Genomic DNA, 60948 nt, shown 5'->3' with positions numbered 1-60948 from the left:
GCTGGACCCGGCAGTGGGCACCCCAGGGGCAGACCCAGAGTGTGCTTGAGTCTTTTTCTTGGGACAGCAATTCCAAGTTGCATGTCGGCTGTGATCAAGAAGCGGTGTTGCAGCGTGGGGATGGTGGGTTTCAGCCTCAGACAGCACTTGCTGCCTGCCGCTGTGACTCAGTTTCCCGCAGGGAAGGTCCGTGGCTGGGATGTCAGGCTGCTCTCCCACCCCTGGGTAGCACCGTTCAGTGTGTAGCAATCTCCCAGCCCACTTGCTTTGCACGCAGCTGCCCAGGGTCGCGGGGGCAATGTGGAAAGCTGTAGGAGTTGGTTGGTGGCCTGCTCAGACCTTCCTCCAGCATCACAGACGCTGCAGCATGGGAACCGACTGGAAACCCAGGTTCATGGTGTAGTGAGGCTGTTGGGAGAGTAACCCTGGGCTTCAGGCGGCGCCGCGCTGACCTCGGTCCCCGAGCAGCGGGGAGGCTGGAGGAGCAGGGCTGCGCTGGCCCGAACAGGAGCCCGGGGCTGCGCCCCCCGGCCGGGCCCGCCCTCCGCGGGGGTGGTGCCGCCGGCCGGAGCCGAGGATGCTGCTGCCGCTGCCGCCGCTGCTGTTGCTGCTGCCGCTGCTGCTGGCGCTGGCGGAGGGGCGGCGGGCGGCAGAGCTGCGGCTTGGGCTGTGGGGCAGCCCCCGGGGGAAGGTGAGCCCGGCCTTCCTCTCCCTCACCCTAGATGCCAGCCTCGCCCGGGACCCGCGCTACGTCGCCTTGCTCAGGTGAGCCGCACACCACCACCACCCCCCCCCCCGGTCTTGCCCAAAGGAAAAAAAAAAGGGTCCTGGAGGTGGGCGGCAGGAGGGGTCCCCTGGAGCCGGGGGTGGGGGGTCCCGGCAGGCCGTGAGAGGTCCGCAGCCGTGGGGGAGGTGGAGCCCGGGCATCCCGGCGGGGAGCCGGCGAAGGCGCCGCTTCCCGGGGCGCTCCGGAGACGCAGGGCAGGAGGCGAGCTGGGGGGGACGGGGGGGATCTCCCCCCGGGGGCTTCTGCCTCCCCCCGGGGGCTTCTGCCTCCCCCCGGCCCGGGTCCCGGGCTGCGGGAGCTGCCGCGGGCGCTCGGGGAGCGGGCCACCGGGCGGGAGGCACAGCTCAGCTGGTCCGGGCTAGAAGCAGCGCGGGGATAAACTTGGGAGAGGAGCTGCTTTGCAAGCAGGGAGAAAAAAAAATAAGGGGGGGGGGGGGGGGTACAAGAAGCTGCTGAGCGGGAAGATTACGTGTGGTAAGGCTGAGGGCTGGGGCTGTTATCCCTGCTGCTTCGCGAAACAAAAATTATCTGAGCCCCCAGGCAGCTTTGCGGAGGTTTGCCGGGGCACTGTCCGCGTTAAGAGAAATACATGCTGAGGAAGGCCTGTCGCCATCGAAGCTGATCGAGAGATCTTAAAAATGAAGCCTTTTTGTTTCCCCCTTGAGTAACGCTCAACAGCACTGGACTGCCAAGTGATGGTGTACCCTGCCTGTTCTTTTGGGTCTGACCTCACTCTTGCCTTTTCTTCCCTGATTTTCCTCTTCTTTTTTTTTTTCTTTCTTGTGATTCTACCTTTTTTTTTTTTTTTTTTTTTTGGAAGCTGTCTTAATTCTTTCCTTTTATCTTTCTGATGCCATACTTCATCTCCATGGTATTTCTCCAGTCCTGTTTTCCTTCCTCCCACCACTTTCATCTTTTCCTTCTCACCAAGGTGGGGAGAAGGCTGCTGCCAGCTTTATTGGCGAGTGCTCACATCTCCCACCTCCAGCCCTGACAGCACTACTGCCGCAAGGAGCGGGAAGTACTTGGTGGCCCCTAATCTACTGCATGTCACCACTGAGCAGATAGCACTGGTGTGCATCGCGGTTTCCCCCAGCAAAGGCCAGCTGTCAGTGCCGCACATCTGGCATGGGGTGCATGAGTGGCCGAGGCAGATGGCTTTTGCTTTATAAACCTGCTTTGCTAAAGTTAATGCTTGCCCCAGCGTGGGCTCCTAATCTCTGTTGGGTACAAAAGCAATCGCTTCGGCTGTCGATGGAAGTCGGGACTGATGATGTCAAGTCAGCCTTACATTCACCTTCTCGCAGGACTGGTATGTCAGTTCTGTAGAAACAAACCCAAAATATCTAGGGGAGAAGGATGCTTAGGATAAAAAAAAAAAACAACCAACCAAATCCAAACTGTTTTAAAGTATTTCCTTACTTTGCCCCTGGGATTTGGCTCCCTGTCCATGAGTATGTTCCCTGGGGAATGTCTTCCCCTTGCCGCCCTGCCGGCCCACTTAGCTGGCAGTGTCTCTGTTGCACCGTGCAGAGGGCTGGGGCACAGGTGCCCTGAGGGGTCAGGAGCACCCCGAGGTTACCAGGTAGCCCCAGGTCACCTACGGCAGTCTGTCCCTCTGGGCACTGGCCACGTTAACCTCTATACTGAAGCCACTGTCTGCATGTATATAGTGTTTTTCTGTTTCTTGACATACTTTCCTTAGCAATCCGAAACTGATCGCCCTGGCAACGGCCCTGTCCCCAGGGTTCCTGAGGTTTGGTGGCACCGAGACAGATTTTCTCATCTTTGATCCCAACAAGGATTCAACTTTGGAAGAAAAAATCCTCTGGGAACTTCAGGCCGAGCAAGGTAAAACTGGCATCAATATGTTAGACTCAAAAAACATCCCAGGTTTAGGAGGTGGCTTTGATGCAGGCTGGGGATGCCACAAGGGCACAGTGGCAGTGCAGTGCCCTCCATGGGGTCAGCATTGCTCTCCTCCATGGAGAGGAGATACATGGACCTTCAGCACAGTCTGTGGGAGGAGGTGTGCCAGCTGTGGGAAAGCAAGGAAGCGTGCAGAGGGCTGCATGTCTGCCCCAGCATCTGCTGGGGCTCCCCCTTTGCTGCCCTGTACTCCTTGCGGCAGCCTTGGAAGCTTCGCCACTGCCTGGGAGGTGGCCAAGGTCAGCTCAAAAGTTGTGGTTTCATTGTGAAAATTAAGTAACGCATGGAAGGCGTAATCTGATAAGAACAGAGCCTCTGTTTTTGCTACCTTGGCCAAAGCTAGGCTGGGGGTGCAGCCTTGCCCTCCTGTCAGTTTGACAGGGCAAGAACAAACCAACCAGACCACATCCAACTGCTTGAGCTTTGTTCTGGTGTGCCAGGTCTCCTGCTGTGTCCATACCCTCGTTAAACTTAGCAAAAGCACAAAAACCCTTCTAGAGGTGTTTCAGATGAAAAGATTCCCACCTACTCCTGTGGTTCGTAGCACAACAGTGCAGTGGTACATCACTGTACGACCCAGGATACCTGGGTTTGAAGTCAGGTGGTACTTTTCCCCCTGCACCACTTTGCCGAGGGGCTGTCTCCTATCTGGGTGACTGTGACCCCAGCTTCTACCTTCCTTTTTGGTTATGGCTCGTTCCTGGTTTGCATACCAAGAAAAAAACCACGAGCTTTTTCTCAAAGTGTCTTATGACTCCTGCTGGCATTGCCATGGGAGCCGTGCAGGGCAGCCAGCGCTTTGCCATACGCGAGGCGGGCAGTGCAGGAAGCGCTGCCCCGTATCTGCCCGCAGCATGGCGGGCCATGCACCGCGCCGCACCGCTGCCTGCTGGGGTGGCTTATCTGCTCCTCGGCGCTGCAGCCCAGGCCTCGTCAGCTCGCTGGAACAAAGGTTTCCGGATGGTGCTCCAGCTAAAATAGTTTATTGGGGGGTGACCACCATGATACCACCAGAAGCACAGCTCAGTCTTCCCCCACTCCCCCATATCCATCACTTTAAGCCGGGAAATATACATTATATAGAAAAAGAGGGTGGCTCAATGCATAAATATACGTTAGCTATGTGGTTAACATTGTGAAAGCAGGGGTGTGTTTCACAGAAGTACGTGACTGGCACCCAGCAGTTCTGCTTTCTCCTGGGGGATGCAGCCCTTTGCATGCTGGACCCTGGCTATGAAGACAAGGGCTTAATTGCTACCAACCTTCTTCTGCCCTACAGAGACTTGTGGCTCCAGGCCTGCGTTTGCCGCTGTGGAACAGCTGCTGCTGGCCCAGTGGCCCAGCCAGGAGAAGCTGATTCTTGCAGAGCATAACTGGAAAAAGCACAAAAACACCACCATTACAAGTAAGGCTTCAATGGATTTTTCTGCTACAGTTTATAACCAGGGGGCTGCAGTTCTCTGCCCTGCAATAAAAGGGTGGCAGAATTTTTTTTCCATTAATGATCCCAACAACCCCTTCCCTAGGTACCCACTATGGATATTAAGCTTTTCACCGAGGCTTCATTCCCATAGGCTGTTCAGAGCTGAAACCTCTGGAAAAGAAATATTTTATTCATTTATAGAAAAAAAAATCTTTGAATATTTTTCTGTCTGCCACCTCATATTTAATAGTATTCAGCTGCTGCAGCCGTTGGGAGGATTTCAGTACCTTGCAGGATGGTGTGCGGTAAGGTCTGGGCTCTTTTGTCCAGCTGGGAGAGCTTGGCACATCTGCAACACCAGGCTAAATAAATATAGGCGGTGGAGATTGTTGCTTGGCCAGAGCACAGCCAGCATACTCTGACCTTGAGATAAACAGCCCCTCTTTCTCCTCCGTGCAGGAAATACGCTGGATATTCTCTACAGCTTTGCAGTCTGCTCCAAGTTTCACCTGGTTTTTGGCCTCAATGCCTTGCTGCGAAATGGTGGCTTGCAGTGGGACAGCTCAAATGCCCAGGCGCTGCTGGACTACTGTGCCTCGCAGAGGTACAACATCTCCTGGGAGCTTGGGAACGGTAAGTGCAAAGCCAGCCTGTGGGCCAGGCCAGCTGTCACCTGGAAAGGTGCCACTGCAGGGCAGGGGCTGGCAACTTTGAATGTTTTGCATGACAGCCCATGAAGGCAAGGTGTTGTTTTATTGGGAAACATCAAGGTCTTAATTTGCGAGGAGGGATTTCACAGGAAGCGCAACAGATGAGCAAATTGAGATGATTTTTCTGCTTCTACCAAGGCTCTGAGGTGAGGTGAACGATGGCCTGTGAGGTGCAGGATGTCGCCCATGGGGACTGACAGGGATAGAGTGCCAGAGAGCAGCATGCTCCATCACTTGGGGCTTTTCAGTTTCATGCTCATCACCTTCAAATATCTCACCTGTACCGTGCCAGATCACGTGAAGCTGTAGGGGAAGCCACTCCCCACATGGAATGAGCTGCCCTATTTTGTGCCCTGAAACCAGAGCAGGGTGCTGATGCATATGTGTATTCCCCAGAGCCCAACAGCTTCAGGAAGAAATCTGGCATCTACATCGATGGCTTCCAGCTGGGGCAAGATTTTATTCACTTACGCCAACTTCTAAGTAACTACACCCTCTACAAGCACGCGAAGCTCTATGGTCCTGATGTTGGGCAGCCCCGAAAGCACACGCAGAGGCTGCTGAGAAGGTAGGGGTGGGGGGTCCCAGCAACACCCCCCACGGTGGGCATGTGTGAGATGGCTGTGGCTCGTCTGCACCCAGATGCAGGGGGCATGAGAAGGCACCTGGGCAGGGATTTAAGGATTTTCTGTTCCAAACCAATAATAAGGATGTACCAATGGATACATCCAGTCTATTTGAGAACTAATCCCCTTAAATTAGGAACATGGAACTTTTTTTCTTTGACTGTGGATGACTGAAATCTTACCTGCATGTACAAGCTCAAGGCTTAAATGCTCAGCCTAAACTAAGATGCTAGCAGTACTCCAGCAATCCACATGCCTTTCGACTGAGTGCTGGCTCTAGTGCTGCATTAACAAGGGCTTTTCACCCTAGAAATCTCCATGTGTTACACAAGCATTAATTCATCCCCCCAGCGACCCACCAAGGCGGCTGTGCTGCCCAAAGCCATTTAAAAGCCGTGGCAAGCATGGTGCCAAACCAGCTCACCATCACCACCACCAGCTGGGGCGAGAGGGGACAGCTGCGTGTGGCAGGTTGCTCATAGGGGGCTGCAACCCATCACCAGTCCCTGTAACCCCGCCATGCTCCATCACACTCCCTCTGCTTGCAGCTTCCTGAAATCGGGAGGGAAGGTGATCGACTCCGTCACGTGGCACCAGTAAGTACTGCTCTGATGCCATCATCACTGTTTTCTTTACAAAATGTCGATTTGAACATCTCAACGGGAAGCAGGGGGGTGAAACACCCCTTTCAGTGGTTCCTCGGGTGCCTGTCCATAACCACCTCTGCTCAGAATAAGAGATGATTTGAGGGAGCGTGTTACAGAAATGCAGAAGCAGCGAGGACTTGTAATGTAGGCATGGCAGTGGGGAATGCGAAACGTGCGAGGTGGTAATTTTGCTTGCTAAATATGTGCACTGGGAAACACGGAAGTGGGATGTGGAGAAAAAGATGGCACGGCAGCTTTACTTCTCAGAAGAGCACAAGTGAGTAGGTCACGGTGCTCTCCCGCGTGACAAGAGTTTCTGCAGTGGCTGAGCCTTTTTGCACATGGTGTGTTTCAACATGTGCCAAAAGCTAGTGAGATCTGAGCAGTGGTCCTGGTGGCCTCCAAGCTCCAAGTTGCCAACCCTTGCCAATAAAATGCACTTTCTTAAGAGAAGAAGGGGGTGTTGTATAAAAAGAAAAGAAGGTAGCTCAGACTTACTTGGCAGAGATCTCTCTGCTGAATTTTATGCAAGAGCAAAGGGTTTTTAATGTAAGGTTTTAAACAACTCGTGAGGGTCTGGGCTTTGAAACAGAGTCAGCACCCCTGACACTGCTGCTGCTCTTGGCATTAGAAAGACCGGATCTGCTTGAGTGAAATCTTTGCTCCCTAAAAGCAAATTCAGGGTGTCACCAATGACCCTGCTGGCAAATGCATCTAACGCCTTGTAAAAAATGCAGCAGAAGACGAGTTAGCTGATGCGTTACATGCTGCCTTGTTTCTTGCCTGTCTGATATAAACAAAAAGCCTTGCAGGGCTGGCTGACCTCTACCTGTAGAGAAGTGCTAGCAGCTTCTCCTGCTCCCTTACGTCTGCTCTCCAGGTCAGTTCGGGCTGTGTGTGGGTACCTCCCCCTCAGATCCCACCTGCAGCGCAAACAGCATGGGCACAGTTCCAGCCCTTCCCTCTTGTGCCACGGCTTAGAGCCACAGTTTTAGAGTGCTCGGGTGGGCAGTGGGTAAGTTGGCCCCAGAGCACCTGCCGTGAGCTCCATGTGTTTGAAAGTGATTTCCATGTGATTCTGGTTTTCTTTCCGGGCTCGAAAGCAGCACGGTGACATGCAGCAGACAGGTAACAGCGGGAAAAGATGCACATGCTTATATTATATATCTATGTATACATATATGATTCATCTATGTATTTTGAGCTGTTAGTAAGGCATAAAATGTGTCCTTTCCCCTTCCTGAGCTGTTCTTGCCCTGTGGCTGTCTTTGCTTTGAATAAGCATGCATTATTTTCTTTACTAATTTAGGATTATCGGGTTTTAGCTTCCTCTTGTGGCTGGAAGACTTCTGCTTCTGGTAGGACTGAGTGATAGCTCGATGAAATGCAAAAACCATAGGGATACCAATTTCCCATTCTTTATTCGGACAATCCAGACGTAAAAGCCCTTTTGCTTTATGTGGAGGGCAACCTTCATCCTGTAGAGATGCCTCCATCCCGTTCCTCTCCAGATTGCCAAAATACTCGGAGGGACAGAATTTGGGACCTATATTTTTTATATATAACTTGATACAGTAAAGCAAGTCATAACATAGGAGTGTCAGACTCCTCAGCAAGAGCAGATTTTACAGAAGCTGCCTCTTATTCAGGGATGTTTTTCCTCATTCTGAATGAGCAGATGCAAAAAAACCCTACTACTTCGGTTGATCAAAATTTGTGATGTCCTGCCTCCATCAAGGTAATTATACCTGATAGGTCCCTTAAATACAAGCAACATACCTACACATTTGGAAAACAGAAAAGGAAAAAGAATTGTACAGAAAAATAGCTCTATGGATAAATTTATCGAACAACCAAGTACTTCTGGTGGTGTTTTGTACCAGTGGTGTATTTTTCTTTAATTTTGGCTGTGGGGTTTTCTTCTGTTTCAAGTTACTATGTGAATGGACGAAGTGCAACAAGGGAGGATTTCTTGAGCCCTGAAGTGCTGGATACCTTTGCCACAGCTGTACATGAAGTCCTGCAGGTACCTTGTCCTGTTCAGTCATTCCCATGTTCAGTTTGCAGGAGGTTAGCAGGGAATCCAGAATACAGTACAATTTCTCACTAGCAATAACCAGGGATCCTCAAAGCTTGGGTGCTGCTGTCATTGTAAGTTTAAAAATAAAACAACAAAACCCCCCAATACTAACAATAAATGAGCTTCAATAGTTTGCCATGCAGCAAGCATGGTGCCAGATACATCACAAACGTACAACATTCTTATTTATTGTTGTACTCGTTATTCAAGGATGTAATTTATTGCCTTCCCCACCCCCCAATTTCTTTGTATTTCGAGATGCTGAGAGAAGTGTAAATTACAGTATACCACTACTCAGTACAAGAAGATTTACAGGACCTGTCTTTTAGTGGTTTGCCTTGTTCTGCATGCATAGATGTGTTTTTTTGGAAGGGAGGGGTAGTAAATCTGCTTCTAGTCCTTCTGATCAGAATTTGTGACACATCCTGGCTCGGTTGGTGTCATCCCTTAAATGCAAACATCATACATCGGCATTTGGCTAAAGCATTAAATTTTGATTACCCATTATTTCAGTAGCCAAAACACTTAACTGTTGTCTTTTTGTCGTCTTCCCTCTGCCACACTGGCCAGATTGTTGGTGGGACTGTGCCCAACAAGAAGGTCTGGCTAGGAGAGACGAGCTCTGCCTATGGAGGGGGAGCTCCCAGGCTGTCCAACACTTACATTGCTGGCTTTATGTGAGTACCGTGTCACAGGTGTGTGGAAATTACATGCCTTACCAACTAAAGGGGGTTGCGTCCATGCCCTGTAGGAGGAACATCTCTGTCGGGCTTCCAGGGAGCGCAGGCAATGCTCTAGGCAGTGTTGAGGACCATAACCTTCCCACTGCTCCTAGTATGCTCGCCTCATGCCTGAGGTTTGATGTAGACCCAGGTAACAGGAGATTCCTATGGGAAACTGAGGATGAGAAGCACGGAAAAGGTGTACTTCTGCCCTTGAATCTGCAATGCAAACTCCATCCTTTTGTGAGGACAGAAAGTCATTCACGAGATGAGTGTCCTTTTCTGATGTCATCCTTCGACCACTGTGAGATACCTAAGCAAAGGGAAATTTAGTTATGAAAATTATTTTCTCCAAGGACTCCAGTAGCATTTTATTGAAATAAAAGAATTCAGGCTTTCTTAGCACTTTGATCAGTTTATCGCTTCAGGGAGATAAAATTGCATGGGAATGTGTGGTTCACGCTTCAAAAATTAACCAGAAACATGATTGCAATGTATTTTTTTCCCCTCCTGTAAGGCATGATGATCTTTTCATCAGGGCCTGGTGTGTTAGCAAGTCAAAACCTGGTAGTGGCAGGCAACCTTGTCATTGATGTGATGGTTTCTGTCAGCCTTCAGGCCCATGGCCAGTTCAGGAGCATCTGCTCCTGGTTCCCACCACCTGCAAACAGGGGAGTGGGGCAACTGTTCCCACCAACTTGGACCTCCGTAGTCTGAAATGATTTTTTTTAAGGTAATCAATGCAAAATTTGAATTGAAATTAGCTGTGTGATTTTTGAGGAAGTCAGCATCATGCTCTAGTTCTTGCTTTCCCGCTTCCTGAGCTGGTTGGAGAGGGGCACTGGGGTACAGTTGAGGTCAGCGATTTCATCTGTGTGTTGTTTGCCTCATCTTTTGGCAGGTGGCTGGACAAACTTGGGCTTTCAGCCAGGCAGGGAATTGACGTGGTGATGAGACAGGTTTTCTTTGGGGCAGGGACCTATCACTTGGTGGATGCCAACTTTGAGCCTTTACCGGTATGTATGCAACCCCACCAACACCACCTGAATGCTGCATCTATTTCTGCACAGGCAGCACGGCATGTGGAGATACGTCAGCTATTTTAACAGTGTCTTTTGTTTGTTTGTTTGTTTGTAAGATAGTCATGGTTGTACCTAAAGTTAGGTCACGTTTCATCATGGGTTCATGTATTGTATATAGATACAAGATATTTACTGCAGCGGGAGGGACGCAGCTAGTCTTCAGCACAGCAGAGGCTGATTTCTGGGTTATAATGTGAGTCGTATGAAGACAGTTCTGGAGTTCACAAGGCTTTTCTGGATAGACTATGTTGGTTTGCGTACTCCTCAGCTGAATGATGAGTAGATTTTAAACAGAAGTGATACAAGGTATTATAATGAATTCCAAATGAAAACCAAACCAACATTAAGTCAAGACACAAGCATTTCTTAGGTCACGAGCGTATTTAGCCTTCAGTGGTAGCGGAAGGATAATGAAATTAAAACATGCTTTCAGTATAGTTGGATTTATTAGGAAATAAAATTCTGCTGTAATTAAACATTGTTATTTGAACTATTCGTTGTTCTTGCATGTACAGCATGTTTATTTGTTCTAGTAGCACTTAACCTGGGGGTGAGAGGATAGCATCTTTCTTTTTAGCTTTCCTCTCATTTTTCTGATTCCAAGTTGTGATTTTCACAGGCTCATAGAGACCATCTGAGAGGACACCCAGCATCCAGGGGGTTTCTGTCCTGCCTGTTCAGCTGGTCCCCATACCCAGGGTCTGCATTGTCAGGCTTGTCGTTTTGGGCTTTTTAGTCCCTCATTTAAAATAGGTTTAATTTAGACTGAAAGGATGTGCCTTGTTCCTCACCTATGGGCAGTACTAATTTATTGTTAATCAAGTTAATAATGCTTTAGAGGCAGGGAAATCCCAACCCAGGTCCATCAGCTTTCATTAGCATGGAAATGAAGGACAGCAGTGTCAGAAGGCTGCACCTCCTTGCAGAGGGGCTGAGCGTGTGAGCCGGTAGGAAAAGTCACTTCCCCAGGCTTGTTGGTGAGTCAGGAGAGAAACACCATGGTTTTCTTTCTAGGAAAACCTCAAAGACAAACAGACGAGCTGGGAGAAGCTCTCTAAAATGCACCAGCTGGAAGCACATCCTCCCCTGGGGCTGTGCTCAAAGAAGCGATGCTGCAAAATGCAGCTTGCCTGCAGCCTCCTAGTCCCAAAACACATCGGCACATGCGCTCTTTGGTACAGTCATGGACTTCACAGAGGAAAAGTAGTGGTCAAGATACAGGAAAAAGGAGACCTGGAAAAAAAAATGAGTCTGCACAGGGCATCAGCCTGCTCTCGGGCATCATCCTGGGGTGTCAGGATATACTCTTAACTGACATTCAGAAATTATTCCCGAAACCTGTTCAAAAGCACGATGTTAGTGAAAGGCATAAAAGAGGGGGTTTCTTCCTGGCACTGTGCCTGTGGGCTGGGCACAAGCTCTCCTGCAGGAAGGGCAGCCCATCCCCTGGGATTCAACCTGCAAGTGCTCTGTACCCTGCAGAAGGGCGTTTCCAAAGTCCAAACATCTTTGCCACAGAAAATGCTCCGAGATTTGCATATGAATGGGAATATGATTCTAAGGTACCTTGTAAACACAGCTGTTCTGCAGCTTGGAGGCAGGGTTTTCTCTTTAGCTATGTTGTTTGTGGGAATTGAAATAGATACGGTGAAAAACTTGGTAAAGCAAAAAATTATTGGGGGGAAAAAACCCCCACCCTGAAATTACCAGAATAATGAACATTGCATTAAGCACCATGTGAAGTACCTGGCACGATGTACCCAAGTGCTTATGTGTGGTTTTGTGCCTCCCAGGACTACTGGCTGTCGCTGCTCTACAAGAAGCTGGTGGGTACCAAGGTGCTGCAGGTCAGCCTGGCAGGAGCCAACGAGAGGAAGCTCCGTGTCTACCTCCACTGCACGAATGCCCTCCAGTAAGCTTCCAGAAAGCCTCCAAAATATCCCAGAAACTGAGCCCACATCCAGGCCTAAGCCAACAAAAGCAATCTGGGACAGCACGAGGATGCACGCTATTTCTGTGAAACCTCTTTCTCTCCTGATCCTCACCATCATCTTCTCTCGCCTTGCAGCCCAAAGTACAGAGAAGGGGATGTGACGCTGTTTGTCTTAAACCTCTACAACGTCACCCAGCATTTGCAGCTACCAAGTTACTTATCAAGCAAGTACGTGGATCAGTACCTCTTACTGCCTCATGGCAAAGAGAATATACTTTCCAGGTAAGCATGTGATTCCTCCTGCCTCTGTAGAAAAGGTTGTGGGTTACGTGGCCTCCAAAACCTCACTTTGTTCGGTTTGCAAGGATGGGGGTGGGGGGAAGGGGTTACTCTTCAGTCATCTAGGGCTTTTTTCAGTAAGGTCTGACTTCTGTTGAATCAAGTATCCTAAAATCAGGCTGCTGAAAGCTTGCTAAGGTACAAAGACACTTGTTTGATGTTAATCATGAAGCTTTTTCCTATCAGGCTTCGGGGCACTGGACCAGCTGCTGGAGTCCGTTTTCTTTTGCACAAGCACAGGTATATTGCTTTCCCAGGTGCTGGCTCCTGATTTACAGCAACGTGTTCAGGCTGTGTATGGTTTCTCCTGTTGTTCCCACTAATGCATCGGTATGGGAAGGATCTGCTCTGGGGGCATAGAAGATACCCTAATATTTGCAGGAGAGAAAAAACAATTGAAATTTTGTACTTTTCAAAGCCTGTTCTACTGTTAACCTCACTAGAAGAGTAAGAAACATGTACTTTTCAACTTGCTGTGCTACGACTCTAAGGGACTCCTTGCAGAGGGACTGCTGCAGATGCTGTGTGTGTGATAAACCCCCAAAGGAAGTTTAGTTTAGCATTGGGCTGAGTTTGTGTTTACACTCAGGTTGAAATCTGTTTGATGGCAAACAAAGCACAGCTGCCCAAACAGTCTCTCTGTCCCTCTCCAGGTCCATTGAGCTGAACGGCCGTGTGCTACGGATGGTGGATGACAAAACGCTGCCAGAGCTCATTGAAAAACCCCTTGGTCCTGGCAGCATACTCGGCCTTCCAGCCTTCTCTTATGGCTTTTACGTTATAAAAAATGCCAAAGCTATTGCATGCATTTAAATGGTTAATACACGTGCACGGTATAAATGTAAAGCACTTGGCTAGTAGAGAAGTTTAATCCTAGAAATTCACTTTTCTACCACAAGACTAAATTCTGGCAAGAGATGCAAATGTGGTGGCACTGGTATGGTTGTGGGCTGGGGAAGACATAAGGACCTGCTGGGTAATTTGTACATTAAAGATGCTCATTAAGCTCCCTGAAGAATTATCCAGGTAGAGCAAGCCCAGGCAGGGGCTGGTTTTGCTCTCCGTCCAGCCTAGGTCACTGTGCTTGGGCATGGGGCCCTTCTCCACACCACATGTGGAGCTGCATCAGCTTCTCACGCTGCACTTGGGGCTCTGCCAGCCAGGAACTGCAACTTCCCCTCTCCCTTTTGTTTCTGCAAGAAAGTTCCTTCAAAGGCTTGCCTTCAGAAAGGATGAGCAGGGGGGTTATTTTAGCTGTACAGCTGTGATTTTTGCCTGTGCCTTGTGGGGAAGCCTGAGGAGGGGTTGTGGTTGCTGAGGGCATCTCGAGGTGGAAAGCAAGGACGCACAAAGTAAACTGAGGTCAGAGTGCCTGCAGGGGAAACCAAGCACCTTGCCGAGGACCCAGGTCCTCCATGGGATTTGGGGCAGCACTGCAATTTTTTTCCAGGCTAGGAGAGTTGAGTCACAAGATGGAGCTGTGGCCACGTGCTTTCCAAAGGCGAGTTTTCCACACGTGAAATACAGGCTGTTCCCGCAGGGTGGTCCACTGCTGTCCTCACAAGCTTCATCCACAGGAGGAAAGGATAGGAGCCCACCAGTGCCCTGGCAAACCCTCTGTGGTCAGTGGGCTGCACAGTGAGGGCTCGTGACTCCTCAACCTTCACCACCCTGCAGGTGGTTCAGCTGGAAAGGACTTCCCTGAACCTATCTGCAGGCGAAGTCCTGCCTTATGGTCTCTTCTGCCCTCGTGGAGATGGGAGAGTAAGGAGACTAAGCACATCACCCACCCCTCGACCATCAGCTCAGTGGCCTTAGAGCATCCTGGGGACAATCCTGCCCAGCCAGGCTGACATCCCTCCTGCTGGGGAAACAGCCATTTTGGCCAGTAATCTGTGTTGGTGGTGGGTGGCTTTTCTTCTCAACTGTGCCTTCCCCATGCCCGCCTTGCTGTGGTTTGGTGTGCCACTGGCTGCTTTCCTCTGGCACAGGGGCTGCCTGTCTGCAGGGGAGCAGAATGCCTCGGAGAATACCTGTGGTCTCCTGCACGTGTTTATTTGCATTTACTTTTCTTGATAATATATAACCCATGTCGCTGTCAATGCCTTACGATATTTTGAGCACAGCAGGGAAAAACGCCACCACCACACCACTGTATTTCCCTTTTTAAGCTTTAAAAGGATGTTACCAGCTACCGGGGGTTTCAACAACATGGGGAGGGGGAAGAACAGTTAAAATTAAAACACTTTAAAAACAGATGTACTTTTGAAGCTATGATGAAAAATTGCACAATAAAAAGGTTATATTTAAGTTCTGTGTGTTGAAGGAGTGTTTGCATCCACAGCGCAGATGCATTCTGTGAAGGGTTGCATATGAGGGGGTAATATAGATCACAATGAGAATAAAGAAGGTTGTTTCTTTACATTGTCCACGTTCACTAAAAGAAGTAGAGAGAGCATAAAATGGAAAGTCTTACATACAGTCAACATAAAGTTAATAATATATTATTATAACAATAATAAAAGTTACAAGTAAAATATCAAAGTTATTGTTTGCCAGGTAGCTTCTTTTTAGACCTTTTCTAACAGTTTTGTTCATTCCTATGCTTATGACTTATATTTGAAGATTTTAATGAAAGTGATTTATACCAGCTTTTGGCAATCTCCCTGGTTTTTTAAGATTCCTTTTTGGCATTCTGCTACCACTCAACGCCCTACCTTTCTTTTGGTCATACATCACCTGCACTTTGCATGATTCCTAACAAGAGTACCCAAGTAAATACAAATTAAAGAAATCCTATCCAGGTTGGTGTGTTTCAATTGCCATTGGTTCAGAAGCCCTCCATCCCGCTGCCTGACTTGCACACAATACATGGGCTGATGATCAGAATGCAGGAGTGTCCTTGTTTTGGCTGGGATAGTTGATTTTTCTTTCTAGTACCTGGTGCAGTGCTGTGTTTTGGATTTAGTATGAGAATAATGTTGATAACACACCAGTGTTTTAGTTGTTGCTAAGTAGTGTTTACCCAAGTTCAGGAGTTTTCAGTTTCCCATGCTGTGCCGCTGAGAAGGGGCACAAGAAGCTGGGGGGGGGCAGAGTCAGGACAGCTGACCCAAACTAGCCAAGGGATATTCCATACCATAGAATGTCACACCCAGTATATAAACTGGGGGGAGCTGGCCAGGAGGTGCTGTTTGCTGCTAGGGGGACTGGCTGGGTGGTGAGCAACTGTATTGTGCATCACTTGTTTTTCTTGAGTTTTCTTCTTCTTTCTCTTTTTATCTCCCTTTTCATTACTATTATTATTAAATTTTGTTTTATTTCAAGTATTAAATTGTTCTTATCTTGCCCCATGAGTTTTACCTTTATTCGGATTTTCCTCCCCATCCCACTGGGGGGGCCAGGGAGCGAGTGAGCAGCTGTCTGTTGGTACTTAATTGCTGGCTGGGGTTAAACCATGACAAGAAGCTACTAGCAGGGGTACAGGGATGTCGGGGCTGCAAAAGACAGCTGCTCTGGCTTTACCTCCCAGCCACATCTCCTCTGAGCACACAGCCTGGTTCCTCGTATTGTGGGGTGGCGAGAGATCTGATTTACAGCTCAAGTAACCGCTTTCAACTTAAAAAGCTCTGCGTACACCCAGATGGCTTCCCTTTATGAAGTGTTGTACATTAAGCTCATAGCTACTGTTAGCTCTGTGCAAACAAAGCAGGAGGGAGATGAGCATGGGAAATGAGACACTGGATCCCAGCACAATGAGACAGGCATGGTCAGAACCAGAGGCAAACCACCCTCACAGGATCTGCCTGCAGCAGGCACGCCTGCCCCATTGGGTACCTTATCTCAAGGGCTTTTTTTTCTCTGTGGATGTTGTAAACCTTGGGGTCTCAACCTTGAACATCAATATACTTATCTGAGTCCAGGGACGACAATTATATCTTGCACACGATCCAATTTACTTTTGCATTTTTTACTCTGGAGCTTGGATTGCTCACCTTGCGTTTACAGTAAATCAGTTCCTGGAAGGTGGAATAAATTGCATCGTGACACCTTTATACAGGGGATCATTTAACATATGTGAAAGTAAGGAAACTGATAATCCTTTAGAATCAGGGGCAATTTGACTAGCCACTCAGATATGTCTCGAACAAGACAGTGGGGTCTTGATAGCTTTTGGTGATTTTCCGAAGTCGGAAATGTGCTATTCTCTATTTTTTTTTTTTTCAGTGAGGGGCCAGACCACTTTATAATGAATATAAATTAGTGACAGTTTGCTTTTCTGCTTTACTTTCATGAGCTCCTTTAAAATTGTCTGCAGGTGGTCCAGAGTTTGCTCACCACATCACACATTAAAAAAAAAAACCCACCAACATACCCACAGTGTCTGCTCAGGAGCACCCACCTGGTAAAACTGGAATTCCCAGAGACAGCAGAAAAGAAAGGCTGTGGGCAGGCGTTGCAGGGACTTGCTTGCTGCCCTCCAGGATGCACTGTTCACATGTGGTTTGGACACTCATCTGTACCGAAATAAAGTCCTCCACGACTGACACCCTCATCGTGAGAAAGCCAAGGTCACAAAAGAAAGTATTAGTTACACTTTATTAGAGTTGAGCAACTGTTTCTTTTATGGTCCTGTGGGAATGGTTTTACTGCTGCAGAGCACTCACTGTAACAGCGAATGGAAAAATGCCAAAGTCACTTATCCTGTTGGGTTTTTTTAATTCCCTTTGGGTTTTTGTCAGTTGTTCAAGGTGAAGGAAGTGTAAAACTAAGGCAGAAGTGATAATGCTGCGGAGCCACTGAATTCTCCAAGAAGTATTTCAGCAGCAAATGTGGGGATATTTTATCACTGAAACAATGCCGTGCAAGACAAAGTTTTCAGGGCCCTGTCCAGAGCTCCCCTCCCTGCCTGGTTTATGCGGTAATTCGCATAAGACGGTGGGAGGGCTGAGTGAACGATGACAGAGATCCAAAGGCTGTACACGAAGTCAGAAATTTTTATTAACAGCAGTCTGGAGAGGATTGGGTGATGAGACACATGCTGACGTATGAACACCTATGTCTTGTAGATGGTATGTTTGATGACATACAGTCACTTCTGGGATTTCGGCCAAATAGCATGCAAGGCTGAAGAAATTCAGCAGTAACACCAGCACACACGCTGTCAGCGAGATGCTGAGCTACCGTAAGTGGAGACTAGAGAGTCACTAAACCTGTGCGGGTTTTGCCCGGCTGTTCAGCCGCCGGTGGCGCTGGGGCGCGCCGGCAGTGCGCGCTGCCGGACGCCCACGGCCGGTGACGCGGCTGCCGGTGACACGGCTGCCGCGCCCAGGGCCGCGCCCTGCGGCCTACGGGGAGCGGCCGCCGCCCCGCCTCGCCCGCAGTTTCGGCTCCCGGGAGCGAGGCGGCGGCCCGCACACGCCAGCCGGGCGAGGGGCGGCGGCGCCCGCCCCAGGGGCAGGGAGGGGGGACCCCCGGCCCCGCGGCCCCGGCAGCGGGGGGGACGCTGCGCATGCGCGGCGCCACGTGACACCGCCCCGCCGGAAGCGCGGCCGCGCGGCGGCAAGATGGCGGCGCTGCTGGCGCGGCTCTGCCGGGGCGCCCCCGGCCTCCGCGCCGCCCGCCTGCCCCTCGCCGCCGTCGCCGCCCCGCCGCTGCGCCGCCCCTCCGCGCCGCCGGGGCCCCCGCGGCCGCTCAGCTTTTCGGCGGCCGAGCTGGTGCGCGCCGCGCCGGGCCCGCTGCGGCCCTACTTGCGCCTCATGCGGCTGCACCAGCCCACCGGTGAGCGGGGCGGGGCGGCGCCATAGCCGTGGCGACGCGGTAACCATGGCGATGCAGGCGCCAGCGGGCGAGAACCAGGGGCTCCGGTGGCGGTGGCCGTCGCACCACTCCCCGGCCACACGCTCGCTGGGCTCGGGCAGAGCGGTTCGCCAGAGAGCGCGTCGGTTCGGCCGTGCCGTCGCTCGGCAGCGAGCTGCCCTCTGCCCCGTGCGCCCCCACCTCTCGTTGCCCCCCTCGCCCCACCCGGGTTGTGTCCCCGCTCAGGGACGTGGCTGCGGTACCTGCCGTGCACCTGGAGCATCGCCTTGGTGGCTGAGCCAGGCTGCCTTGTCCCCCCCTCCCTCCCCCCCATCCCAACCCCCTCTCGTTGCCCCCCTCGCCCCACCCGGGTTGTGTGTCGTGTCCCCCCCCCCGTCGTTGCCCGCCTCGCCCCACCCGGGTTGTGTCCCCCCTCAGGGACGTGGCTGCTGTACCTGCCGTGCACCTGGAGCATCGCCTTGGCGGCCGGGCCGGGCTGCCTGCCGGACTGGCACATGCTGGCCCTGTTCGGTGTCGGGGCGGTGCTGATGCGCGGAGCCGGTTGCACCATCAATGACATGTGGGATCGCGACTATGACAAAAAGGTAGAGAAACCGCCGTGGGCTTGCAGGGACCTCAGGGAAGTGGTTTGCTGGTTAATTAACCAAGTACATGTCTGCTCATTTCCAGCATCACCGGTGGGTCCTTGCTGAGTGCAAGGGCTTCAGGCTCCAGGCTCAGAAATTCCTCCATGTTTCTGTCAGATATGCATGCAATTAATTTGTCTATGTTTCCTCCTAGAATAGTAGAAATCTGTTTATTTTGTATAACATTTCTCTGTCTAGGACTATAGTAAGTCTTCTAGAGTATTAACCTCTGTGTAAGATAATCATTTTTTTCAACAATTTTTGTCAGCAGTTGTCAACAATTATTTGTTGTCAGCTGTACATAGTACTTGAGCAAGTTTATTTTTCAACTTTGCTTTGCATGACAGAGCAGAATAACACTTTTCTGCTACACTTGCTAGTTGCAGTCTACCCAAGAACCACGTATTTTATTTTTTTTTTAATTTTCAGGAGCAGGTTTTTCTTGAATATTGTTAATTTCCTCATGGCTGTTAAGTGTATCATGCCCAACCCTCAGCTAATCCTCTTCTGTTATGTTGTATTTTTCATCTCCTTTTTGTTCAGAAGAGGGAAATGAGCAGAAGGCAGTGCCCCGCGTCAGATGTTGGAATGTGCACAGGTGCAGGCTTGGAGGGGGAGCATCCTGGTGATGCGTCACTGTTTGTTTGTCTTGTTTTCTGTTCCTATATTATTCCTCTGGTTTTGGGGTTTGGTTTTTGGTGCTGGCAAGAGACAGGTTAATGAGCCAGTCCAATACGTGAAGTCCTTACAGCTCTGTTGTATTTGTGCAGTTGGGAAGGCGATGGATCAGTACAGGTTTTGTGGCAGCTTTGCATGGTTTAGGGTTCAGAGGTTATCAACATCTACATATGCTAAAAGTATTTGCCAGGGTGGGGTGGGTGTGATTAGTAAGGTGGCGTTTTCAGTGGAATGAATTCCTTTGTGCATTGATGGGATGTGGTTAGATACAAAGTTTTAAAAATTCTCATTGCAGCTCTTTCTTACGTACCTTAAGAGGGTATCTTCAAAACAAGTGCGATAGAGGCCAGACCAACAGCAGGGTGTTGGCTTGTGTTGGTGATGGTGGTTTGGGGGTTTAGATTTTATGTTACAGATTATTTGGTAAATGTTTTCTTTTCTTTAAATGGAACATCCTGTGTTTGGTTATGATGTGCAGTGGAATTGGTCGCAAATACATTAAAGGCATGTTTAACCTGCAGAAGCAGTATTTGACGTTTAACATAACCTGAATGGGGGGCAGAGAACAAACTAAAAGAGTTTATTTACATTCACATTATTAAAGCATATGCAGAACACTTAATACATATGTAGCATTCTATAAAAAGTTGGCTTTCGAACTTCTTTGAATGGACTTTACACCATTTTCATCAACGTGCAAAACTTTTGTCTTTTTTTTTCCTTTGGCCGTGGTCACCTTTGGCAAGTAACTCAGCATACATTGCAAATTAACTTTTTTTCTGATATTTTTTTCTTCCTTCAGCTAGCCTCGTATGATTTTCTGTTCCAGACGTATTTTGTAAAATCCATTGTATCCCAACTAGGATTAAATTAATTGTCCTCTCATGGTTATTAACTATGGTTACGTGTGCTAGAGGAGCCCTGCACCTTTATGGTATTTTGCATGATAATCACTTCAATGCGTTTAAACACAGAAGAACTGCTCAAATTTGGGATAGTTAGCTCACAACTTTTTAGGTCTGATTTTATTTTTTTTTCCCCTAAAGTAATAAAATTTCAATATGAGATATCTGCAGTGTTTCTAATCAGCCTCATTGCACACAATTGGCGCTTTATTTCTGCTCTAGTTTTTAAAGCCTACATGCTTCTATTATGAGTGCTGCTGCTTAGAAATAACAGCTCATGACCATGATGGCATGCTAGGTTTGTATCATTGAAGGAACCCCATCTCATACATTCTGTGACCTGTTTCAGTTTATTTTTGTGCTTATATGCCAATGGTGTGACTTCTCATTTTAAGATACATTAGAATGTTTTATGTTGGATTTGGTATTAATATGATTATTTCAATTTTTAGGTTGCGAGGACTGCAAGTAGGCCCCTGGCAGCTGGAGAAATCTCCATTTTTCAGTCCTTCATTTTTCTTGGGGGACAGCTTAGCTTGGCGCTTTGTGTGCTCCTGTGTCTGAACTACTATAGGTGATGTATGAGTTACCTTTTATTTAAAATTTTATTATGGGTCCAGAGTTAAGCACAGATTTTCAACAGAAAAGGTGTTGGGTGCAGACAGAGGAGGCTGTTAGACATGGAATTGTGTTTAACGGTAAAAGAATTAGTTCAGTAATATGTATGGCTCCTGTAATGCTGCACAATATCTTGTGATCTTTAGACTGGCAAACAATAAATGTCTTGGTACTTTTTACAGTATCATTCTGGGAGCAGCCTCTTTGTCTCTTGTGATCACCTACCCTCTGATGAAGAGAATAACATACTGGCCGCAGTTAGTTTTGGGTAAGCTGGAAAAATTTTTACTATTTTTTTCTTCTTCTACAAATAAGTAATTGAACTTTTTCAATTACTTGAAGAAAGCAATCTGATTTTTTATAACTTTTTATTAAAGTAAAATTACCTTATAAACAAAGGTTTGTTGTGCCAGAAGCTTCTTAAAAGAATTTATAACACAAGAGTTGATGTTTGGGTTAGGGATTTTCTTTGTTAAAAATCAGTTCCTTCCTTTGGCAGAGTGAAGGGATGGAGAAAGGGAGGAAGGAAAGAAGTATTTGTCATTTGAGAATCGGCTTTAGTTTCAGGGTGCTCTTGAAATCTTTCTTAAGCATACATTTGTCCTGCATTTCAGTCTTCAACCTCTACAGTACCTCCCGTGCAGAAATGGATGGTGCTTGTATTTCAGGATGAGCTACTAAAACATATCTTTGTATCTTAGCCTTCACATTCCAGCTGCCTTCAGCGTTTTCAGCCAACTTTGTCATTTTCAGACTTGAAGTACCATAGTGGGCTGTTGTGCACTCTTGCAGTCAGTTATACTGACATCTTTTGTTTTACTGACATCTAAGCATTTTAACTTTAGACCCGTTGTTTGAGTACACGGGCATAGTTCTGTGCAAATATTTCCCTATGCTAATGAAACCAAATTTAAACTGAGGGAAAAACCTGTGGCTGTAACCATTTCTCCTTGTAGGTCCATAGTATATAATGTCAAATACTTGAATTTATTACCTGCCTGAAAATAAGTGGTAGAAAAATAGAGATGCCAGTATTTTATAAAAAGCTGCTGATAAACACTCAAACAATATTTATTTCTATACATGTAATTCAGATTGCTCCTGGCAATCTTGTAACTTTTTTATTTTTAACTCTCTTTATGTTTTTAGGGCTTACATTTAATTGGGGAGCCCTTCTTGGCTGGTCTGCCATCAAAGGGTCATGTGAGTGGTCTGTGTGTTTGCCCTTGTACTTAGCTGGAGTAATGTGGACGCTGCTATACGATACCATTTATGCACACCAGGTAGAGTAACAGTGAGAAATTTCAAGTGTCTGTGTATGTTTGTGTGTTTAATTTACAACTTTGTTGTCAAGCAGCAGTACTAACCCGCTGCCGTTCTTCACCCTCAGCTGAGCTAAAACAGCATCAAGGAAACCCCAGCCCCTGGACCTTTTATTGCTGTTTGCAAATGTTTTACATACCAGACAGAAAGCTGGAAGTATAATGAACTTTATGTACCTATGCATTTGCATTGTGTAAATAACTTTGGTATTGGTATTGGCTCTTAGCTACTAAAGCAGCTTTAAGGACCAACCTCCTAAATTAAATTTTAATTCAGAGACCTACAAATGGACTTAAATTGGTTTCCTAATAAGAAATGTTAGAAACTTAAGCAAAGCCCTTTTTGTTTTCCTTATGAACTGGCAGTTGGATTGTGGATTTTTTACTAATTCATCCTTCCATTCCAGGATAAGAGGGATGATATCATTATTGGTGTGAAGTCAACAGCCTTGCAGTTCAAGGAGGATACGAAGCAGTGGCTCAGTGGCTTCAGCCTTGCAATGCTCCTGAGTTTGTGCATGGCAGGAATGAATTGTAACCAGACATTCCCGTATTACTCAGCTGTGGCTGCCATAGGTGCTCACCTAGTGCACCAGGTTTGATGGATTTATTTATATTTTTTCCATGTGAAAATTCTTGATAAGAAATCGTAGTGATTTTCTACCCCCATCAATTTGCCAACTACTTAAAAAAATAACCCTGTAAAGAGAACTGAAGTCTTTTGACAATAAGATTGCTTCTTTTAAGTGCCTTTTGCAGACCTTTTGTTTGGAGAGACCTCCAGTGGTCCACATACTGTAGAGCACTGGTTTTCAGTCTGTTCCTGTCCAAAAGAACTGCCTCACATTAAGCTGTGATCTCAAGGGAGCAGTTTTCTTCTTGCTTCCAGTAGCAGCTGCAGCTAGATCCTCCTCCATGTCCTGCAAGATTGTGCAGTTTTTACTCTTCTGATGCAGCTCTTGCTATGTCTGGCACATATGATCTGAGACAGCAATTGATGTACGTTATGAATGTTCACTTGCTTTAAAAGATTTTGTGGTCTACACTATCAAGGACACAGCTATACAGTAGCTATATGAATACGAATATTGCATGTTCTGTCTCTCAGAGGTGGTTAATTTTACATCTAAATAATTATACAGTACTGTGGTCTGGAGCTTCAGTCTGTGATCTGACAGTTTAACAAAATTTTCTGTGGCTTGTTCACTACCACCTGTAGCAGATGTTAATATTATAATTTCATGGTAATCGACTGTTCTAATTCACAGTTCTTTTTATAGCAGAGAACAATCCAGTTCAGTCTCGTATTAATTTAGAAATCTTAATGAATAGCAGAAAGAAAGAAATCAACTGTGTCAGTAAAAACACGCACGATCTTGTTACCCTGTTCTTTCTGAATCGTAGCAACTGTGTTGCCCAGCCTTTCAGCGACAGGTCAGTCTGTATGAAAATTGCTGGTCTTGATAGGTGAGTGATAGCAAAGAGGTTTGAGCAAGTAGTAAAACCGTCAATAGTCTGAGAAGTTAAGTGTGTGGTTAACATGGAACTTTGTAAAGCACATTAGACTTACATTACACTTTAATGGGGGGAGCTTGTGCAGGTGATGGACATTAACAAACCTCTGGGTAAGAGAATTCTTATGATGGTGTAGTCTGGTACTTGTCAGCCACTGCTTTTCATAGCGGTTGTTCTTTGAGATTTATGAGTGAAAGAGTACTATGTTCCGCTGCATAATCATGTACAGTTTGAATTGTCAGAGAGGCTTTACCTTGTAGTTTTGGCACAATTCCCTGCAGGGGAGGGGGTTTATAAATGAGAATGCAGACCTATTGAATGTAAATGGTGAAGAGTGTACACAAATTTTCTAGATTGCCAAAGTCACGAGAGCAGTGTTGTTCTGTGTACCACAGAGTAGTTTCCTTTTGAGTGACTATTTTAATATTCATGCCTTCTAAACATTGTCATGCTTTTTGATCTAGATTTCTGAGTGTGCTTACCTAACTGAGTTTAGAAAGCTGAGTAAGCCTCATGAGGGTTAGGTTTTCCTGAATTGATTGGATTTGTGCCTGAGACAGAGGAATTTGGGTCATGAACGTGTCAAATTTCAATGCCACTCAAGAAGTTCAGTGGTAGAAAAATAACATCTTGTATTTGCTTTGCATTTCTGAATGGTTTGGCTGCTATTGGGTTTTATTTCTCAGTTCAGTTCAGTGGTTTCAGTTCCCTGTGCTTGAGGGGCTGGCACGTTTTCAAGGGCGTGGATAACATGTCTTAGAAGCTTGTGGACAATGTTTCAGATTATTTGATCAGAACCTAGCCCCGTCACCTCTCTACAGCTGCAAATGGCAGAAGAACAGATTTCCTAGCAAAAGTTTCACTTCTATTTAGTCTGATATATTCTGATTTCTTCAAAGGCTGAGTTGCAGGGTTTGAGGTTTTGGCGGGGTATTTCTTTCATTTATTTTGCTTAACATTTCCTCTTGCCATCCTTTTCGAGACTTTTGCACCAAGTTTTGTTTCTGGGAATATTTGTCCAGTAATTTTGCTCTTGTTGTACTGTGTGGGGTTTTTTCACCTTTAGTTGTGACTCACAGCAGACAGCTGCCAAGCTGGGCAAGCTTTGCTTCTAGCCGTTGTTACAGGTGTCCTGGTTCTTTTTTTGCAAGAGCGTTGAACAGACATGGCTAAGAGTGACTGGACTACACCAGCACTGTGTGATGAGGCAGGGCTGGGCACCTTCCTGTGCATTCCAGTTGGCTTGATTCACTGCTGGCTCTACAGTGCCTTGTCTTTACTTAAACACAGAGCAACACCTGGCAGCAGAGATTTAAAGGTGCAGGCAGGTTTGGGGGGGGCGGTTATTTTTATTTGAAGCTCCCAGTGTGGAATTATGTGGCAACCTACTGAGGAAAATCTCAAAAGGACTTATTTACATGCCCAGATATTTTTACATTTTAAAATGTGAAACCAGACACACCAGTATCCAGGCTGTTTATATGGTCCTTCTTTGAGAGGGTCCAGGAATCAGGTTCATGTATGATCCTTGACTTTTCTGCAGTATGTTGAATAAAACTGCCAAGTAAACATAGATGCCAGTTATGCAAAAAATCCTTTGTAAGCACAGACTGTTCCGGTTTCTTGTGGAGACAGCGGTATGCTTTAGAATTTGAGATTCAGTTTTTGAAGTTACAAACCATTTGGTGTCTTTTTGTGATGTGTCAAATATTTATGAGTCTGTAGAATAATAATGCTATAATGTTATACTGTGCTTTTGCAGATTTACAGTTTGGACATAGACAAACCTGAAGACTGTTGGAAGAAATTTGCTTCAAATCGTACTGTAGGCATTCTGCTCTTCATAGGGATTGTGCTTGGAAATCTGTGGAAACAAAAAGACATAAAAAATGCAGAAGAGTCTTTAGAAGACAGGTAGTTGAAATTGCTATAAATACTGATATTTCAGTCCAGCTAAAATGTAAGTACTGTAAGAAGGAAAATGTTTTTAACATAAATATAGCTGCTTTATACTGTTTATTTGTAAAAGCTGGTGAAAACATTCTTGTTTCTAAAAGCATGCAAATTAAATTATTCTACAATATAAATTTTGATTATCCTTAAATGACTTCAACCGCCGTAGAAGCTTCAACAAGTGCAGCTGCTCTGGTGGTCCTGCGTAGTACAAGCAAACTTCTGTCAAGCTCTCGGGACTGTAAGACCAAGATTTTATACAAAACAGATGTCTCTTAGTGACAGCATGTGGGAAAATGCAGAGTGATTTCAGGATGTAAATAAAATCTGACTGTACATGTTTGGTGTTCTGATTTATTACATGAATGATTTTCAGTTTGAGTTGGAGCTTGTTGAGTGAAAAAATTGCAGTAACAATACAAAGTGATCCTAATTTTTCAATTTTTATTTGTTAATTCTATACATTTTAACATGCCAACTGGTTTTATTTGTAGCCTTACAGGAAGAGCTTTTTTATAGGAGGCTGCCTATAAACAATAAAAATATCAACTACAAGCTAACCATTACATTACTCCAAACCATTCATGTTTTTGACTGGCTTATGCTCTCTCAGTTACATGATTTGCACAGTAGTTAACCTTTTCTTAGACTCATGGTGTCAGAGATCTTCTGTGGCACATTCTGTAACTATTTTCTGTGGAAGGTGCAGCAGACACGCCTGTTCTACGAAAATGATACGGTGGAGTTGACTTCAGTTTACATACTGGTAGGCAATGCAAACACAGTTTTCTCCACAGGTAGCTTTCCATATGCCTGCCTGTGGGGCTGTGGTTTGGTGGTTGCCAAACTCGTTATGGTATTCCAACAACCCTTCCTGATGTCTGCTCTGCTCCTTGAGTGGTGGGGCACAACTGTGCAGTCGCACCAAAAACTAGGCTGCGTACTGCTCTAACTCTGAAGATGGGTATCATATTTTAAGGTTATTTAAACCTATATGTCTGAGAGACATTGCAGTCCAGAGCTGTGTGTTCAGGGTTCGCTAACTAGTTTTGTGTTACTGATGACGGTGAACCGGTGAAGAAGTTCCTGTTGCAGGGAAATGAGAAAACATATGATGAGTCAGTGGCTTTCTTCACAGCAGATCTTTTTTGAAAATTATTGCATGTTTTCTGTGGAGTGTTTCCAAACTCATCTGGAAATGCATTTTACAAAGATATACCATAGCTGTATTTTAGGTTCATTGCCTGAAAACTGAAGAAAGGTTTAGGTTCTAGGCTATAATACTGAGCAGATACTGAGTTATCTGCTTGAGCATTTTGTGATTAAAACACAGAAGTAAGTGTTTTTTTAAGTGCAAAAGAGACAAAGGCTGAACTGCTTTCTAACTAAAACCCTGTTTGTATCTGCTGGCCGGTACATATGCATATCTTCTTCCATTCCCAAGCTATTCTATTCCAAATCTTCAGAAAGAGTCTTATCTGCTGTATTTAGATACAGTCTGTCAAAAAATTCTCAAATATACCTATTTCTGAGCAACAGCTTCATTATTAGCTAGTGTGCTTTTGCACAAATAAACAACGTCTGCTGGAAGAGTCTCCTCCAACGCCAAATGTTGCATTTCTTCTCCCCTTCCTTTTCCAATGTTCCTCCACAGGCTGTTGAGATAACAAATGCTTTTGGAGGCAGCAGGAAGGTCAAATGTGCCTTGCAAAAGCAACGTGAAATGCCAGCAGATGCTTGGTGAAACAGAAAACTCCGTAACCAACACACACACTTGCCTTTTTGTGCTCCCATTGTACTTCATAGAAAAGTACATCAGAACAACACCAGCTTGTTGCCCAGGAGTAGCGGTATGTATTTAGAGTCCTGCAGAGGTACGGGGAGGGGTTCCCAAGGCATTGGCTGCCCTTCAGAGTGGGGATGGATCTTTGACTCAGAAGCCCTCTTGGGGCAGTGGCACACAGGAGCTTTCACACTCGCCTTTGCCAGGGGCAGGGATTCACCATAAGGTCATCCAAGGCAAATGTCCCTGCATTTTGCTATTTGTGTATTTCTTGGTAAATGTGGTATCAATGAACGTAAGCAGGTCAGATTTTTCTCTCCCTCTAATTTCAGGAAAGTGTGCACTGCAGGCACCTAGCTCAGGAGCTGTGGTGTGCAGACAGCATGGGACAGAGGGCATGGGACAGCCAGCGTGGCTGGAAGGCAGTCCGGCTGCAGGAGGTCACCAGGTCAGTAGGTCAAGCATAGCGATGGCCACTGGTAGCCTGGCTTGGGAACAAAGAGGGGGCTTGGCTCGAAGTCAGAAAGGTGTGTCAGTTTGTGGAAAGATCAGAGCATCCTGTGGCCGGGAGTCACTAAAAAGCTGGCTGAAAGTCAAGATAACCCATCGCCTGTACCAGCATGGCATTGTGGTTAGCTGAAAGCACAACCACTGTGAGGAAGGACTGGTAAACAGAAGCAGAAGAATATATTTTGTGGGTACTGCTTCTTTTTTTTCCTTTTGGTGAAAGCAGGGAAAGGGCCATTAGTTTCTAAACACATCACAGTGCAAATGTCAGGAGAGATCTGTTTAAGCTTCAAAACAAAGCTAACAAGAAAAAATGCGGCTGTTAACCGGCCATAGATAATGTGAAGTTTCAGTATTAGCTGAAGGCTCTTGGCGTATGGGGGGGGAGTTCCCTGCAGTGCCTCCCTGTAGTTTGTGATGAAGGCAAAAGGCCAGAGCAAATTTTAACACGGTGTGTGCTAGGTACAGTACCAGAATTACAAATGAAATAGCAAAAAACCTCGCTGGTTTTACAGCACTTTTCTTTTCCTGGATGGTGGTGTTTAAAAATAAAACCACCTTCCCCCTATCCCTGGCCAGGCAGCTGTACACACATGGTTTTGTCTGAGCTAAGCAGGAAGAGGTCTGATATAAATAAAAAACAAAACAAAACAAAACCAACAATGAAAAATACTGTTCAAATGCCAAGTTCAAACTATTAAAAATACAGCTTTAATTTCTGGAAGAGTGAGTGGAAATCCTTACCCTAATGAAGAATAAAAGAAAACCAAACCCACCCCTAAATGTTCACGCTAGCACTTCCTCCAAATTGCAGAGCTTCTTGGATATGACAGGTAAAGAGGAGAAATGCTTAATATAAAATATGTTGCTTCAACTGCATAAAGGAACAGAACCAAGTTAGTAACAAGCTGAGAGGGCTGGGGGAAAGAAACTGCTTGCCATTCCACAGTACTTTTGTTTGTTTTCTTGGACTGGTGTCAAAGTATTGTTCAGCTCTGAATGAAAAGTATATTGAAGGGAAATAATTTTATCTTCAAGTTAACCCTACAGGCAACAGCACATGCACAGAACGAGGGGACTGTTTTGAGGAGAAACTTCGAGAAGGTGAAGTGGTTGCTTAATAGAAAGACCTATGTGCATTTTGTGTTGGCTGTCTTGCTGTAGCATGGCCAAATATTTTCTGGCTTCATCAGAGTTTATTTTCCATCGAATGCTGTCACGCTATTAACCACTTTTTCAGGAAACACATAAATGGAAATAAAAGTATTTGAGAGAAAAATGAAGGAAAGCACAGGCTTTATGTATACCATAATATATGTTTTGGCAATACCTGCATTACTGTTCTGCTTTATTTAAGCATTGATCGGAAGGGACCTTAAAGAATTTGCACGATGCTTTTCTTTTTCCCCTGACTTCTGCATGCATGACACCACACAGTGGGTGCAGTAGTGCAAAAAATGGAAGATTTGACAGGTCGCTGGAAGAAGTGTCACGCTGACCGTTACCTGTCAGGCAGAGGAGCTGGGAGGTCTCCTGTCTCCTTCCTGCATGAGGGCAAGACCCAGGGCAGAAAGCCAAGGCTGCATGAGCGCAGGTCGTCCGTGAGGCTGATGGGGCTGAGGTTGCTTTTGGCAGGGTAAAGGACAGGCGGGATGTCCGGTGTCACGGTGCATACCTCCTCTCCCAGGCAAAAAGTTGATTAAGACGGGGTTGCTCAACTTTGGCACCCACAGGTTCGTCGCTTGCTGGCGCTTCATCTGGTGAGGGTACTCTCCACAGGTGGCCTGCCACCAGCATAACCTGGCAACCAGTTGAGCTGCTGTGCTGTCAGGGGTCCTCTGAGACGTTGGAACATCTGCGCAAGGAAGCCATCCACTACGGAGTAGGTGCAAAGGCAGTGATTGTTGTATCTGCTGCCTTCAGACCTTGCTCAAGAAATCAGTGGCAGTGCAGAGGGGGACCAAGAAGTTGCCCTCAAGAGTTCGAGCTGCTCAGTGCAGATTTATTTATGCCAAGCTAATCAGAATGTGATTCAGCAAACTGGACTTGAAACACATAGGAAGCCACCATAAGAGGCTATCAGGGTAAACGTGTTTTGCCAATAGATGGGGTCAGCACCAAGGATACAGACACCAAGGTAAAGAAGTGAACTGATCTTCACTTACATTTAAAACAATAAAATAGTAAGTGAAGTAATACAGCAAGAATAAAACAAGACAAGGCAATGCACCTAATCACTACTGCATATGACAGACTATAGTGGTTTAGAAAGACATGTCAGCAATTGCTCTAATACTTCACCATCACCCAGATCCACAGTTACTGGGGAGCCCTGGTTACAGCGAGGATTTGGCGAACCTTTCCCAACAACTGGGAGGTCCTACGCAGTGCATCTGCTTGCAGGTGAGGTCTCCAAAGTCGCTGTAAGAGCTTTTATGCTGTTGAATAAACAAGCTCACATAATTTAAAATGCAGAAGCATCTGGTTGCACTCTCTTAGACCCCACCAAAGCCTGGCCAGTGTCACGGTTTAAGCCCGGCTGGCAACCAAGCACCACGCAACCGCTTGTCCACTCCCCCACACCTGGAGGGGTGGGAAGGAGAACTGGAAACAAGGGTTGAGATAAGAACAATTTAATAATTTAAACAGAATAAAAAGGTAAGAACAACAATAATAATAAGAATAACAATTATAATGGAAAGGTGGGGGAAAGGATAAAATCCAAAGGAAAAGGGAGAAAGGAAAACAAGTGAGATGCACAGCACAGCTGCTCACCACCCGGCCAGCCAGTCCCCAGGCAATGATCCCCCCCAGCTAACCCCCCAAGTTTATATACCTAGCATGATGTCCCATGGTATGGAATACCTCTTTGGCTAGTTCATGTCACCTGTCCTGGCTGTGTCCCCTCCCAACTTCTTGTGCCCCTCAAGCCCTCTGGCTGGCAAGGCCCAAGAAACCAAAAAATTATTGACTTAGTGTATAACATTACCCAGCAACAACTAAAACCATCAGTGTGTTATCAACATTGTTCTCACATCAGAGCCAAAACACAGCACTGTACTAGCCACTAAGAAGAAAGTTAATTCCATCCCAGCTGAAACCAGGACAGGGAGGAACCAATGGAGTTCCCTGTATCTACTTGATTTTAACCGCCAGTTTGCAAACTGGGCCATATATCTGGTTTCATGGCCTTGACTACCTGCTTCTAAGCAAGGAAGGATGCTCTGTGTCTTCAGTGATGATTGTATTTTATCTAAGCTACATCTTTCACTAGTGATCATAGAGAGTTCACTAATCATTATGCATATTTTTCTAATGATCAGATACTAAATATATATATATATAACTATATATATATATAACATTTGGTTGGTGGGTTCATCTAGAGGTCAGCTTTGGCTCAGGGCTTGTTGCTGAGGCCTCAGAACTTCAGCATGTTGGGTGCCGGGTTGATGAAATCACAGGGAAGAAATGCCATCGTCCGCAAGAGGCATCACGTGCACACAGAGGGGAGAAACAAGGCTGCCATCGAACTGAAGGTGAGCAAAGCTCTCCTCCGAATACAACTTGTCACGTGTCCGCAGCAGGTGCAGAGCCACGCGGCTTCCCCCTCTTGCACATCATCCCCTGTTGGAAGAAGGGTTCGCCGGAGTCAAGAAGACGCTCAATATGAGTTATGCACCTTGCTCAACTTTATCAGTTTCTAACACTACTTACATAGAACCGATACACATGCATATTCGTAAAGCAGAAATATAACTGGTTAGTAGTCTCTAAACGCGCGCGGTTCTCACACCCCTAATTATCATGACTAAAATAAGCATTCTATCCACGTAGCTAATTGTGTTGCTGTGCTTCAGCCTTGTAGTTTGTTACTCCCTATTTTCCCATACCGGTCCCCATCTTTCTTGGCCCTGCACCTGCTTTCCCAGCAGCTGTATCTTGTTACAGCCACGGCCTGTTGGCACAACGTAATTACTTGGTCTCAGGACTCAAGAATAGCTCAAGGCCACCTTTCTCGTTAACTTCAGCACAGCAACTTCAGTACAATTGTGATTGCAGGCCTATTCTAATACCAGGCCTGGATTGTGCAGATCTTCAGAGATTCTAAGGCCATGCTTCTGCAGCCATTCTTCTACAATCCCCCTCAGTTGAACACACATTGCCTTCTCCCATCTCTCTTAAAAAGCATCTGTTATTCAGTAGTAAAGGCCCTTTGGAATCAAAAGAATAACTCATTCTGCTAAGTAACATGATACATTTAAAAAGCGCTTATCGCAAGTCAAATTCTGTTGCAAAGCGTGTTGGAGGTCATTTTGCCCACACCTTGGTTAATGTTGGATTAACTTTGTGGTGCATCATGTGTGCTGTTCAGTCAGCTCCTGCTCCTGTTGGGCTAACGTGCTGCTCCTCACAGCGCCATCAGGTTAAAGCAAGGGCATCATGTGTGCTGGACACAAGGGGCATGAGAAGGTAAGGTCCACTGTCCCCTGCAATGTGGTGGCAGCAGCTGTCAGCTTGGGGTGACACTCCTGGGAGGCCATAGAAATGGCACAGAGCGCACATCCAGGCTGGGAGGGAGGCACAGGTCAGCTTATCCATAAAAGCGTCTGGAGCTGGCCCAAGAGCTGAGGTTCTTCTGCTTCCCAGCACTGCCTGGGGACAAGGATGGGGACAAGAAGACCTGCACTTGCAGCTTCTGGTAGCTCTTCTGCTTGTGCGCAGGTGCAAGTCTGTGAATTTTTGAGTTTGGGTATTAATGAAGGAGCAAAACAAACAAGTTGGACTACTCTAGTTACAAGAGGGTTGATTTGGTTGTTGATTTTTACCTTAGTTGTTCTTTACTTCCTGAGCTCCTGAGATGAAGTTTGATTCCCAGAAGGCATTGTCCTGTAGGTGAAGTGGCCTGGAAGAAGGGTGGCACTGCTGAAAGGATGGTGAGAAAAAACAAGACGGTAAGCGCAGGAAGCAGAAGCTCAGCCAGGCTGCGTGAAGCATCTTGTGACAAACCTTTGCCCAAGCCTGCGTGTGACCAGATGTGGATGTGAAACCACTTCTGCTACTTTCCTTCAGGTCTCAGGCACTGTGGCTGCAAGCTGCTGCAAAGTCTGCGACACCCTTGGGCCCTGGCAGTGAGCTCCCCACTGTGTGTCGGACCTCGTGTTTGGGTGTCTGCAGGACCAGGGACCCCAGTGGCAATGCACCCCCCAGCCGTAACCCCAATGCTGTTTTCTGTCTGACCAGTCAGCTAGGTGGACCCACTCCAGGGTGTGCCGTGTCCCTGGTGTAGGAGGGACGAGGGATGCACAGGTGTGGGCAGGGAACAGCTCTCTCCTTGCACCAACTGCAGTTGCTTTGGTTTTGGTGAGATGTGGACCTGACCGTCAGCCGTATTTCTAAGGGCTGTGAAAATTTCCCCTAGCGCTTGCTCAGCTCCTTTCTCCTCCAGCTTTTGTAGCTGCAGGGGGTTTCCTTTCACCTGAGTCACTCCCAGTTGTGAGAAGAAGGCAAGGTTCGGGGGAGAGGTGCTCTTCCATTGAATCAGCCCAGACATCTGGAAAAAAACCCCAGTTTCAGCCACTGGAGCCCTTCTCTGTGTCTGAAACAAAACCCGGTTGAAGCCCTGAGGTTGTTACTCTGCCTCTTGAAAGAACTGGTGAGACCAGAGCTTTGGAGAGAGTCCCCCAGGCCCCCTCCTCTGCCAAGCAGCCCCCCCAGCTCACAGTGGGCTCGCTGGAAATGAGCCCACTCCTTGCCACTGGAGATGCCAGGGTTGGTGTGACAAGGAGCACGAGGCAGCGTGCTGGGGAAGGTGGCTTTGCTCGTCTGCGGTAGTGTTTTAAGCTGCGTGATGGAGTTGTTTCAAATGGTACACGGAACAGGTGGGAATGTTTGCACGTGGGTGATATCAGCATAAACTGGGATCAACTAGTGTCTGGTTGCCACTTCTCTGTAAAAGACAATGGTAGGCTGAGTAATTTATGCTTTGCTTTTTGTAGAGAAAGCAAAAATGTGGTCAGGGAGGTTTTTTAATCTATATTCCTGAATCTTTATTGAAATGGCATTTACCATAATACAGATTTAATTGGTGAATGTTAATTTCAGCTAAGTTTTTCCATTGTCTGCTTGGAAATCATTTTTATTCTTACCATGTGGAAAAAGACGTTACAGGTTTGGTTTTGTTAGTACGTTTCCTTTCTTCCTAGCTATTGAGATGTTTTGCTCTTTGTTGTCTTGCTGTGGCTAAGAGAGGTGTGCTCTGCAGCCGACTGCCCATCTCCCCACAGGGCCACTTCATGGACGCAGAGAAGCCACACACAAAGGGCCCGTGGCCACCAGTCACTGGCAGAGCCCGGCCGGTCCCCGTGGTGAGCTCCAGGCAGGAGCCAGGGCATCTGCAGTGGGAGTCACCCAGTGCTCCTGGCTGGCGCGGGGTGAGGGTGATGATGTTCTCGCTGCAAGTTTCAGGAGTTTGTGTTTGGATTTCACTGGTGAGATTTTTGCAGGGCTTTTTGTCTGACCTAAATGCCAGGTGAAGGGAACGAGCTGAGGTGGATGTTGGTGATGCTGTTTTCTCAGGGTGACAAAGGGCAGTCACACTGTGATGCATCAGGATTGCAAGTGGGAGTGGGCTGCTTTCCCACAGAAGAATAGCCCTTGCAGGACCTGGCTGCTCAGACAATCAGTGTCACTCCAGCTCTGAATAAAGGACAGACTATTAAAATACTTTAAATGTTGCTGATGAGCTTTTTCATAATGTGTTATCTCCCATACCAACCATGCATTTCAGTTTCCAGTTTCCCTCCGTCCCCAGCAGACTCCTAGGCTAGCTGGCATTTTGCATGAGCCTAGTCTAGCTAGCTGTTGGGATGTCAGGTATCTCCTCTTCTAGAAAATACCTGCTAAACTACAACTTTTTACAAACCTCAATTCCCTCAGCCTCTTGCAATGCTTTTTTTTTAGGGGTGTGTGGGGGGGAGGAAGAGTGTACAGTCGAGCCAGGGGTCAGGCAGGCAGCCCCACAATAAAGCAGGGGCAGCCACAGTTATCCTTTGGAGCCGTTGGAAGCCAAGGGGAGCATTTCATGTATCACATGATTTACCATAATCTCATCAGCACTGTTGGTAAAAAGGCTCCACCTAAATAAATCCTGGCCTCTTGACAAAGCTGGCAAATTGCACTTTAACCTGAACTTCTCCTTCTTCTGTTCTTGTCCTTGGTGAGACAGAAGGAAAATGCAGAATCAGCACTTCATGCAGGATGCTTTAACTTACATCGCTTCCCGGCAAGTGGCCGCTCAGACCCACTCTGTGTGTCATTTTGGGAAACAAGACCTGCTGTCCTGGTGTCACAGCTTCTCCACAAACTGTGGCCATGCATCCAAAACTGTCAGTGACTTGCACAGGGCATGAGCAGTTAAATATTTGGGGCATTGTCCTGCTTTCAGCTGGGATAGAGTTAAATTTCTTCTTAGTAGCTGCTACAATGCTATGTTTTGGATTTAGTGTGAGAATAATGTTGATAACACACTGATGTGAAGTTGTTGCTAAGTGGTGCTTACTCTGAATCAAGGACTTTCCAAGTTTCCCATGCTCTGCCAGTGAGGAGGGGCACAAGAAGGTGGGAGGGAGCAGAGCCAGGACAGCTGAGCCCATCCAGCCAAAGGGATATTTTGTGCCACAGAATATCACGCTCAGTATGTAAACTGGTGGGAGCTGGCTGGGAGGCACTGAGTGCTGCTGGGGGACTGGGTGGGCATCGCTCAGCGGGTGGGGAGCAACTATTGTACATCACTTGTTATTTTTCCCTTGGGTTTTATTCCTCTCTCTTTCTCTCTCCTTTTCATCATTATATTGCTACTACTATTACTAACACGATTACTGTTACATTTCAATTATTAAATTGTTATCTCAACCCACAAGTTTTACCTTTTTTCTGATTCTCCTCCTCATCCCACCAGGGCAGTTAATTTTACAGTAGCTGGGCTACATGGCTTGTGACATGGGGAATCATGTCTTAGGGACATCAGCTCGGTTATTGTAGCCTCCACGTGGAGTGTATTTACTAATTCAGAAATGAAAATGCAAATGCATCCCTAAGAAGGAGCAGGGAGCACACTTGCTGCAGATGGAAGGGATTAAAAGCAAAGGTACCATGCTGTCCTGCTGCCTCCTTACCTGGGGCTGAATGAAAGTGGAGGAGGACAGTCGGGGCTGGGGCTTCCCCCCATCACAGTGTCATCCCACAGGTTGCTGACCCACAGGGAGCCACTCCTGATGGCGGTGGGTTCAGCTGTGGCTGGACTTGGCTGAGAGCATCCTGTTTAGCCCCAGCACCACGGGCTGGGGCTGTGCTGGGCACCACAGGGACGTTCCGGCCCCATAGGACCCCTTGCCACAGCCCCCTTCCACTGCCACGCTGCCCACCCACCATCGCCCAAGCCTGGTTGTGAAAGGTCTGCACAAGCCCTTGAAGAAAAGCACCCTGAGGTGTTCTTCATGTAGCCTGCTCTGAGATCCAAGAAGTATGCTGCTGCTTTGGGGAAAAATTTTGGAATAACATCTATCCCAACAAATGCACATCAATTATTCAGTGCTGTTCTCCCCTGAACAACAACCACGTGCACACAGAGTTAAGGAAATAAGACAATATGCATGCAACCATGTTTTTAAAAGATAAATGCCAGTCTATCATTTAGTTCTGGGAAAACGGAAAAAGAATTAAAAACATGCTCTGCACATGTGTTAGGCCTGCAGCCATAAGGACAGGGCACCGCTCCCGACCTCCCCCTACAGTTACCTCCCACCGTAAAACTTGCTCACTGGCTGCAATAAAAGCCTCCAACAGAAAGTTTCGTTTCATCTTCCCCAGAATCTCTCTGTGCGTGGTCACAGCCAGCAAGGAAGCCTGCACCGACAGAAGCTGCTCACCACAAGGTTAGTTCTTTTAAAGCATGGAAATAGTAAAAACTTGCTAGGATGGGAAGAGTGGGGTAAAAGTGCAAAAGCAGAGATTTTAATTTTTTTTTTCCTTCTGCTCAGCATGTAATTTAAAGCAAAATAGATGGTAAATGCTGCTTTGGGAAGGGGGATGCTTTTAAAAAGCTGTGCATAAAAGCTGGATTATGGAGAGGTTATTACTTCTTTGCTGCTTTCTCCTGCTACCAGAATTGTGTGACTGTATTAAAGGAATCTGGCTGGTCCTTTGCTGTTTAAATTGGGCTCTTTCTTGCCTACCTGGGTGCTCAAGACCGAATTCCTCTCAGTAAGGCTACTTAGCTTTATGTGTTTACTGGTAGGCTCTAAGGATGTGCTGGATGGAGCTGCTGGCATGCCAGAACCTTGGATGTCAGTCACTTTTATGCATTGCTGCCCCATCTGTATATTTACTGTCCTTTTTTATGGGGCGTGCTGCTGGTGACAAGCACCTTCATGTTACAGCTTCTTCATTAATGCTTGCGGTTAAGAGAGAAGCATGAGAATACTACCCATATGCAGAATGCTGTGCATTTGTAAAAGAGTAGAAAGTAGAGAAAGCAGCATTGCGGTGGGGTGGTGGAGGGAAGCGCTGGGAGGCATCGCACGCTCCCAGTTTCCCTCTGGACACATACAGGATGCTGCCTCTGGCCGCATTCGCACCGGGCTTGCAGGCTGGCGTGCGCTGCCGGGTAAAGCTGGGAGTGGGATTTCTGGAGGAGTCTGTGTTGCCCCAAAGGAATGAGATTAGGGTCATCATCACGGTGGTCCGTCCCCCGTCCCCTTTCCCCCTTCCCCCCCCCCCCCCCCAAGCATTGCTCACTTGGTTTTAGTTTCTGTTCTGGCTTCTGAGCTGAGGAGCGGAGCGGGATGGGGAGGAGCCTGGCCACCCCGCAGCTCGGTTTCTGCTTTTGCCAAGCTGCTGTTTCTAGTATGAAAAAAACCACGCTACCCTGATTTGTACCAAAAAGCCTCAACAAATGTGAGCAGGAAGTTTATCGATTATTTTTTTTCCCCCTGCTCCTTTCATCTATTTGTGCATAGAAGAACTTGGCCTCAGGGCAAAACTTGTTTTTAATTGTTATTTAAGAATGTTTTGTGCTGTCTTTTACTTGGCTGGAAGAATAGAAGCATAGATATTTGGGGGTTTGTTGTTGGGTTTTTTTAGCCCCGAGCCTTACTGCTGCTCAAGGTTGCTTAACCTTCTCAACCTTGCTTAATCATGGGCAGGCAAGGAGCAGGATTCGGGCTTGGGATGTAGTGTTGGGTTCCTGCCTTTCTGGCTCTCGGTGATGAGAAACCGGAGATACTTGTTTTCTGCTGTACCCCCCTGCTGTGGAGCCTGGCTTCCTTACGAGGAAATGTGGTATCACGGCTGCTTCCTGCACGCTTTGTAGCCGTGCTGAAGCAATCGTGTATAAAATATGTAATCTTGTGTAAAGTAGACCAAGTTCAACAACTGCAATGCCCGAGTCACTGGCTTTAGCTGGGGCTCGCTGCCCAACCCTGCTTGGCACAAGGGAAATCGTTTAAGCGCTAGTGAAGCCTTTCTGGGCTGGAGTGGGAAACATCAATGACATGATGTGTTTTGAAGGCTGGATAAAATGCAAACACCTTGAAATGACACAAGTGCAGGTAAGATGGTTATGCTCTATCACCTCCAGCAGCAGCAGGGGAGCTGGGCGAAAGGCTGCCAGCTGAAGAGCAATCAATGGTGACTAGCTCAGTGGGGGATAAGATCGACCGCAGTTTTTTCACCAGCTGTCCCCTTCCCCTCCTGTCTCTTTCAGAAGAGCAACGGAGAATGGCCTTGCCGTCCGTCGTGACAGTGCAGCCGCAGTACAGCATGTCCATGCCTGCTGCCTCAAGGAACGTTTGGCAGACAGGGCTGATGGACTGCTGCACCGACTGCGGCGTCTGTAAGTGCCTCGGGTGGTCCCATCCCTCAGCTGCAGTAACGTGCTGCACTTGGTCCCAAGCCCTCTCGGGCCACTTTCCTGGCCCCTGCTGCTGGGGTCGGCAGTGCTGTCGGTGCCGGGCTGGCAGGCAAGAGCCTCACCGGCTGCTGCATCTCTCCCCCTGCCAGGCTGCTGCGGGATGTTCTGCTTCCCCTGCCTGGGGTGCCAAGTGGCCGGGGACATGAACGAGTGCTGCCTGTGCGGGACCAGCGTGGCCATGAGGACGCTGTACCGCACCAGATACAACATCCCGGTGAGTGGTTAACCTGCTCCCTCACTGTGCTGTGAGGTTCAAAGTCAAGGTGCCCCGAGTCCCCCCTCTCTCTCCCCACATCAGTGATGAGCGTGGGGCAGCAGCACTCCCCGCTCGCCCTGAGTTTCACTTTCATATCCCGACTGATGTCAGGAGCGCAGGACAGTGGTTGGAATGCCCTTGGCCATACTGATCCCTGGGCTGGTGTCCAACAACAAGCGTTAATCAAGACGCAGCTCCTTCCCCGCACCCCGCACCGGGAGCACATGGCCTGCCGCCAGCTGCCGCCAGCCACAGCGGCTCGCAGAGCCTCAGCCACTGCTTCCCCATGGCATCCCCAAGCTCTGAAAGATGGGAAAGATTTGAGATAAAGGTGGGCAGACTAAAGAACAGATTAAGTCAGTTGAACAGATAAACACCTGTAATCAGATGCAGGAGAAAGGTGGACATTCACACACTGTACATATGTGAAGTGGTTTCTTCCCATGGTGGGCTAGTGCCGTCCCCAGTGCAAATCATGGTGGCCCAAGTCCAGTTTACCCAAACTGACTCTTTTTGTGTGCATTTCCCCTCCCAGGTCTCAACCTCAGATGCTGAAAGATACACAGCTACCTGCAGCCTGCAGAGAGGGCTTTCCCCCTCCTTTCCCCTGGCTGTGGGTTCAACACCCCCACCCCCCACCCCCAGTTTTTACTGCCTGCTGCTCAGGAAACAAAGGGCACACAGAGTGGAATGTAATTAACATTCCTTGGATGAAATGTGGCTTTTGGGGAGCCTCCATCGCTAACCAATTTCTTCCTAACAGGGGTCCATTTGCTCTGACTTCTGTATCACCCTGTGGTGCCCCGTGTGCTCCGTCTGCCAAATTAAGAGAGACATCAACCGGAGGAGGGAGATAGGCATATTCTGGTAAGCTGGGTGTGCTGACACTGGTTTGTCAAGCTGCTGCCTCACACAGCCGAGCAGCTTCCTGGGGTCCCTCCTGCCAACACCTGACCTAAGGCACAGGGTTGCTGCCCTGGGGAAATGGCCATGGGCAGGTGACAAGAGTGACCTGTCCCACAGCGAAACGTTGCTGGGAACCTTGTGTAGGACTGTGGGGGCAGGACTGGGGACACACACACGGTGTGGTGAGGCACGGCCATGCTTCCTGACCCTCCTCTCCTGTCCCCTTGCAGATGCTGCCATCCTCGCTGCACCCTGCCGAGCCGCTGTGGGCAGGAGTCACTGCTGCCCTGGCCCTTGGGAAAACACCCCGCGGGGGGGTTGTCTTTGCGGTTGACTCCCCCTTCCCTGGGTAATATGAATAAACAGCAGAATTTGTCTTCCTGCCTGTGTATGTGTCACTCTTGCACCACCTGAGAGCAGCCGTCCTTCTCCTGCTCTGTCCATCTCAGCAGCCCCTTGTGCAGCTAAGATTTCCCTGCGCTCGCTGCAGAGGGAGGTTCTCACTAGTGTTTTGATACTTGCTCAGCTTCTAGAAAGGATGTTTGATAGACGGGAGGAGTCGATGTTGCTCATGCAAGTTGTAAGACTCGGAAAAGTGACTTCTGGGCTTCCTGCAGGTAGGTAATGGCTGCAGGCCACTCTCAGAGCTGTCCCTGCTGCAGTGGCCCAAGTGGCTGCCTGGTGCTGCTGATCACTCCTACCTCTCTGAACATAAAGCCACCGGGATTTTTGGCTGCCTGGCACCAGCCCACTTCCTGCATTGCAGAGACGTGCTCCCTTGGGGACCCCCAACAAGAACTCCCACTCTCCTGTGATTAAAGACCTGGTTGGGCTGTGGGTTGGCCATGTCTTCTCCATGGGCCAGCGCCACTGCCTCCTGGCCACCTGGCCACAGGCAGGCAGAGCACGCCTGCGGGCGCTGGGCTGTTAGTGGTATGCTTTCCATCCAAAGGCAGTCGTTACATCCAGCCTCTCTCCCTCACTCTTGGAGAGATGCTAAAGGATTTTTGATCCCTACAAATCTCCTCCAGCTTCTCTTTCTCCGAGGAAAATATGGGTGGTTTTTTTTCCTTTCTGCCTTCACCAGAGACCTGGTAAGGGGCAGCGGAGGCTCTGTCAGCGCTGTGGGGTGGTCCGTACAGCGGCACTCCCACCTGCCTAAGCCCCAGACAGACCAGACAATTCTGTGGATGATCCCTGGAAATACAGAAAACTGCATTTTTCAGCCTAAGAGAGGTAAAGGCCAGGAAAGCAGAGAGGGGGAGAGAGAAACACCATGCTGCCGCCTCATCCCAGCACAAAGCGGTATGATTTTGTCGGTGCTTGCTGATGCTCAGGTTTAACGAAGGGAAGGCACTGCACCTCCAGCATCAGGTCACTTAAGGCAGAGCAGGAGCCTGAAAGGAAACCATCCTTCTCTGAAAACTGCTACCAACAGCGCAGTGTCCCCCCGGGGCTCTGGGCCTGTGGGATGCAGGTGGGGAAAGGCGGGAGGGGCAGCAGGAGCCTGGCTGAAGCAGCAGCAAGGTTGCAGCCAGCAGCCTTCTGCAGGGAAGCTGCGATTATGCAAAGCAGCACCTAAGCTGGCATCTGGTCTCTGAGTCAGGGGGTGCAAAGGTTGTTTGCCAGGGAGCACCCAGAGCACATAAAGGCTGAGATCCAGGAAAAAGTCAGGCGTCTCCTGGGACAAGGGTGGCTCGGTAGGTACGTGTGGCTCGGCTTTACTTCAGCAAGCACTGTGGTACAGAACTATAGAAATCGCTTGTGGCTGAAGTGGTGTTGCTGAAGAACGGAGGTGAGGTTTTCTACCTGCAAAATTACTTCAGAGCTAAAGCACAGCATGTTGAGTGCTGCTGGCAGGCGTCTCGATAGGAGTGGGCAGCAGAGGTAAAGCACAGCAACCTGCACTGTATTGTTCGTTTGTGCATGTGCCCGTACGTAACAAAATGCAGCTCTGTGACCCTGGTTATCGGTGAAATGTGGCTGTGTGGACCTCAGGATCCGTTTTATTCTCATCAGCCATTCCAACGGCACTGGTGGTGCCATGGAGCTGTAGATTTGGGGGCACTCAAGGGATGATCGTGTGGTGGAGGCTTCTCCAGGCAGCTGCCTGTTCCACACCACAGCCTCCATCCACGCAGGGATGCATCGCACTTGTACTTGGGGAGAGGAGGGGCAAGTCCATGCTCAGCCCTGCCTGCAAAGGGCACAGTGTGCCTGTGGGGCAATGAGCACTGCTCAGCTGCATTTTCACTGTGTGCTGCTATTAATCTCGCTATCTGGTGGTGGGGGAGCACCTCCTTCGTTGTGGGAGGCTGGTGGGGTCCTGCCCCTAATCCTCCTGCAGAGAAACACCTTTGCCTTTTAACCCTTGGCACAGGTGACTGAGGCAATCCCGCCAGCTGTCGGTTCCTCCTTCGAGGCCGCTCGTCACCTCATGGGAGCAGATACCAGTGTCTCAGATGGGGTCAGCTCAGCCACGCTTCTGCTGCCTGCAAAAAAGTAACGAGCAAATCACTTGGAGGCTTTTTACAAGCTTGCTTCCCTCTTACAGCAGAATTCAACATGCCCTTTCCTCTCTGTGTACTACCAGGCATCAAGGGTCAGCCGTATGGCAGCAGGCTGTGTCTGATGGCAGAGATGTGCCTGGGCCATTCTGTAAATGCTGGGGAGCTGCAGGAATGGCTAGGAGAGCCACCAACACCTTTGCCACCTCTTGGCAATAGTCAATAAAAATGCAATGCCACAGCCTGTATCTCTTTGGTGTTGGGTGCAGGTAACGCGCTTGATGGCATCATCTGCGTGCTGGACATAGTAACATACTTATTCCATCATATTCCTTGTGTGTAATACTTAAGTTCTGTGTAACCGTGTAATTCTGATGTGAAAACTATCCCATTAATTATTAATGCCACCATCCCTTTCTTCAAAACGTAAATGCTTCCCTGTTTTTTCTTTTTGCTCCTCCCACCGTGCTGAGACTGCCGCTCCCTTGTCACACAGGGGCAGGGAGTCCCGGGGCACGCAGGGGAGGGCTGCTTGGCGCTTGGCAGCCACACACCTCCCCCCTGGCACCCAGACAGGCCAGACAAACACGTCGGAGCCGGGCGGGGGCCGGCAGGGCACCAGCTGTGCAAAGGCGCTCCGTTAAACGCCCGTTGCGGAAACGCCTACGGGCTGTGCAGGGACGTGGTGGCTGGAGAGGACCTCCCTGGGGAACCCTCCCGGGCAAAGGGGAGTAGTGGGGGGTCCGGCGCTCCGGCTGCTTTCCCGCTGATGATTCCTTTGCTGAGGATTTGTGGCTGTGCGCTGGGAGCAGCGAGGAGAGAGCCCTCGCAGCTGCAGGAGCGTGGGTGCCCCTGCATCCCACCCCCACGCTGCTTGACGGAGTGGCACCTCGCTCGGCCGCAGGGCAGGGAGCGTGTCCGTATGGGGCCTCCTGTGGGAGCACATTCGGTTTTATTGACTTTATGTTATTTTTGAATTAAAGCTCCAAAGCTGAAATGAGAACGGCAGAGGGTGGTGCCGCGTCTTGCAGGGAGGGAAGGGGTCCCAGGTGGAGTTGTTAAATGGCTCAGGTGGGTTTGGGGGCAGTGCTGCAGAGCAGGAGCTCTGCTGCAGGCTGCAGCCCCTCCCTGGGGTAGGATGGGCAGGAGTGGGCTCCAGGGTGCGTGGTGGCCCCAGGGAACCAAGGAAGAGGAGGAGGCGGCACTGGCATAGACAGGTAAGCGAGGGAAGGATGGGTATTGGTGACTGAGCTTAAGGCAACGCAAAGAGACAAGGATGCTGCCTTGAAAACTGCCCCAAAAAGCAGAAGAAGGAAGGGAGAGGGGGAGGCAAAAAGGCTGAGATGCTCAGGGAACAGAATTAAGGTGGCTGATGAGAGCTCAGGAAAGCTAGGATTGAGCTGTAGTGGCTTTCTGACACTGTAAGTGTAAAAAACCTCACCATATTAAGCAGATAACGATGCAAGATGAACCGAGTATGAGAAGAGAGGGTTGAATTGAAGTAGTGAGGCTCTGAAGCAGAAGGATTCTGTTTTCACAGAGACATTTTGCTTGCACAGGCAGGGGGATGAGGTGCTGCTGCCTTTGGTGGGGGGCCGCTTTTGGGGAGCGCTTTGCCACGACAGACAGTGTCAGCACCTGGCAGAGCTGTGCCCCCCCCTTTGTGGTGGGGGTGGCAGTGCCCTGGCAGCAGGGACCCCTCAGGGACCTGTGCTGCCCTCTCTATCTTTGAATTCAGCAGCCTGAGCAAGTCACCCACTTCAGAAACACCTGCAGCATCCTTCTCTGGTGGCTTTTCCTTCCAGACCACAAACTACCTGGAGGGACCCGACCCTGCGCTGGCAATGGCCTCTCACCACGTGGTCACAGTCCAGCCCCAGATTTTCGTTGCCCCACAGGCAGGCAAGTGGCAGACGGGACTGCTGGACTGCTGCTCTGACTGTGGCGTGTGTGAGTACACTACTACTACGCGCCCCTTGCTCCCCGTGCTGGCTCACAGTGTGTTGCTGCTGTTTTCCCCGCTCCTTCTGCAGCATCACCCCTGCTGCAAACCCCACTTCTGTGGGTACCAGCGGTGGAGCAGCTCTTGAGGTCAAGAGCCACGGCTCCTACAGCTGCACCCCCAGCTGGCTTTTCCCCCTTTCCTCTTTCTTGGCACCTCTGTGTCTTCTCTCCGTCCCGCAGGTATTTGCGGAGCCTTCTGCTTCCCCTGCCTGGGGTGCCAAGTGGCCGGGGACATGAACGAGTGCTGCCTGTGCGGGACCAGCGTGGCCATGAGGACGCTGTACCGCACCAGATACAACATCCCGGTGAGTGACCACCCGCAGGGGCTGTCCCGTTGGCAGTGGCAGCCACCAGCTGGGTGCTGTGGAGGGGGCTCAAGGAGCAGAAAGGAGTGCCTGAGGGGGAAAGTGGTGGCCAGGAGTTGCATGGGCAGCTGCACAGGCGGGGAGCAAGGGATGCTACAGGGACACATCCACATCCATGCTGCGAGCTCTCATCCGGGTCCCCACTGGGCATGAGTGGCACTGTGCTGCGTGGCCAGGGTTGAGCTGTCCAGGGGCACTGATGATGAAAACCAGGAATTTTTCCTATTTTTCACGTAAAAGCTGATGTGGCAAGGGGTTGTTCACGCAATGTCCCTCACTCCACAGGGCTCCATTCTGGATGACTGCACCGCCATCATGTGCTGCCCCATGTGCACGCTCTGCCAGCTGAAGAGGGACATCAACAGGAGGAGGGAGCTGGGCATATTCTGGTAAACTGGACATGCTGGCACTGGTTTATAAAGTCACTGCTGCACAGAGCCGAGTGGTTTCCCAGAGCACCCTGGCACGCTGTGGAGCCGCTACGGGCAGGAGTTACCGCTGCCCTGGCCCTTGGGAAACACACCGCAGGGGGTTTGTCTCGGTTGTGGTTGATCCCCACCTTCCCTGGATAATATCATGAATAAAAAGCAGTTTGTCTTCCTGCCTGTGTGTTGCTGTTTATTTCTCTGTGTCCTCCTGCAGCACCAGAGGCCAGCACCGTACTCCCATGTGCTGCGCAGCCAGAGCAACGCTGAGGTTATCAGGTAGAGATTTTCTCTTGCAGACCAAACCACGAAGTTGGGTAAGAAGATGAAATCCCAGCCTGCTGTGGCCATGGGCAGTGTGCAGAGCTGGTGGCAGCGTGACCCTGTGCTCAGAGAGGCTTGGGAGCACTGAACCCATCCCTGTTTCTGCCTGGGCCAACCCAACACTGAGACACGAAAGGTGGCAGCACGGGAGTGATGGTGAAGGTGCTCTCTAAACTCCCGAATTCTTGATCTCTGATGTAGTGCTAAACTCTGATTTAGTGTTTAACTGTAAGTGCACAAAGCTTGGGTCAGGCTGACCCTCTAGAGTTGTCAGGAATGGCAAATGAAGGGACTTCTCATCCAGGGAGTCAGCCTTGGGAAAGGCAAAACAAAGAATATTCTGTCTTTGCAACATAAGCCTTAGAACTTCGACTGCGCCGTTTGTGTTAAATTCTGATTAATGAGCTCTCATGGTCTTTAGCCTTGCCCTAGAAGTGACCTATCCCCTTTGTAATACCAAAAATCACACGCCCTAAGGCGAAGACCCGGGCCCACTAAAAGACCCTTCCTCAGAGAGCATGCCTAGCAGCAAAATAAAGGTAGGTAATGGATATGCAACTGTGTCATTTATATGGATGCAAATGTATGGATGGATAGGCAAATGGATCATCTATATGGACCTGCCCTCTGGGCAGGGAAAGTGCAGTAAGATTTTTGTATATAACATTTGTAACTATGCACTGCGGTGCGCTGGCTCCGTTTGCTAGCATCCAGGCTTGGGCAAGTCTGGTACCTCCCCTCGGTGTGTGAGGCTGCTCCTTGCACACTGGGAACCGACCCCCACCTTAGCAACAACAGCCCTGGTGACCCAGCTGGGACCTCTCCAAGATCCTTGCCCGGAGTGCCCAGCTGCCGGCAGCGGGCAGGCGGAACGGTCGGACCCCAGCGTTCCTGGTGGTCGGGGGCTCCATGGATTCCTCTCCCTTGCTGGGCTGTAAGTGTCTCCAAGGGGCGATGCTAAAATCGAGATGTTGTATTGAATAAGTATAAATTCTGAAGTTTGTTTGTTTGAATTTGTTTGTTTGATTTTGATTTTTTAGAAAATTAATTTCTACATCAGTTGCTCCACAGGATTGTGGTAGGAGGTTGAAAGGACTGGTACACATAATTGTGGTGAGTTGATGAACTCCAGCTGAGAGTATGCAGGCTTGGATAAAGTTTTGTGCTGGGAAATTATTATAAAATGGGAACTGGTTCCTCTACCGAAATATCACCCTGTACCCCTTTAGGATGCGCCATTACCCATTGGAATAAGTTTGAGGGAGACCCCATGACAAAAGAAAATCTGAAATGATACTGCACTCAGTGGTGGCCGATGTATACATTGGAGGATGAGGAGAATTGGCCTGAAAACAGAACGTTAAATTACAATACTACATTGCAATTGATGTTGTTTTGCAGGAGATTCAAAAAATGGGATGAAGTACCATAGACTGATTTGTGTAATGTAATCTCTGTAATGATTATGAGATAAGAAAGAAATGTAAGCTGCTGAATACTGATCCAAATGGAATATATGTCCTAGCAGAAACTGGAGAAAAGAAGTCAAAATGTTGTGTGGCATGTGAAGTAGGGAAAGGCTGTGTGAGGCTGCAAGGAAATGAACAGATCTGGATCTGGAGAATCCAAACAGTAGAATGATGTTCAACATGCTTTTTATTGGACAGTCAGCTCCTGATACTCGTAAGTAATTACAGAAAGTAGACGGGGCTGAAGGGTTGACCACTTCTCCGTTGGCTGAAATTGCACATAAAGTATATCGTAGTAGGGATGGAATAGAAACGAAGAAGCAAAAAGAAAATAAATACAGATCGAAAACGTCAAGCTAATTTGCTGGCAGCTGCTGTAGTGGAGGGAAATAGAGGTAAAGGAGGAAATTTTAGAGGTAGGGGTTTCACGCCATGTTCTGTGGCAACTCCCATAGGGGTAAATCAGTGTGCCTGCTGTCAGGAGGGGCACGGGGAAGCTCACTGCTCATTATTAAAAGGGCAGACACAGACATCAACAAAAGGGGGCCTTCGCCCCGCCCCCCCCCCCCCCGTAGATTTGTTACTGCTAGAAAATTATGATACAAAGTCAAGGGGACTGGGGGTGAGCTTAGAGGCATCCCCAGATTCCAGGGGTTCCAACTGGAATCAGATTGGAATCAGATCCCCTGGTTCCAATAAAGCTGGGGGATGAAACTGTAGATTCCTTAATAGACACAGGAGCAACTAAGTCTGTAGTAACTAGTCGCAAGGGGCCTCTCAGTAAATTTAATATGCTGGTTGTTGGGGTTACTTAGAGGGAATTAAGGCCATTTTTGAATGTCAAATTGGAAGTAAAGCTTTAACGCTTGAGTTCTTGTATATGCCGGAATGCCCTATACCTCTCTTAGGTTGGGATTTACTTAGTAAACTATATGTCTAAATAACATTTTCTGAGAATTCCGTTCAGTTGCATATCCCATTGGAAAATGGCTGGAAGGTGCAAATTGGCTGCTGCAAGGGGAATGATGAAGTGAACCAGAAACCTCCAAAGAAATCCTAGATGCTGTATTTTTGTTGCTATTGCCAACTGAAATACTGGGGAAAGTTAACACCACACCAATAAAGGTAGAATTAAAACAGAACTCCAAACCAGTAAGATAAGCACCAACATCCTATGAAAATGGAAGCAAAAATTGGATTAGAGACTTTGGTAAATAAATTCATGCAATATGGACTTTTGTCCAATATCAAGCGGTATTACTGCAACTGGACTATGTAAGTTTAAAGCTAACAACCTCTTTGAATCCTGCTACTTTGTGGCTGGTATCTGATGACACAAACTTGGAGCACGATTGTCTATTCACTATTGAAGAAGCCTTTTTCCAGCAGGCTGGATCTGAAGGGTGTTCCACTGGAAAATCCGGAGCGGACCCTCTGCACAGCTGGAAGCAGTTTTACCCTGAATGGAGAGCAGTGATGCATGCGTGCAGCGGCAGCTTTGGAGGATGTGGTTGAATCCCAACCCTTACCATCACATACTCCAGCACAAAAAGCTGAATTAATTGCCTTGACTAGAGCTTTGGAATTGTCACGGGATAAACAAGCCAATATATATACTGACTCTAAATATGCCTTTGGACTGATACGTGCACATGGGGCAATACAGAAAGAAAGAGGACTTCTAACCTTGCAAGGGTCACCTTTTAAGCACGGATCAGGAATACTGAAATTATTGGAAGTGGTTCCGAAATCTGAGGAGGAGGCCATAATTCCTTGTAAGGCTTACAGACCTAAATATACTGAAGTCATAAGAAGGAATTGTAAGGGTGTTGAAATAGCGAAGGGAGCGGCCGAGGAAGCAGTAATGGGAGCCTTGAGTCCTCAAAACGTGGTCGGAACTGGAGCACCCAAACACAACGGGAAAGAAAACGAATTAGCGAAGATGCTAAAATGTGAGAGGACTTCGGACGGATGGTGGGTGACATCTACTGGACGATGTTTGGTAACAGCTCCCGTAATGCAGGAGTAGCTACAGCAGACGCGACAAAACTCCTGCAGGAGCAGATGCTGTAATTGCAAGTGTTAGGAGATAGGCAATAGGGCCGAAGATGCAAAGCTGTGTTGATCAAATAGCAAAACAATGTGTGATATGTTGTCAAAAAAATCCTGAAGTGGAATTAAAATCTCCACCTGGAGAGGTAAAAAAAGGGAAAATTTCAGGGGAATACTGGCAGACTGATTTTTCTCAATTACCAAAATGCAATAATTATAGATATCTTTTGGTATTGGTATTCCATCATTTCAGGATGGCCTGAAGCTTTCCCATGCCGGACCAACCGAGCTAGAGAGGTAACAAAGAAATAATTAAAAGAGATTACACCGAGATTTGGAGTTTCAAGTGGGATCTCATCAGACAGAAGCTCACAGTTTATAACAGAAGTAATACAGACAATTTCTGCTCTTTTAGGAATAAAATGGGATTTACGTACACCTTGGAGACCAGGTGTAGTGGGAAAGCAGAAAGGATGAACAGGTCTTTAAAGAAACAGTTGGTTAAATTGTGTCAACAATCTAATTTAAAATGGATGGATGTTTCACCTAGCGCTTTGAGAATCAGAATCACCCCAAAATTCAGGGAAAAGGTGACTCCATTTGAAGTATTATATGGAAGACCGTGTGCTGTAAATTTAACAGGAGAGGAAGACCAAATGCATATTTCTGGTGGTCAGGTGTTCACCAAATATATACTGTCTTTGGGAAAGACTCTTTCCTCATTGTACAGGTGTATCCAACAGAGAGCGACTGTACCATCAGACATGCTGGTGCATCCTTTCTGACCTGGAGATCAAGTGTGCCCTCGAGCTTGGAAGGACGAGCCTTTGCAGGAGCAGTGGAAAGGACCATATTTAGTCTTACTGATAACTAATACTGCAGTAAAACTTTAAGAGATATATTCTTGGATCCATTACACCAGGATTAAGAGGAGTCCTGAAGTAAAGTGGAAATCAGAACTGGCTCCTCTGAAACTAAAAAACAAGAGATTTTAATATGAACTGGTTTAGGACTGAAGTAAGACCCTCTATAGAATTGGATTGTATACAGAGAGGTTTGAGTTAAGTAACTGCCTCTTTAATATTAGCATGTTTTCTTTGTAGATACTTGTTTAAGCATGTTTTACAGATGTATAGGATTTTGCCTGTTATGTGGTATGGTAAATTCTCAAATTCGGTGGGATCAGGAGAACCCAAGGGCTCAAAACGAGACACTTAATGATGATCTAGGAAGCCATACAGGTAGTCAGTAAGAAAGAGCTGTTGGGTATGTACACACTTCCCAGAACATTCAGATAAGGAGATCCCTATATTGGGAATACTCCTTCCTGTTCCATAATCCTGGAACCATTTTTGTGAAAATACTTCCTTTGAAAGAGATCCAAAGATAGACCTGCAAGAATGGAACATGGATATTCTCAGAGTTGGTCTGGGAGCACAGTGTATCCCACAGCATAATCCTCTAAAAGGATTAGCAAAGGTAGATTGTATGAATGAAACCACCTCAGCAGAAAATCAGTCACACACAAAACAAAAAGCTACAGCTGTAGGAACCGCATCAGGTCAAAATTATGCGTAAGGACCTGGACACGCAGGAAAGGGCTGGGTTTGGTTATGTGGAGACAAAGAGAGAAAATCCCTACCCTCTAAGTGGAGAGAGACTTATACTGCAGGTGCATTAGTCCCAAATATAACAATTACTGAGAAGTTAGACAAGAATTTTTGGATGCAGTCTTATAGGAAGGTGTATAAATGAACTATCAATAACCTCCTTGTGGAAAGAAATAATAGTTTCCGCCCATTTGTCAGATGGTTTACTCCATGGTTAGAAGCCAGTGAACTAGAAAAAGCAAGAGTAAACATAGCAGAATTAGAAATAATTGAAAATTGGTTTGCTGGTGCTATATTAGCTTTACAAGAAGAAGTTTTGGAAGCAGGAAAAGTAGCCTTATAAAATCTCATGGCCTTGGATATGCTATTATAGTCTCACAAGGTGGAGTTTGCAACATAATTAATACTAGTTGCTGTGTTTGTGTGGCTCAATCTGGAAGAGCTGCTACTGATTTAGAAGAGATTTGGAAAAACAAAATCTTGCATGAGATCCAGAAAGATGGCACCTCTTATGGATTTCAGAAAGTTTGGAACCGGCTAATGTCCTGGTTTCCTGATTTACACCCATGGATTAAGAAGTTAATAGTAGTTATTGTACTCGTGATTGTTATATTTGTATGCTTGTATGTTTTATTACAATGTATGGTGAGGTGTTGTATCATTACAGCTGAGAGGAGTTCAGAGAGAGTGGGACTCATTGATAGATGGAGATAAATGTAAGTTCTAAAGCAGGAGAATCATTGTCTAAACTCCCGAATTCTTGATCTCTGATGTAGTGCTAAACTCTGATTTAGTGTTTAACTGTAAGTGCACAAAGCTTGGGTCAGGCTGACCCTCTAGAGTTGTCAGGAATGGCAAATGAAGGGACTTCTCATCCAGGGAGTCAGCCCTGGGAAAGGCAAAACAAAGAATATTCTGTCTTTGCAACATAAGCCTTAGAACTTCGACTGCGCCGTTTGTGTTAAATTCTGATTAATGAGCTCTCATGGTCTTTAGCCTTGCCCTAGAAGTGACCTATCCCCTTTGTAATACCAAAAATCACACGCCCTAAGGCGAAGACCCGGGCCCACTAAAAGACCCTTCCTCAGAGAGCATGCATAGCAGCAAAATAAAGGTAGGTAATGGATATGCAACTGTGTCATTTATATGGATGCAAATGTATGGATGGATAGGCAAATGGATCATCTATATGGACCTGCCCTCTGGGCAGGGAAAGTGCAGTAAGATTTTTGTATATAACATTTGTAACTATGCACTGCGGTGCGCTGGCTCCGTTTGCTAGCATCCAGGCTTGGGCAAGTCTGGTACCTCCCCTCGGTGTGTGAGGCTGCTCCTTGCACACTGGGAACCGACCCCCACCTTAGCAACAACAGCCCTGGTGACCCAGCTGGGACCTCTCCAAGATCCTTGCCCGGAGTGCCCAGCTGCAGGCGGAACGGTCGGACCCCAGCGTTCCTGGTGGTTGGGGGCTCCATGGATTCCTCTCCCTTGCTGGGCTGTAAGTGTCTCCAAGGGGCGATGCTAAAATCGAGATGTTGTATTGAATAAGTATAAATTCTAAAGTTTGTTTGTTTGTTTGAATTTGCTGGGAATGGACTCACATTTTATTGACAACGAGGGTGGGGGATCACAGCCCCATTCAGCTTCTCCCACACAAACCTCGTTAGGAGCACGTCGTGTGGGAGCTGCTCTGCTGTGGTGCAGGAGCCTGGCAGGTGTGGGTGTAACACCCTGTGGTGGAAGAGCTGGAACAGTCCGCACCTTGCTGGCGCTTGGAGGTGCAGAGGTTTATCTCTCCTTGGTGCAGGGGCTGTGGGGTGGCTGCATCAGGTAGAGCGGGGTGATGCCAGCCAGTGGCACTGTGGGAGCCCTGGGCTACCCCGGTTTGACTGCACAGGGGCCACTGCTACAGCTTGTGAGGGTGACATGACCCTCAGGCGTGTGAAGGTTGTAGCAGCAGGTTTGTAGGATACTCCAGGCATTTCACCTTCTTCACATCAATGAGAGATGTGGCTACCTTGTTTTTCCACAGGGATCTCATGTTTCCTGTGGGATCCCTGCAGACCGGAGCAGGACACGGAACCAGCTGTTGTACCCAGTGCTGCATGCCAGGGCTCTGCACCGCTGCAGCTGTCCTGCACCAGGAGCACCGTGGCCCTCAGGATGAGCACCATCAGGGCAGCAGCACATCTTGGGGACATCAAAGGACATGGATGTGCCCTACGACACCCCCCAGGTGAGGCACCACTGTGGCAGGAAGCCCATCTCAGAGCCAGCCCTGCCCCAGCAGCAGGCCCTGTGCCCCATGGCTGCACGTAGCACGAGTGATGGCTGGGATGGGGTCCCTGTCCTGGGGCCTCTGGGGTGATGCTGACAGCATGTCACAACTGAGTAACTGTTTCCTTAAGTTGATGCAATCTTTTAGCTAAAATACTGCGAACAACTTTCCCCAATCCTCTGTCCATGCTTGTTACCTAACCAGGTCTACTTTTTTCTTTTAAGACAAACCCAAGATTTGTATTTTAACTCAGATCAACAGTTCCCATGTTTATGCATAGGTTTTTGCTGTTCTCCTCTTCCTTTTTTCTTTCACAAGCTTGCTGTTTTAAGGCATCTGTGACAGCCCTGTGTCATGGGGTAACTGTGGCTTTTCAAGTCACCTGTATCTGTGGGATGAGAGTGGTTTCTTACTTGTTATCCCTGTTATCAGTCCTGGGTGGGTTTGTGTGAGGCTGCTCTTCTAGGGTTCCCCTGGGCTGTTGGTGGTGCCCAAAGAGCACCTGTGTTGGGGACCTGTGCTCCAAGTCACCCCACCCCCTCTGGTGGGCATCTCTGTCCCCCAAACCCTGTGGGCAGCCAGGCACACTGTGGGGAGCAGCAGGGATGTGTATGGGGCAGGGATGGACCTTGAGCTAGGGGATTCTCCACTGGGGAAACCTTGCTGATGCTAAGCCGGGTCCTTCTTGCCACTGCTTTGCCCTCATGTCATCACAGGGTTCTTGTCTGCACAGGTGATGCTGCAGCAGTGCAGCCAGCCCTGAGCCTGGGTAAGGGATACCAGAAGCCACCTTGTCTGAGGAGCGCTGGGGGATGTGGATGTGCCCCACAGCACCCCCAGGTGAGGCACCACAGTGGCAGGAACCCCCTTCTGTCAGCGCCAGCCCTGCCCTGGCAGCAGTCCCCATGCCCTGCACCTGCGTGTGGCACAGGCAATGGCCGGGACAGGGATATTTTTCTGGTTCTGACGTGTTTCTGGTGGTGTTGTTAAACCTCCTTTGTGTGACTGGGTGAACAGCTGACTCAAGGGGTCCTGCATCGTGCTCCCCCACCACCCCTCAGGTGACGCAGCATGCTCCCAGCACACAGGACATGGCCACCGCCACTCTGTTTCTGGGGTAATGGCTACAGCCGCACAGGTACAGCCATTTGTTATTCTCACCATCACAGTAAAGACCAGAGCGTACAGCCATCCCCACTGAGGGAACGAGCTTTCCCCTCTCTGGGGGGAAACTGATCTTGTTAACTTGCATCTGTCAGTCTTGATTAATTTGTCTGTAGTTTTCTCCTGTATTCAGCCTGAGCCCTCAGCCATGGCCATCTGTCTCCCCAAGAGCAAGCACCTCACCTCCCTGCCTCACGCAGGCAGCCGTGGCAGTTAAACCCCAGAGGCCGGCGTGGAGGGGGGCAGAGCTGCTCACACCTTGGGGCAGGCATTACTCCTGCTCCTGGGCTGCCACGTTCCTCCCCTCCCCGGGGCCTTTTGGGTGACACTGCCAGCCTACAAGTGAGCTGCTGTTCCCTTAGTTGATCCAGTCTTTTGGCTAAGGTACATTTGTCAGTTCTTTCCCAGTCCTTGGTCTGTGCTTGTTATCTACTGGTACTGCTTTTGCTTTTAAAGCAAACATGAAAACTGGCGTTTCAGCTGAAAGCAGGAGGAGGTGCCCCTTGGCAGTGCTCTGTGCCAGCTGTACTCATGCTGCTGGGAATGCTGTGGGGAGCAGCCAGGCCACGTGTGGAGCAGGAATGGGGCGCAAGCTGGGGGTTTCTCTCACCAGGAAAATATTGTTAGCGCTGAGCTGAGCCCTCATGTCTCCAAGGGGTTCTTATTTGCACAGACAACGCTGTGGTGGCGCAGCAAGGTGCCAGGAGCAACCAGTCCTGAGCCTCGGTGAGGGGTATGAGCACCCACCTCGTCCAAGGACCATCAGGGGATGCAGGAGCTGCAGGCAATGCCTGGCAAGTGCCTGAAGTGGCAACTGAGAGGCTGTGCACCCACCTGTGCCATCAGGGCAGAGCTGCTGGCAAGGGTGGGAGATGCCCAGCGCAGCCAAGGGCATGGGGTTTTCAGGTGGCATGCCACAGGGGCAGGAGGTTGGTGGTGCTGCACCCATGGCAGAGCCTGGCAGGGTCAGACACGAGGGGGCTGTGTCCAGCTGTTGCTCAGGAAAACCTCGTTGTGCTTGGTCGTGGTGCTTGTGGCTGCTGTCCTGACTGGGGGGCAGCCCAAGTGTTGCTGGCACTGTGGGGGCTGGGCTGGGGGCTGTGTGGCATGGTGGGAGGCCTGTGGCGCTGCATGGGGTGCAGGTGGGGGATCCACAGGTGCCTCCCCTGGGCTGGCTGGTGCTGAGCACCGTGTGGAATTACCCTGAGCAAGTTTCCCCCTTCTCTGGAGGGGGGTTCTGGGCACATAACTGGCTCTGCTGGGGACCCTGTCTTCCGTGCAGGGGCTGCGGTGTTGGCACGGGTGGTCCGGGCCGAGCTGGGTGATACCGGCCTGGGGGGGTGCATCCCTGTGGGAGCCCCATGCTGGGCTGTGCAGGTATCACTGCCATGACCTGTGAGATCATCACGGCCCACAGGTGTGTGAAGGTCACAACTGCAGGTTTGTAGGATGCTGTAGTACACAAGAACATGGAGGTTTTGTTTCTGTGCATTTGTTACAAGTTACTACAAATCACCACTAGTAAAGCAAGTACGTACTTCAGATCGCTTGCCTACAGGCACACCTATATGTATTATTTAAGGTGTTACTGGCACAAAATGCACCAAACCACTGCCAGGAGCGGAGATGATGGAGAAGCCTCATCACAGGTGATCTGTGTTATGGAGCTCAGAGTCAGCTGGGTGTCCCTGATAAGGGTCATTCCACCTGTGAGATCTCCACACAGCAGCTCTTGCAGAGAAACTGATCTTGGGTAGGTACCATGTTACTTTTATACCTTTTTGGTGTAGGCACGTAACGGGGTGCAGGACACCACTTCCCAGGGCAGCTGTTGCTGGAAGGCCAGCTTGCTGTCATGGTTTCTGTGCTGGCTCACAAGGAGGCCTCAGCACCCTGCTGAAGCTCATCAGGGAAGCCTGGGGCTCCCAGCTCAGCATTTGTCCCTCTTGTCCAGTCCATCACTCCGTGGCTGCTCGCACAGCCGGGCTGAGGGTCCCTCTCCCCTGCAGCCAGGGGCTTGAGTAGAGCAAGAGCTGTTGGGGTCCAGCTCAGCAGTGGCTGGGGGCTCCCTGGGCAGCAGGTCAGGGTTTGGCCTCAGGTACCAACAGCAAAGGAGGGTGGTGGGTAAGCGTTCCATCCCCTCTGGGGGCTGCCTGGGTTGTGGGGCTGCCCCTACTGCCTCTCTTGGCACTGTATAAACATGGGGCGGGGGGCTCTATGGGGGATGGTGCCATGTGGGGAGCTACCAAAGCCCCGCCCGGGAGGTTTGTACCTCGCCTCTGGGGGACTGGAACTGGGAAGGGAGTTCATGGAAGGTGGAGTGAGAACTGCGGGGGTCCCCAGCTGCACCCCCTTGGCAGCTGTGCTGTGCCAGGCTGGGAACACCTGTCCTTGGCGCATTCCCTGGGGCCAGGCTGGGCATGTCCCCCCGGCTGTGGAGGGGCACACAGCTGCAGCCCCCCAGGCTGGAGGACCCCCACCCTGCCATGCACAGCCTGAGTAAGAGGCAGCCGGGCCACCGTGCGCCCGGGGTGAGTAGGAAAAGAAGGGACAGGTACCCGCGTTGTGGGTCTGGGGCCGGGCCGGCGCAGCCTGCTGGGGGGAAGGAGGGGGGGGCAATTAGCCACGGACAGGGCAATTAGTGCCAGCTGAGCAGCTGGAGCCTGACAGCAGCCCCTGTCAAGGTGCCAGGGGCAGCCGCTGTCACCCCGCGGGTGGGGGGGGTCCGTAGCTGCCCTCTCTGCCCCGTCACTGCTGCCGACAGCCAGGGACAGAGCCATGGCTGCTCCCACCCCCCAGTGCCCCCTCCGTGTCCCCAAGCCGCTCGAAGCGCACACAGGTCTGACTGACAGCAGCCCGACCCCAGGAATTAAGTCAGGGGGGTGTCTGCAAACAGCCTGAGGGGCTCCCACAAACGGGGGACAGCCCGCCCAGGTGTGTGCTCACGGAGGGTCGGGGGCGGCTGAGCTGCTGCTGGAGGCCGGGGAGGGTAAAACCCTGGCTGTGCAGACGGGGCCCCTGTGCAGCGGGGTGGGGGGCATCTGGGCAGTGCCACCCCTACTTGTGTGCTCGCACACGGAGCCTGTGCCGTGCTGCTGGCACTGCCCTGCGCCCCGAAGCTGGCGAAGCAGCAGTAGGAGCGCACAGAGATGCTGTGCACACCTGGAGAGGCTGTTTCAGACAGGGGAGTCACACGCAGGCTCCGCAAGCTCACCCAGGAGCCCTGGAGGGCAGCTGCACCCGCACAAAGACACAGAGTCCTTGCATGGAAGGGGATTTTCCAGGCAGTGCCAGAGGAAAAGCCTCATCCAGCACCCAAGGCAGGAGGGCTGCAGCTCAGCCAGGGTGCGGGCGTGGGGTGCCCCGTGCAGGCAGAGCAGCCGATGGAAGGACAGCCACCTGTCCCGCAGCACAACCGTCCCACAGGGACATGGGAAGCTGCAAGGCACGACCCCAAGCAGCAGCTTCAGGCTCAGTTCTGTTGGGGAGGTCTTTTAATGAAAAGTTAATGAACTGTGACTGTTAATATGCTGGATAGTGGCAAAAGCGCAGCTAATGCAAGCTCCTTCTGGAACAGTCTTCCTGCTTTTCCAGAGTGGTTCCTTAGACTTTCAAGATGGCCCTTTGCCATTCCCTCGTTTTTGTTTTACATGGGGCAAAGCAGTGGTGGTGTGCCTGCACGAAGTGAAGGCAACTAAACCAGACTGCCCAGTTTTGCACCCCACGCTGTTATTAATGGACAAACTCAATACTACTTATTTTCTTCCCCTGGCAGCTCCGTAATTTAGAAATCCTCTGCGCAGAATGAGCGTGGGGAGCAGAGCGTCAGTCACTAGAGGGCATCAGGGAAGAAGGATGCTGAAGAGGCTCGCTTGCTTCTTGAATAGTCCAGCATACCAAGGAGAAAAGAGTTCAGAAACGCCCGCTGTGCTGCTGCTGCTGCTCTTTGCCCACAGGCACCCCCCCGCCCTGTGACAGGACATTTCTGCACTGGCACAGCAGTTTAACAGTGGAGAGGAAACGTGTCAGTCCCTGGTACATATTAGAACAGCAACGAATGGATGTAAAAACGCAGCGTATCTATCAAGGTGTCTTTGATCCTTTACTCATTTGCGTCTGTGATGTTTTGCAGTCAGTGCAGTCTTTGCCACCTGTGGTGCTTCAGCTCCCTCCCTGGGATTTGCCGTCTCAAGGAAGTCAGACGGCTGGGAAGCAAAGTACTACAGCAGACGTGGAGCAGGGTAGTCAGGAGGACACTGTGGGAGAGACCCCTCTGATAAAAGAGCAGCATTTTTACACAGAACAACAGGTAGAAGTAACTTCTCCCGGTGCTCGTACTGCCCACCATCTCCAATGTGGCCAGCAAACAGGATTACACACGCGTCGGGCTCTTTGGCATCTCTTTTCTCTCCTCAGCTGTGGACAATTCCTAGAGGACTGTTTTCTTCCTGGGCTGGTAGGAATGCATGCCGCTGAGCGAGCGTGAGGGAACCCCAGCCTGCTGGAGGCACAGCTCTGAGGTGCCCATTTTCTCCAAGTGGGGCCGTCACAACCGAGGGGGCGCTTGGGTTTAATTTCACTTGCACGGGTGGTAAGAGCTCTAGGGACTGTTGTGTTCGCCGGTAGGAAACAGAGGTCATAAATATTTCCTAGGTATGTCAATTTGTAAGTATGCAGGGCTTCGGTCTAAAAAGCAAAGTATAGGCAAGACTTGTAAGACAAAGGACAGAAGGGCTGTGGAGGAGTGTAAGTTCTCAGCTTAAATTCAGAAGGAGGGAACACACCAGCCCACTCCAAGGAGCAGGGAACCTGCTGGGAAACCTGCCGCTCAAGTAAAAGGTGTGATGTTAACATCACAGTGTTTTAGTTGGAACTTTTTTGGGGCATGGATGAAATAATTTAATGTGTGAATGTTGAGCCTTACAGGGGAAAGGCCCATCATGTTATTTTCAGGGCTAATGGGACAGACCGAAGGGACTCCTGAGGGGTTTGCATCTGATACCACGCTGTAAGTACTGTATGGTACCATGCCAGCCTGATCCACAGCTCAGGGCTAATTCCTGGTGAACATTGTGTTGAGTGACATTCAATTCAGGCTCCACAGCCCTTCCTAGCGTTCATCACTTAAAGTTTTTTCATAGCAATTACTCATACAAAACGCATCCTAGTCTCCTCTTCCTAATAAATTATTATGGTTTCTAAACATTGCCACCAATTGCTGGGGTGAAGGTGCAGAGTCCTTTTCACCTCTAAACAAAGAAGGGGCAGACCCAGGGACATGGTTGGTGTGGCAGCTGCACTGATTCTAGCTTCTGTCCTGGGTAATGGCCAGCTGGGGTGGTGATCTGCCAGATTTAATATTAAACTGCACAAGCGAGTGCATGAAAGCTGTTGGGCAGCATTGTCTGATAAGGCAATACCCCACTTGCGATGTGTATAACACCTCAGGGTTTATATATTGTGAATTGACCAAAGGTCAGTTCCTTGATACGGGTGTGCCATGCATCTGACCGAACGCAAAACACTAGTCTGAAAGGTTGAACTCCATGTTTAATCAGTTATCAACAGTAAGTATTTTTGTGATATTGTCCCACAGGTGGGGTCTGGTACCCAGTGTGCAATAAGCCAATTTCACACACAGAGCTTAGATACTTATTTCATGTTGCTCGCAGATGGGTGCTAGGTGGTAATTCCACAAAGCTAGCACACCACACCAAAGAACTACAGTGTGTTTATCTTGCTACGTGATCAGCAAAACCTAAATTCATGATTATTGGTTAATTACATCAAATTGGCCTCGCTTGCAAAGTAGATTAGCATGCATGCTCCTTGCAGGTGTGGGGGCGCAAGTCTTTCCAGTCATCAGTTGAGTTGGTGGTTGCGATCTCCCCCTGCCGCTTCTACCTTTCCCGTAGTTACTGCAGGTTTTGCTGACTTCTAGCCGCCAGCACCTTCTAGTGCAGGATGTTCCCCTTCTATCAGTCTTTCAGTTCCTCCTCAGGGGCATAGCTGTTAGTGAGGCATAGCGCAACAAAGCTATTGATTGCTACAACCTAGGTATTATCCCAAACATAGGGCTACGATATGGCCACAAGTTTGTCCAGAGATAGATGAGGAAAGCTTTATGAACACTTGCCATGAATTCTCATGTGACAAATAAGCAGTCATGGCCTTGAAACCAGTAAGATAAAGAATTTATTAGGGTAGAATTTCTAAGTGAGTTTTGCACTCCTGTGCACGCAGGTTTCAAGCCCTGCAGCAGTACATGAACCCTGGAAGCCCTGCAGCAGTACATGAACCCTGGATTCACCTCATCCCCTTGGGAGCCCTGCAGTAACAAAGCTGACTAAATATCAGAGGCTGCACTATCTCTGTTGGAATCTATAGTTTTATCACTGAGGAATCACATTCCTACACTGTCTCTTTTACTAATTTTGATGTAAATAGGTCTACAGTGACTTTATGCAAGACTACCAAGCATCTCAGCAGCTAGCGGAGTTGCTAACACAGTCCCAGCAGCCTCGCTAGTACATGTGCTCTGAGAGAAGAAACTTCAGAGTGAAATTTAACTTAATTTAATTTAAATTAATCCTGGCCAACTCCTGAAACTG

The 60948-nt window shown here is 48.8% G+C and overlaps 4 protein-coding genes and 1 long non-coding RNA gene across 8 annotated transcripts; 4 read left to right on the top strand and 1 right to left on the bottom strand.

Annotated features, from left to right (window-relative positions):
- Nucleotides 1-563: 563 nt before the first annotated feature.
- HPSE (heparanase) lies at nucleotides 564-14700 on the top strand. The gene is made up of 12 exons (XM_037396061.1): nucleotides 564-765; nucleotides 2493-2638; nucleotides 3996-4121; nucleotides 4599-4772; nucleotides 5246-5417; nucleotides 6024-6071; nucleotides 8055-8148; nucleotides 8773-8879; nucleotides 9826-9940; nucleotides 11800-11918; nucleotides 12075-12221; nucleotides 12932-14700. The coding sequence occupies exons 1-12, from the start codon at nucleotides 578-580 to the stop codon at nucleotides 13089-13091; spliced, it is 1596 nt and encodes a 531-aa protein (XP_037251958.1). The 5' UTR covers nucleotides 564-577; the 3' UTR covers nucleotides 13092-14700.
- Nucleotides 14701-17830: 3130 nt separating this feature from the next.
- Nucleotides 17831-26056, top strand: COQ2 (coenzyme Q2, polyprenyltransferase). 2 transcript variants are annotated; one of them, XM_037396050.1, is made up of 7 exons: nucleotides 17831-18059; nucleotides 18516-18682; nucleotides 20760-20881; nucleotides 21108-21193; nucleotides 22075-22208; nucleotides 22655-22843; nucleotides 25525-26056. In XM_037396050.1, exons 1-7 carry the CDS (start codon nucleotides 17846-17848, stop codon nucleotides 25678-25680), a joined length of 1068 nt encoding a protein of 355 aa, XP_037251947.1. In that variant the 5' UTR covers nucleotides 17831-17845; the 3' UTR covers nucleotides 25681-26056. The 2 variants fall into 2 exon arrangements, with proteins under 2 accessions (XP_037251947.1, XP_037251937.1); XM_037396040.1 differs by having other exon boundaries at nucleotides 18324-18682.
- Nucleotides 26057-31311: 5255 nt separating this feature from the next.
- LOC119154491 lies at nucleotides 31312-33713 on the bottom strand. Its single transcript, XR_005106479.1, has 3 exons — nucleotides 33485-33713; nucleotides 32332-32931; nucleotides 31312-31632 (listed from the first exon to the last, which is right to left on the bottom strand). It is a non-coding gene; the product is annotated as an uncharacterized LOC119154491 (long non-coding RNA).
- Nucleotides 33714-36809: 3096 nt separating this feature from the next.
- Nucleotides 36810-40520, top strand: LOC119151749 (placenta-specific gene 8 protein-like). Of its 2 annotated transcripts, XM_037396026.1 has the most exons (5): nucleotides 36810-36941; nucleotides 38771-38899; nucleotides 39067-39191; nucleotides 39997-40100; nucleotides 40370-40520. In XM_037396026.1, coding segments are annotated over exons 2-5 (345 nt in total). In that variant the 5' UTR covers nucleotides 36810-36941; nucleotides 38771-38784; the 3' UTR covers nucleotides 40371-40520. The 2 variants fall into 2 exon arrangements, with proteins under 2 accessions (XP_037251923.1, XP_037251915.1); XM_037396018.1 differs by lacking the exon at nucleotides 40370-40520 and having other exon boundaries at nucleotides 39997-40104.
- A 2501-nt stretch (nucleotides 40521-43021) lies between these two features.
- LOC119151740 (placenta-specific gene 8 protein-like) lies at nucleotides 43022-45620 on the top strand. 2 transcript variants are annotated; one of them, XM_037395998.1, is made up of 4 exons: nucleotides 43022-43717; nucleotides 44452-44596; nucleotides 44831-44955; nucleotides 45301-45620. In XM_037395998.1, exons 1-4 carry the CDS (start codon nucleotides 43709-43711, stop codon nucleotides 45406-45408), a joined length of 387 nt encoding a protein of 128 aa, XP_037251895.1. In that variant the 5' UTR covers nucleotides 43022-43708; the 3' UTR covers nucleotides 45409-45620. The 2 variants fall into 2 exon arrangements, with proteins under 2 accessions (XP_037251895.1, XP_037251904.1); XM_037396007.1 differs by having other exon boundaries at nucleotides 43031-43863.
- The last annotated feature ends 15328 nt before the right edge of the window (nucleotides 45621-60948 follow it).

This window comes from Falco rusticolus, chromosome 1, assembly GCF_015220075.1.
Source record: "Falco rusticolus isolate bFalRus1 chromosome 1, bFalRus1.pri, whole genome shotgun sequence".
Taxonomy (NCBI): domain Eukaryota; kingdom Metazoa; phylum Chordata; class Aves; order Falconiformes; family Falconidae; genus Falco; species Falco rusticolus.
Note: the sequence above shows the minus strand (reverse complement) of the source record. Positions and strands in the feature narration are given on the sequence as shown.

What these genes read in the sequence shown, in the direction of transcription:
- HPSE (XM_037396061.1), top strand. Translation starts at nt 578, where the DNA reads ATGCTGCTGCCGCTGCCGCCGCTGCTGTTGCTGCTGCCGCTGCTGCTG. An exon ending in GGAACTTCAGGCCGAGCAAG is followed by an intron (nt 2,639 to 3,995) that starts GTAAAACTGGCA and finishes TCTGCCCTACAG; the next exon opens with AGACTTGTGGCTCCAGGCCT. An exon ending in CTGTACATGAAGTCCTGCAG is followed by an intron (nt 8,149 to 8,772) that starts GTACCTTGTCCT and finishes CACACTGGCCAG; the next exon opens with ATTGTTGGTGGGACTGTGCC.
- COQ2 (XM_037396040.1), top strand. Translation starts at nt 17,846, where the DNA reads ATGGCGGCGCTGCTGGCGCGGCTCTGCCGGGGCGCCCCCGGCCTCCGC. An exon ending in CTGGCCGCAGTTAGTTTTGG is followed by an intron (nt 21,194 to 22,074) that starts GTAAGCTGGAAA and finishes TTATGTTTTTAG; the next exon opens with GGCTTACATTTAATTGGGGA. An exon ending in GTGCTCACCTAGTGCACCAG is followed by an intron (nt 22,844 to 25,524) that starts GTTTGATGGATT and finishes GTGCTTTTGCAG; the next exon opens with ATTTACAGTTTGGACATAGA.
- LOC119151749 (XM_037396018.1), top strand. Translation starts at nt 38,785, where the DNA reads ATGGCCTTGCCGTCCGTCGTGACAGTGCAGCCGCAGTACAGCATGTCC. An exon ending in CTGCACCGACTGCGGCGTCT is followed by an intron (nt 38,900 to 39,066) that starts GTAAGTGCCTCG and finishes TCCCCCTGCCAG; the next exon opens with GCTGCTGCGGGATGTTCTGC. An exon ending in GCACCAGATACAACATCCCG is followed by an intron (nt 39,192 to 39,996) that starts GTGAGTGGTTAA and finishes TCTTCCTAACAG; the next exon opens with GGGTCCATTTGCTCTGACTT.
- LOC119151740 (XM_037395998.1), top strand. An exon ending in CTGCTCTGACTGTGGCGTGT is followed by an intron (nt 44,597 to 44,830) that starts GTGAGTACACTA and finishes TCCGTCCCGCAG; the next exon opens with GTATTTGCGGAGCCTTCTGC. An exon ending in GCACCAGATACAACATCCCG is followed by an intron (nt 44,956 to 45,300) that starts GTGAGTGACCAC and finishes CTCACTCCACAG; the next exon opens with GGCTCCATTCTGGATGACTG.